This window comes from Bubalus kerabau, chromosome 20, assembly GCF_029407905.1.
Source record: "Bubalus kerabau isolate K-KA32 ecotype Philippines breed swamp buffalo chromosome 20, PCC_UOA_SB_1v2, whole genome shotgun sequence".
Taxonomy (NCBI): domain Eukaryota; kingdom Metazoa; phylum Chordata; class Mammalia; order Artiodactyla; family Bovidae; genus Bubalus; species Bubalus kerabau.
This window is the reverse complement of record NC_073643.1, coordinates 5058538-5130626: the sequence shown is the minus strand read 5'-3', so window position 1 is coordinate 5130626 and position 72089 is coordinate 5058538. Positions and strand designations below refer to the sequence as shown.

The 72089-nt window shown below is 41.2% G+C and overlaps 1 long non-coding RNA gene and 1 pseudogene across 1 annotated transcript; both read left to right on the top strand.

The window, feature by feature from the left end:
- The first annotated feature begins 13250 nt into the window (after positions 1-13250).
- Positions 13251-15503, top strand: LOC129634807 (uncharacterized). Its single transcript, XR_008705913.1, has 2 exons — positions 13251-13371; positions 14744-15503. It is a non-coding gene; the product is annotated as an uncharacterized LOC129634807 (long non-coding RNA).
- Positions 15504-26798: 11295 nt separating this feature from the next.
- Positions 26799-39111, top strand: LOC129635507 (mitochondrial carrier homolog 1-like; annotated as a pseudogene).
- The last annotated feature ends 32978 nt before the right edge of the window (positions 39112-72089 follow it).

Genomic DNA, 72089 nt, shown 5'->3' with positions numbered 1-72089 from the left:
ATCTAGTTGCCATGACATGATGGAACCAAATACCATGATCTTTGTTTTTTGAATGTTGAGTTTTAAGCCAACTTTTTCACTCTCCTCTTTCACCCTCATCAAGATGCTCTTTAGTTCCTCTTCACTTTCTGCTGTTAGAGTAATATTAGCTGTGTATCTGCGATTGTTGATATTTCTCCCAGCAGTCTTGACTCCAGCTTGTGATTTATTCAACCCAGCATTTCACATGATGTACTCTGCATGTAAGTTAAATACACAGGGTGACAATATACAGCCTTGTCATACTCCTTTCCCAATTTTAAACCAGTCAGTTGTTCCATGTAAGGTTCTAACTGTTGCTTCTTGACCCACATACATGTTTCTCAGGTAAGGTGATCTGGTATTCCTATCTCTGGAAGAATTTTCCAGTTTGTTGTGATCCACACAGCCAAAGGTTTTAGCATAGTCAGTGAAGCAGAAGTAGGTATTTTCCCGGAATTCCCTTGCTTTCTCTAGGATCCAACAAATGCTGGCAATTTGATCTCTGTTCCTTTGCCTTTTCTAAGCCCAGCTTGTACATGTAGAAGCAGCTTGAAGCCTAGCTTGGAGGATTTTGAGTGTAACCTTACTAGTATGCTAAGTGAGCACAACACTAGAGTAATTTGTACATACTTTGGTACTGCTCTTCTCTGGGGTTGGAATGAAAACTGACCTTTACCAGTCCTGTGGCCACTGCTGAGTTTTCCAAATTTGATGACATATTGAGTACAGCACTTTAACAGCATCATCTTTTAAGATTTGAAATAGTTCAGCTAGAATTCCATCCCCTACACTAGCCATAGAAAAAACTCTATTTGAAAGAATAAATACAAATAAAGAAAAATGGTAATATGGGGAAATGTATGCCGTACAGATCACAAAAGGTGAATAGAATTTGACAAATCAGAAGGAAAAGTAATTCTAAGAAAAACTGTCCAAGAATAGCATAGTGAAATCACAAAATACAAATAAATGATCAATAATCCTGAAAAATACTCAAGCTTACTAGTAATGAAGTGAATACAAATGAACAGTGTGATGAAATGCCATTTTAAACTAAAGAATCTCAACAATTAAACTAAAAGCTAATAACCAAGATGGAACTTTTCTGAAAGGCAACTAGAGAGTATAGATGAAAAGATGTGAAAGCATAGTATATGCTGACCTAATATTCCATATTTATCTCAAATCAGTTGTCAAATATGCACATTAACACTAATAGACAAGAAATCTTTCTATGATATTTACAATAGAAAAAACTGAGAAAGACTCTATATGCCTACAGCGATATTATTAATTCCTCCCATGCTCCATTTTCTCCTTTTTCACTTTGTAAAACACCACCACTCTCCTCCCCAGGTTTTATCAGACCATACTGTTATAAGAAAGTATAAAGGGCAGGGACATGGAGCTCATGAAGTAACTCCAGGCACCCAGAAGAGGAGGACAGCCCTGGACATGGTAGAGCAGCAACACAGGAGAGACCTGGGTTTCCAGGAGCTCACAGAGCAAAGCGCCCATCGCAGGGAGAACACCTGCCTCTCTCTCAGCTGTCACTGCTCAGACTGAATGGCCAAAGCTCAGGTCTCTGTCACATCTGCTTAGCCTCTACCCTGGTGAATTCAATACCTAACAATACAGAATTGCCTACATGTATCATACCATACTGTTAATTTGGTGCAATACTGTTCAGCTACTGAAAATCTGTCTTGAAAAAACAATGTAAGAAATAGGGAAATGTTCATGACATGGAGACTATTTACCAATCTGGAAAAAGCATATGAATAAATAATAGATGTAATAAACATATCAGAATCATAATTTAGAGATAGAAAAAAGATGGGTTTAAAAAGAACAAGAGTAAAATGGTTCTAACTAGATAATGGAAATACAGATAATTTGTTTTTCTAATTTTCTATGATCACTTTGTACTCTTTAGATAGAATGTAATACACTGGGGGAAATGTTACCAGAAAAGCATAAAATATGATAGAGGAATGCCATTGCCACAGTTAAACAAAGAGGTGTCCTACCTGAGTATTTAAAGCTCTCCCTGACCCAGAGGAGTGGGACAGTTACATTAAACTGTGTATACAGGGAGCTTGTGTGTGTGTGTGCGTGTGCTCACTCAGTTGTATCTGACTCTTTGCAACCCATGGGAGTGTAGCCCTCCAGGCTCCTCTGTCTGTGGGATTTCCCAGGCAACAATACTGGAGTGAGTTGCCATGCCCTCCCCCAGGGGATCTTCCCAACCCAAGGATCAAGCCCTGTCTCCTGTGTCTCCTGCATTGCAGGTGAATTCTTTACCCACCATGCCATGAGGGAAGCCCCACAGGGAGCTTAATACATGATTATTAAATTGGACCAAAGCAAACACATTTTCCATGAAACCATTTAGTAGTATTTTAATCAACTAATTTAAGAGCATGTTAGAGTTTAGTATGAATTTTAAAAATTGCTACTATTGACAACATATTCAACAATATTTCAGCAAAAGCTAAGGGAATATTAAGTGTTTTTTTTCACATTTAATAATTCAAGTAAGTAACTCAAGTAATAATTCAAGTAAAAGTCACATTTAATAATTCAAGTAAATGCATTTATCTTTTTGTGTGGCTTACAAGCTGATGTGATATTCAACAGAAAAGATGCTGTTAGTCATCCAGCTTGTTTGGGCAGAAGATTGAACTTATTGGTCATGGAAACCTGAACAGTAAACACAAATGTAAAATGAGAATTCACAAAATCTTGTAGGTAATACAGAACCACAAATTTTAAACCACGGGATAATCAGCTTCTCATGCTGATTTCTTTACTGCTATGTAATACCTTCCTATCAAGTTTTTTTTTTTTTAATGTAGGCAAAGGATAGAAAATAGTAGGCATTTTCAGAATTTATGTTTCCTTCTTAACTTCCCAACCCACTTGAGCATAAACACTGTAAAATATACTTTTTAATTGTTAACCAATGTCAAGTCCAAGGAAACTGAAGTTTTCTCCATGGCTTCCATTAAACTTTTATTAATAAATGCCTTGATTTTTTCAGTGATTTTAGGATGATCACAGAGACTGGAATGAATAAATTTATGCTGTCCTGAACTCATGACCAAAGGTCAGGGTGACCTCAGCCTTTATCCATGGACCTGTCAGCTCAGTTCTTAAGGAGTCAATCCAGACAAAAATGGATGAGTTGAGCATTTCCAAGTAGAAAGAGATCCAATTAAAGCTCACTCTAAACTTAGCAGGGAGGCTTTTGAGATTTAACCCATCCATCTCAACGTCCACATTTTCATAACAACAAATGCCCTGAGGTGACAGTTTATCTGCTGGTGGATATAAGGGGACTGTCACAGAAAAGGATTCTTCTGGAGCATTCTTCTACTCCCTGCATGCCGTGTGTGTGTGCATCCTCAGTCACCTCAGTCGTGTCTGAGTCTTTGCAACCCCATGGAATGTAGCCCACCAGGCTCCTCTGCTCATGGGATTTCCCAGGCAAGAATACTGGAATGGGGTACCATTTCCTACTCCAGGGGATCTTCCCAACCCAGGGATCCAACCTGCATCTCTTGCATTGGCAGGTGGATTCTTTACCACAAGCACCACCTGGGAAGTGCCTCCTTCATCCCATATTTTCAATAAATGAAGACTGTCTTCCGTTGTCTAACAACTCTATACCCTCCACTAAACTCCACAGAAAAATAGAACTATTTCAATATTGTTCACTGTCTTGTCCCCAGCAAAAGTACGATGCCTGAAAAACGGCATTCAACTGTCAAATTACTGAAATGCATGCATGGATGAATGAATGAACAACTAATGTGAGAGACAGGTCTATCATTTTATCACCTGCTCACGGGCCCAGGATCCAATGTTTCTTCCAGGAATGAGGAGTGGTTATGTTATAGCCATCTCTCACTGAACCTCACTCCTCACTGAAAACCAGTTATTACCTCTGCCAGTAAACTCCCAAACTCCTCCTCCGCATCACATGCCCCAGTCTTGCTTAGGACTTTTTGAATGATAAGGAAAAAAAAATGCAAGAGTACTTCTTGCTAATTCTTTGAAGGGGCATCAACCTGGACTGTAAAAAGGGTTTATTTTCTTGGCTATGTTGCAGCTCTATCTGCTAAAATCTGTGCACATTTAGTGTAGATGAAATATTTCAGTATATTATGCATATAAGAATATGCAGTAATATAGTCATATTATTTTCTGAACGTTAGGGTTATCATCATATAATCAACCTGCTGAGGTAAATTAAGACAGTCATTTAAGACAATAAAATGAGAGTAAAGTGGGAAGCTGGGTGGAGAACAGTTGCAGATTTGAACCGTGACTGTTACCATCACTTTTCACATCCACCAGCTGGGTTCCCTGAAATCAGGAAATCGAGTAGAACAAGGAAGATGCACTGGGGCTCAAATATCAAGAGTTGCCTTTGGCTCCATCACAGGACTGAGATCATAAATCTGAACTGCTCATCCAATTTCCCCATTATGAAATTTACAGACTATTTCTTCTTTATATTCCAAACACTTTGCCACCCAACTGTGGTCCCCATCTGGCTATAGCTTTCTCCGTATCAGTCCTGATTTTCTGGTTGATGATTCTACTATGGAAACTCTTTTTGAACAAAATGTTACAGGAAACAGTCTCAGCTGCTGAAGAAGTCAGTTCTAAAATATCCTGTTTTAATCTGTCAACCTTAAAAATCTAGAAAACCAGAAACTTAATTTTGAGTCTCTGAGAAGAATCAAGATAATTAAATTCTTAAAATAACAACTGAGATGTTATACAAAATTCAGCTTAATTTTTTTAAGAGGTGGGAAGGAGGCAGAACAATGACGTTTATATTTAATGTTTAGTGTTTTAATGGTTTATTGTCATTCTAATTTCTGCAGTTTCTATCATTCCTAAAAATGGCTGCCACTGAAGGGATGTGAACGTTTGCTAACAGTGCTAAGCCAAGTATGCATATTTTAAAAATCCTTTTAAAATATTTAAGTATTTCATAACATCTTACCAAAACCCAAATGAACTTTTTGGCTAACTCAGTATTTTTACAAGAGACCCCAAAGAAAAAGATCTTATTACATTCTATGAGATAATTGAAACTTCAAATATATTGGAACCTTATTGGTTGCAAAAACTCTAAAAAAAAAAAACCAAGGCAATACCTCCACACGAAAAGAGAAGTAGAAAATTGAGGCAATTAGTAAGATCTTTCAGGATAAGAGAAGCATCTTAACCTTTTACATTCACTCACTGAAGCAAATGCTTGCTTTCTTATGAAAAATAAAAATAATTGTTGAAAGCCCCTATTTCTTGCTTCTTGTGGGAAGGGGCAGATAAGAACAGGGGCTCTCTCTTGCTTCCTTGTCACTGAAGCCCTTATGAAGCTCTAGGTTAAGATGTCCCAGGGAGGCAAGAGCAGGAGACCTTGCCAGGTGCCTGGGGCAGTGGCTGTGGGAGATGCAGGTACTAGCAAAGTGCTTTACACTCGGGAACCCCTGTGTCCATCCGCTAATGGTCCCTAACCTCCTACTGGGTAGTGACAAGCATCCAGCACAGGACCCAGAGATAGCAGGGGCTTGGAAAACAGGAGTTATTGGTCTCAATTAATTTGGGATGAACTCTGAACAGTTCTTGTCCTATATATGCATAACTACGTGCATTGGTCCTAAAGGGCAAATACCTCAGTTTCAGGACCAACTAAGCCTGTATCATAAAAACAGGGCTGGTTGAAGCCCTCTATCAGCACTCCTACATAAAGAAACCTGAATCTATGTAGCCACACCCAACACAAAATACGGTTTTGTGTATTTTGAAACAACTGAATTTTTATTGTCGAAAGTGTGAATTTAAGTGTGAATTTAGGTCTGATTTGATTCCTCAGCAACCATCAGTATCTTCTTATGATATGAGTTATCTGATTTATCATTGCTTTCTAAATGTGATACAGTCTATCCTAATAAATTTAATGATTTCTGCAGTTGAGGACCATCCCTGAGAAAGAAATCATTGACTACTTATCCAAGACTTTAAATTCCAGCTCTAGCTCTTTCAAGCTGGGTGACCTGCATCAATGGCCCCTTTGAGCCTATTCTATGAAATAACATCACTGTTTCCACATCCTTCATCCATGTGTTGTGATGCTTACATGAGAAAGTATATGCGTAGGTACTTGGTAATGTGTAAAAACATTAATACTTGGAGAAACAAATGGAACAAAAGCAGTAGTAGCAGCCTCAAAACCATATCCAGACTCTTTTTTTCCCCATTTTTCCATATCCTAGGTATTAAGTATGAACACAGAACATCCTGGGTGAGGGCAAGCGGTGTAACAAGACCCCATATCTACTTAGAAAAGGAGCAGATCAGTGGCTTTCAGCCCAGCTTGGGAAGTGTGGCACAGAGAGGTCTACACAACGTTTGGTGACAACATTCCTTTCTTAGCAGAGATACAAGCCTCAGGAAACAGGGGCCTCTTATGATGAGAACCCACCCTCCAGCAGCCATTCACACAGAGCAAGGGTGGGCCCCACAAGTGGCCTGCTCTGACTCCCTGGAATCTTCTGTGGCTTTCATCAGAGTTTATGACAGTGAAACGAGGCCAGACATCTTTTCAGGGCCAAAATGGTTTGGAAACAAAAATATGCTGTACTGCAAACCCACCTAAGCCGAGGCAGCTGAATAAGCACCCAGCACACAGCACAGGAAACTGGGCTGCCCTGTAAATAAAATTAACGTAATGCAACTCTGTCGCCATCCCATGTCTGAGCTAAAACATGACTTCTGCCAAGTCCTGCATCCAATCAGATAATTGTGTCTCTGAATAAGCATGAGACTTTTGACTAGAGACTTTCCAATGGAAATCTGGAGTGCCCACGCAGCAAAATTACTATTTATTTATTTTTTACAATCCATCTCCCTAAAGAATTATAGCATAGAAAGAACTTCTCTTATTCTCTGATTTTAGGAGCCAATTAATGACACCAAATTCTATTTTAACTGAGAAAGGGATATAAGAGTGAATATATAAGAAACAGGAAGAGAGGGAGGGAGAGATAAAGATAAAGAGAAGGAGAGAGAGAGGTTTTCACTAAAGTATTTTTCCTATGGTCTCCAAGCTAATAAAGAACTAATGACTTATGGAGAAGGAAATGGCAACCACTCCAGTATTCTTGCCTGGGAAATCCCATGGACAGAGGAGCCTGGTGGGCTATAGTCCATGAGGTCACAAAGAGTCAGACACAACTCAGTGACTAAACAACAATAACAAACATACCAGTTATGAAAAAAGATATTTTATATCTTTTTATTTTATATATTATATATATTATATCAACAACATATTTTTACTTAAGTTTTTTTTTTTAAGTATAAAAAAGTTAAAATTACTCATTCTGGATTTGCTCTGTTCTATTCTCCTCCCCCTAAGAAAATTCACTCTGCTGGTGAAGAAAGCCTTGCAATTATTGGGAGAATAAAGTTGAGTTGACCCTTAAACAAAAAGAAAAGAACTAATGACTTAGATATATCTCTGACCCCTTTGTAATAGGGTACCCAATTAAAGAGACTCTCAAAGGATTTATCCATGAGGAAAGCAAATTCAGTCATATAAACAAGAAAAGGGAAGAAAATTGCTACAGATATGTCACAGCCTTATCTCAATAGCTTGGCTGTGTATTCAGATACTTGGCTGAATTAATATATCCCACTAAGTAACCTTGCTGTCTCCTGTCGCCTGCTCAGTGAACAAGAGAAAGGCAATCAACAGCAGGTGATGATATTGTATGTAGTCCTTGTTGCTGAAATCAATGACTAATCTTGCATGGCTGGAACGAATGAAAATGTAGGGAGTCTGCTCTGACTGAATAATGCCTTTTATAATATTTGCATTGAAAACCTTTAAATAACACACTCAGCCATGGTCATCAATGCTCCATAGAAATACAACAGATTAGCTAGTTGACCCCTACAGTGTGATCAATTTATCCCTGCTCCATGTATATCCTTCTGAATGTGTGCTTGTATGACTTTGTGTTTCAGCAGGCTGAAAATCTTCTCTTCCCTGGGTTACTCTCCATGGCAACTAGGTCATGACTCTACCCACTGTAGACTCCATCCAGTGGTCCCAGTTGATTGACTTATTGTAGGTGAAACTTGGAGACATTTTTAGGGAAGATGATGGTTGGGAACATTGCATAGTTTAAAATGACCTGAGTGCAAAAATCTCACAAACTACCTTTTGGAAGCAGGCCTAAATGTTTAGAACTAAATTTTGTAAATAGGCTGGGTATAAGAAATAATTAGACAAAAAGCCAAAGCGTGTTTATTTTTTTCATGCATATCAAAAAGTAGGGGGGGAGTGGTCAGTTTAAAGAAAATTTCAGAAGCATTTGCTCCTAAGTGGCTGAAGTGGGTGAGTGGAATGAAACTGCAGATTCTTATGTATGCAAAATAAATCTTGCTATACTATGGTGATAACATGGTCAAAACCAGCTCTCAGTCACCATAAAAAATAGGTTACAATCTCTAAATAGTAGTCTCCCCATCCATAAGACAGGGGTGTTACTTATTAGAATTTTTGTAAGGATTAAACAAGATAAAGCACATAAAGTGACCATAAGTGTGTCCAGCAAAGGATGAAATATACAGCAAACATGGCAATGACTACAGCATTAATGTAGAGGATAAATGTGCCTAACAATGTTGTCTATGTGCCTAGGCTATGAAAGTTTACACTAACAATCCGTGTGCCACTTAGAATTACAATTCAATTCAAATGCAGAACTCTTGTTCCAGTTATTTAAAAGCATACTGAAAGGTAATGATTTAAAGTTTTTATTTATTGCTAGAGCTAACTCTAAGGGGAGTTAAAAGAAAGATTGGAATGTGCAAAGAGTGATGGCACTGTATACAAGCAGAAAGTAACAACCAAGAGTAGAGACAGAACCTGACTCACATATACGCCCTGGTTACTGTCAACCGCAGCGAAGACCTATCAAAGAACAGCAGGCCAAACGCGGTGTGTCTCCTCCCAGTGGAGTCTCTTCACTATCTTTAGTGAGGCATCTTGTAATATAAGGGTGATTTTAAGATATTAAGTTAGCCTCTGGAGTTAAAAAGTAAACAGAATTATAAGCTCAGACCACCTCAGAGTTAGAAGTCTTTAGATTACCATTTAACTTTCACTCCAAATAAAAATCCCCACCTGGAAAGCTGTCAGTTACACGTCTCAACACTAACAACCATGGAAGCTCAAGGCCTCCTAAGGCTTTCTACCCCAGTTTCACACAGTTCTAATAATTAATAAGTTCTTTGTGATGAATTGCATTCCACACTCTTATTATGATTTCTACCATCTACTAGAATAACGCAAAATTATTCTTTGCTCTATATAAAAGCCCTTTATAAATAAAAATTGTTATCAGAGCATCCCTAAATCTTTCTCCCTTAAGCCAAATAACCAGAGTACCATCAGAGAAGTTTTGGTTTTTGTTTTAATTTCAGGGAAAGTCTCTGATCACTCTCCTCTTGGCTTATCACTGAAGCAACAACTAGATATTAATACCATTCTCTGGTGTGAACCGGGAAGCCCAGCATGCAGGAAAGGATCATCCCTTGGACTTCATGTTAACCTGTTACTGATGCCATCCAAAGAGTAATCAGAATTCTTAACAGCTACATCCTTCTGTTCCCTTACAGGAGAATTGATTTGCATAAAAATCTGTTCATGTATATGTTGACAGCAGCCCAGATAGGTCGCCTCACCTCTGTTCTTCCTTGTTTTCTAACCCCAACAATTGTATCTGAATTTAATCATGATAAGTGGAGTTGTCTTGGTTTGGGCTGTCTGTTCCAACCTGCCTAAACCATCTTGAACTCCACATTTGCTACACTATGTGAGCCTCGGTTTTCAGTCATTTGCACACCTTTTCAATCCACATTTGCCTTTACGAAAGGGTCAGGGACTAGCATAGGGCATGGAGGCTGGGCATCCCTTGGCCACCCTCAGAGAAATGCCTCATGACCACATTCTTTATTGACAGTGTAGCAATTTGTCAACAGGAAATCAGTGAAAACTGTTAAATGTCTTGCTGAAATTAATGAAGACCTTGATTTTTTTTTTAATCACCTGATCTAGAGGTCTATCAAAAAAGAAATCAATAGTAATTTTTATGCATGGCCTAAGACCTAAATATAAGGCATGATACCATAAAACTCCTAGAAGAGCACATAAGCAAAACATTCTCTGACATAAATTGTACCAATATTTTCTTGGTTCAGTCTCCCAAGGAAACAGAAATAAAAGCAAAAATAAACAAATAAGATTTAATCAACTTATTTGTTCTTCAATCAACTTATAAGTTTTCAGACAGCAAAGGAAACCATAAATAAAGCAAAAGGACAGCCTACAGAATGGGAGAAAATATTTGCAAACAATGTAACCAACCGGGGCTTAATTTCCAAAATACACAGTCGACACACATCATCAACAACATCAAAACAACCCAATCAAAAAACTGTCAGCAGACCTAAACGGACATTTCTCCAAAGAAGACATACAGATGGACAGTGTGTGCGTGAAAAGCTGTTCACTGTCACTCATTATTAGAGAAATGAGACTCCCCTGGTAGCTCAGCTGGTAACGAATCCGCCTGCAGCACAGGAGACCCCAGTTCGATTCCGGGGGTGGAAAGATCCACTACAGAAGGGATAGGCTACCCACTCCAGTATTCTTGGGCTTCCCCAGTGGCTCAGCTGGTAAAAAAATCTGTCAGCAATGAGGGAGACCTGGGTTCAATCCCTGGGTTGGGAAGATCCCCTGGAGAAGGGAACGGCTACCCACTCCAGTATTCTGGCCTGGAGAAGTCCATGGACTGTATAGTCCATGTCCATGGGGTCACAAAGAGTTGGACACAACTGAGTAACTTTCATTCAGTTCACTTCATTAGAGAAATGCAAATCAAAACTGCAATGAGGTATCACCTCACACAGGTCAGAACAGCCATCATCAAAAAGTCCTTGATTATGCCTCATGAAAAAATATCTTAGGAAAACTCATAATATTTATAGCACCATTTGTGACATTTTCACCTTTGTGTTTTATCCATCCCTCTTTGTTCTAGCATATTAGAGGATGTGATTTTCCTTATCCTTAATTTAATACATGTAATTTTTCATGTATAGATAGACAAGCAGAGAGTGTCATCACTGTTTGCTAACCAGACAAGATATTAAATAAAAACTGTATAATGATTTTAAAACCTGTATCAGCAGCATCTCTACATAGCACATTAATATCTTTGCTCATTTAGATAATTCACAAATCATCTGGCCAGAAATGCATTTTGGAACTTCTTCTCTACCCGTTGAGCCATATATAATTTTACATTATTTGTCAATAGAAGCACATTCTTCTGGATTCCAAGATCCAAGGAAGATAGATGATGTCTGTTACATGTCACATCTAGTAGCCTTACCTAACACACCACTGGGCTCATAGTACATACTCCAAATCTACTGTTTGACTGGAATATGACTCTGAATAAAACATAAATATCTACTTTAATTCCATGACACTATTCAGCTGATTATGCTCAAGTCATTAGATTCTGGTAGAGCCATGAAAAGAGCTAAGAGTTCTAGAGAGAAAGAATACAGTTTCTTCCCTCAAAAAAGAGGGAAACAAACAAGCAAACTAAAAATCGAGATAGATGCTGGAGCAGAGTAGCTTATGCGCTGGTAACAGAAACCCTAAAAGGGGCACATGATGTTACTGAAAGTAACATTGAAGAAACAAACTGAAAGAAACATTGCTCTCTGGGGGTAAGGATTCTGAAAAAAAAATATTAAGTCAGATTTCTCTAACTGCATATGCAAAAACAATCAGTTTTTGGAGTTTCAAAAGAATTTCATCTTAATGGATTTTCTCCAGTCTAAATAATACTGTTTGCCATATATTGTTCCCATTTTACAGAAGGCAGCAAGAATACCACTCACACAAATAGAATACACAGTCACAAACCAGAAGACGGAATTGTCACAAACCCCCAGAGGACATGGCGGAGAAGGCATTGGCACTCCACTCCAGTGCTCTTACCTGGAAAGTCCCATGGGCGGAGGAGCCCGGTGGGCTGCAATCCATGGGGTCGCTAAGAGTGGGACACGACTGAGCGACTTTACTTTCACTTTTCACTTTCTTGCATTGGAGAAGGAAACGGCAACCCACTCCAGTGTTCTTGCCTGGAGAATCCCAGGGACCGCGGAGCCTGGTGGGCTGCCATCTATGGGGTCGCACACAGTTGGACACGACTGAAGCGACTTAGCAGCAGCAGCAGCGCAGAGGCTATGGAGTCCCAAACAAACAATTCCCAACAGAAATGGGCCTCGATGTCAGATACACGTCAGAACCGGCCAGCAAAGACACCCAAATGACACTCAGTGTTCATAAAGGGTCCTTAACAGCAGGGACACATCAGAACCAGTTGGCAAAAACGCCCAAATAGCACTTCACCCTCAAAAGAGAAGTTAGCCGGACGCACACCGGTGGATTTACTGCGTCTTGGACCTCGTCACCTTGTCCAGAGGCGTCTGTCCGTTTGACCAAGGAAAAGCACAGGCTGGCACTTAGTGCTGAGCAGGGGAGAAACAGGGAGGATCCCCAAAATAAATGGTTTTGGCAGCTGCTGGGAACGACCCCCAAAGCCCCCCCTCAGCGCCAGTGAGCCATGAACTGCGGTTCCTCACAGCCTCCCAGGTGAATCATCCGGCAGCTCCACTTGGTTCCCCCGCCCTCAGCCAGACATCGCGAGAGCACAGCCTCACGTGGGCACCAAAATCTATTAGCGAAAGTGGGCTCAGGAGCTTGAGGTTCCAAAGCTAATGAAGCAAGGTTAGTGGAGAGGAGAGCTTGCTTTATTTCCAAGGCCTGCAACCGAGAGGGGAACTTCCATCCAAGGGCTGACTCCACCCCCACCAATCAGTAAACAAGAGCTTTTCAGGATGACGGAAGGGGGCTACATGCAGAAACTTCACAGTCGGCTCTGATGGTCATCCTGAAACTGGTCATCAGTGGTCTGATCAGTGTCATCTTGACTGTTTTAAGTATAGCCTTCAGTTCCAGGGTCAGTCTGTTCCCGTTTCTTCGGAGCCAATTTTCAGAATTGTGGCAGCTTGTCATGGCTACTGGCTTCCCTGGTGGCTCAGACAATAAAGCGCCTGTCTGCAATGCAGGAGACCCAGGTTCAAAACCTGGGTTGGAAAGATCCCCCGGAGAAGAAAATAGCAGCCCACTCCAGTACTCTTGCCTGGAAAATCCCATGGACTTTCCCATGGAGGAGCCTGGTAGGCTGCAGTCCATGGGGTCGCAGTCTGGTCATCATGTAGTTAACTTCTTCCACCTGCAGGGATTTCGGTTATCTATAAGATAGCTCACAGGACATGTTTCTGAATATTATCTATAGCTCTTGTGGAACTAAAAGTCCTTGACTTTGCTTAGTAACTAAACTGTTACTATTTGGTCTTGTTGGACTGTTTTCCTGTGTCTCTGCATTTTCTTGCTTCTCTGATTAAAGTTATTGTTTGGCTAAAGTTTCTCCACAGACAAAAGGAAGGCTAAGGACATGGGAGGAAGGCCCAGAGGGTCCAGATCTATTAGTAACAGGGCCTGGAAGAACATGGCCAGGAAAGGAAACTCTAGTTATAATCCTAAGTGGAGACGCCAGGTTTAATACTCTTTAGAGCTGCAAAAACATCCATGACAGTTCCTTTTCAGTCTTTATCACGCACACTTGAAAAGCTCATAATCCCCTGTTTTTTGACCCAGAAAACTCACCTTATCTGTTCTCCCTGTTATGATGAAATTCAGAATATATTTGTTTCCCTCAATGCCAAAAAGGGTATTTTAGCACATCATAAGAGGTTGTTATATGCTCACAAAATATAATATGTACTAAGGCAAGAGAACCATCTTTCAAGTAGTCTTTGTTTTTGATCTGTAGAGGATTCATAGCTGAATTTAGGGAAACGTTCTTTCTCCAAATAATTACAATATCTAATTCTAGCTGAAACAAGCTCTCGTCATTCTGCTTATTCACACACCTACATGAGCAAATGCAATTTCCTTGAGATAAAGTATATTGCCTGGATTGGTAAGAAAAAAATAGGGAAAGTAATTATTAAAAAAAACACAGAAAACAAAAGAACCCTGGGCTTACTTATTAGTTCTTTGGTACAGAGCCATGATTCGAGGTGGGGGGCTTGTGTAAGTGCACATCTTATGCTTGGCTTGGAAATAAATAAGGAACAAATGCACAGCTTATGGAGGTATAGATACAGGAGATTTTCTTTTGATGATCAATTACTGCACATATTATGGTAGCCTTACATATGAAAGTGAAGTTGATCAGTCGTGTCCGACTCTTTGCGACCCCATGGACTGTAGCCTACCAGGTTCCTCCATCCATGGGATTCTCCAGGCAAGAGTATTAGAGTGGGTTGCCATTTCCTTCTCCAGGGGAACCTTCCTGACCCAGGGATTGAACCCGGCTCTCCCGCATTCCAGGCAGACGCTTTAACCGCTGAGCCACCAGGGAAGCCTTACTTATATCCATCCATAAATATGAAATGATACTATATCAACTTGCTTTTTACTGATGTTGTTGTTGTTCAGTCATGAAGTTGTGTCTGATTCTTTTTTTTTTTTTTTAACCGATAGGCACAAGTTTCCCTGATGCTTCAGTTGGTAAAGAGTCTGCCTGCACTGTGGGAGACCCAGGTTCGATCCCTGGGTGGGGAAGATCCCCTGGAAAAGGAAATGGAAACCCATTCCAGTATTCTTGCCTGGAGAATTCCATGGCCAGAAGAGCCTGGTGGGCTGCAGTCCATGGGGTCACAAAGAATTGGACATGATTGAGTGACTAACACTTTCACAAGAAAATCAGCAAAGATGAAGATGATACCTTCCACTATCTGCAACACGTGGTCTTGGCTGGCCAGTGTCTGAAATCCCTTCCTACCTTTGGAGAATTCACCTCACTTTATAAATTTTATATATATAAGGGAAAAAGAGACCTACTCCAATTTTAGAAGCTGCCCAAGACTCACTCCCCTGCTCCCTTTGCAGTAAGAGAGAAAGGATGAGACCTACATTCTATCAAACCTGAGCAGGTGGCAGAGGCCTTGAGTCCAGAGTGGATCGATGGGCAGCACCCAGGGCTGGTGGCTGTAACAGCTGAGGACAGTGCTGATAATCAGCGGGGACAGCCACGCTGTCTTCAACAGATGGACTCAGTGCAAGGATTTGGTCTGGTGTTTCTGGCTTCCATTTTCTGCTATTTTGCCAACTAGTTTTCTATTCCTCCAAGCAGTTCAGTGATCTATCTAATGGGGTCTTACAAAATTCCTCTTCAGTTTAAAGGACCCACAAATGATTTCTGTTGCTTACCACCAAGAACCTCATTAACAAAATGGTCTTATCAATGATTCTCCTCCATAATGCTAAAGTCTGGGCTTCTATTATTTTGTCTACCCCATACTATGGCAATTCATATTTTATATACCTGATTCTCTCCTCTGAAGTCCTTGAGGGCAGGCATCACTTTGATTTTTTTCTACCCATAACTTCAGTCAATAGCACAGTTCCTCACATATAGCAGGCACTTCAAAATGTGTACAGAAGTGAATGGTGCCATTAAAATCCTTTTATTGTTTCCCAGGTAGGTAATTCACCTCACCCTTCGAAACTAAAATGACCGTATACTCTTTCATGTCTATTCTGGGAGAGATTTTCTTATGTGCTTATGAATTTGTCTTCTTTACTAGATGATTAGCTTTGGTGCAAAGACTGAGTCTTAGTCAAATTTGGATCCAGTAACCCATGAATAGATTACTGGTGAATGGACACAGCTAAGGAAGCATAGAGCCATGGTGAGGAGTTACATCTACTGGCTCTTGCCCCAGCCACCTTCAATGCTCTTCAACAACATCACACCTAGAACAGAAGTCCATCCTTTTTTAAGTTATGTTTATATCACCCATTTGGCCTATTGGCACACAAACAATCCTCATATAAAACATTTATTCCAGCTCCTTGATGTAACCAAACAGGCCCCAGGGGATGAAGGAAGCTTAGAATATCTAATTTTAGAAAAATCAGTTGAAATTCTAGCATGCATAGAATCTGTATCAAATAATTCTAGTTAATTATGCCTAGTATTTTATAGCATGTGTAGCTATCTAAATTATCTTGTCCACATACTTGAAGAAAATAATAAATATTTATATCATCCCAATGCACACATTGAAACATCCACTACAATCTCCCCCTTAAACCATACTCCTAAGACCAATTGGCCTTTCAAGTAGGCGAGATACTCAAGTTGTTCTGTAGGGATCACAAGGAACATAATTTTTTATTCTATATCCCTCTTCAGCTAACAGTGTCTGCCCAGCTGTCTTACATGTTTATTCAGCCTGTCTGTAGGGTGGCCCAGTGCAAAGAGGGCCAGTTTTTCTGCTAAAAAAACTCTAGGTTTGAATCTAGGCTACCCCCCTCAGTCCCTGGGCAAGTTACAAATTTCACTTCCCCTCAGTTTCCTACAAAGATGAGTGTGGTACCTTGCAGAGGTTTGTTAAACTTAAGTGGAAGATTGTATATGATTTTATATCTACAGGCACCCAGCAAGTGGTCACAGAAGTGAATGTTGTTATTATTACTGTGGTTGTTTTCAGGTACTAGGCTCAGTATTTTAATCCACATTACTTGGATAAAAATGTTTATTTTTTGCTATACTGCACAGCATGTGAGATCTTAGTTCCCCAACCAAGGATAGAACCCATGCCGCCTGCAGCGGAAGCATGGAATCTTAACCACTGGACTGCCAGGAAGCTCCAATCCACATTAACTTTTTCAATATTTCACTGAAGTTTAGTTGATTTACTATGTTGTGTAAATTTCTGCTGGACAGACAAGCGATTCAGTTACACATTATTTTGTTGATTACGTACCACAGGTTTTACGTAAGGCACTGTTCTCATTCCCATTTTACTGACAGGGAAGTCGAGGCTCAGAGAAATTGAATAGCCTGTTCTTAATCTCCTGTTTATCCAGGATCCACATGCACCTCTCTTCACTCCCGAGACCTCCTGCTCTGTGGCTCCTGCTACTTCCTTTCCCATCACACGCTGCCTGCCCCCTCACCAGGTTCTTGCTTCTAGATGGATGGGGCCACTGCGTTGCAGACCATGAAGTTGCCTCCAGACTGTCACTTCATTACTCAGGTGCTGAATCACAGGCCTGAGCCTCACCTCACCCCCTCCTCTGCCCACACGGTCCTGATGGTACACTGAGCCCCGGCACCAGCTCCCTCGGCTCTGAGAAGAGAATGACAGACCCTTCCAGTTTATTTATCAGAAGAGCCCTAAGCTTTTAATAAATGACCACTTCAGAAACACAATTCCAGCGATCTCAGACAGGGCTATAACTGGAGATGGTATTGTCACTGGTGCTGATGGAGGGCTGACGGTATTTGCTCCCCCATCCCTTTATGTTCCCTTCAGAGACCACAGAAATACAGTTAAAAAATAACTTAGCCATGCTGAGATCTCCACAAGGGTAAGCATTTCTGTGTCATTCCCTGCAACAAGGCTGAGGCTATCCTTAAAACGGAAATGCCTCCTGCAATGACCCACTGGTGGCTTCCTAATGACCTGTTTCATTGTTAAATGTCTCCTTTTACCTGATAAATTATTGAACCATAGCATCAATTGTGTGCAAGGCTAAAAAAAACACCGTGCTGCTGATCTTTCCAGAAACAGCCCTACCCCTCACACAGCGCTTGTTCTTTATTCTGCATTCTGGATTAGGTAACCTGCCTGCTGACTCCAAGCTCCTTAGGGGAGGAACTTTCTGTTCTTTGCGCGACACACTTCATTATCTGAGAAAGCTCTGTGTACCTCGAGAGTAGCACATAAATAAAACGACTTGGGAACTAAAGCAAAAGAGAGTAGAGAAAAATGTCATGTTTTGAAAAGTGAACGATACCATGGCTTCATGAATCTGAACATCACATTCATTTTAAACTAAAACAAAGGTATATTATACAGAGTGAAGTAAGTCAGAAAGCAAAAAACAAATATTACGTATTAATGCATATATGTGGAATCTAGAAAAACGATATAGACGAGCTTATTTGCAAATCAGAAATAGAGATGCAGATATAGAGAACAAATGTATGGATGCCAAGGGGGAAATAGGAAGGGGAAAAGTTGGGAGATTGGGATTGACACATATACACTACTGATACTATGTATAAAATAGGTGACTAATGAGAATTATGCTAAGTCGCTTCAGTCGTGTCCAACTCTGTGTGACCCCATAGACGGCAGACCACCAGGCTCCCCCGTCCCGAGGATTCTCCAGGCAAGAACACTGGAGTGGGTTGCCATTTCCTTCTCCAATGAATGAAAGTGAAAAGTGAAAGTGAAGTCGCTCAGTCGTGTCTGACTCTTAGCAACCCCATGGTCTGCAGCCTACCAGGCTCCTCTGTCCATGGGATTTTCCAGGCAAGAGTACTAGAGTGGGGTGCCATTGCCTTCTCTGTAATGAGAATTAGTTGTGTGTTAATTCTGTAAAGAGAATTATATACTGTATAGCACAGGGAACTCTACTCAATGTTCTGTGGCGACATGAATGGGAAGGAAGTCCAAAAAAGAGGGGATAAATGTATACATATGGCTGATTCACTCTGCTGCACACATGAAAGTAACACAACATTGTAAAGCAACTGTACTCAAATAAAAATTAATGTAACAAATAAACTATATTTTTAAACTCTGGCAATTCACTCCAGGAAAGGCACTGGAAGAAAAGCTTTGCATTGGCAAACAAAACTAGATGTAAAATAATAACTTATATGAAAAGAATGTCTTCAAAATTAGAGTACTCAGCTTTTGAATGAAGGTATTGTGGAGCCAATAAAATGATCCTTATGGAAACTATATGATGATATGGGGTACATAAAATATTACCTGTTCTTGAAATTATGGCCACTCTTACATAGAAAAATGCAAATAAGATGTCCTAGATTTAAAGGACCTTACACTAACCATGTGATGTGGAAGCAGCAGCTGCACGGTGCTGGAGTGGCCAAGAGGAGATACCCCACGTCCAAGGTCAGGAGCAGCAGCATGAGGAGATACCCCATGTCCAAGGTCAGAGAAACCCCAGTAAGATGGTAGGTGCTGAGAGACGGCATCAGAGGGCAAACAGACTGAAACCACAATCACAGGAAACTAACCAATCTAATCACATGGACCACAGCCTTGTCTAACTCAATGTAACTATGAGCCATGCCGTGCAGGGCCACCCAAGAGGGATGGGTCATGGTGGAGAGTTCTGACAAAATGTGGTCCACTGGAGAAGGGAATGGCAAACCACTTCAGTGTTCCTGCCTTGAGAACCCCATGAACTGTATGAAAGGCAAAAAGATAGGACACCAAAAGATGAACTCACAAGGTCAGCAGTTGCCCAACATGCTACTGGAATCAGCGGAGAAATAACTCCAGAAAGGATGAAGAGACAGACACAAAGCAAAAGCAACACCCAGTTATGTATGTGACTGGTGATGGAAGCAAGGTCTGATGCTGTAAAGAGCAATATTGCCTATGAACCTGGAATGTTAAGTCCATGAATCAAGGCAAACTGGAAGTGGTCAAGCAGGAGATGGCAAGAGTGAACACTGACATTTTATGAATAAGTGAGATAAAATGGACTGGAATGGGTGAATTTAACTCAGATGACCATTATATCTACTACTGTGGGAAAGAATCCTTTAGTAGAAATGGAGTAGCCATCATAGTCAACGATAGAGTCCAAAATGCAGTACTTGGATGCAATCTCAAAAATGACAGAATGATCTCTGTTCATTTCCAAGGCAAACCATTCAATATCACAGTAATCCAAGTCTATGCCCCAACCACTAATGCTGAAGAAGCTGAAGTTGAACACTTCTATGAAAATCTACAAGACTTTTTAGAACTAACACCCAAAAAAGATGTCCTTTTCATTACAGGGGACTGGAATGCAAAAGTAGGAAGTCAAGAAACACCTGGAGTAACAGGGAGATTTGGCCTTGGAGTACAGAATGAAGCAGGGCAAAAGCTAATACGGTTTTGCCAAGAGAATGCACTGGTCATAGCAAACACCCTCTTCCAACAACACAAGAGAAGACTACACATTGACATCACCAGATGGTCAACACCGAAATCAGATTATGTTCTCTGCAGCCAAAGATGGAGAAGCTCTATACAGTCAGCAAAAACAAGACTGGGAGCTGACTGTGGCTCAGATCATGAACTCCTTATTGCCAAAGTCAGAATGAAATTGCAGAGAAGGCAATGGCACCCCACTCCAGTATTCTTGCCTGGAGAATCCCAGGGACAGGGGAGCCTGGTGGGCTGCTGTCTATGGGGTTGCACAGAATCGGACACGACTGAAGCGACTTAGCAGCAGCAGTAGCAGCAGACTGAAATTAAAGAGAACAGGGAAAACCACTAGACCATTCAAGTATGACCTAAAGCAAATCTCTTACAGTTATACAGTGGAAATGATAAATAGATTTAAGGGCTAGATCTGATAAACAGAGTGCCTGATGAACTATGGATGGAGGTTCGTGACATTGTACAGGAGACAGGGATCAAGACCATCCCCAAGAAAAAGAAATGCAAAAAGGCAAAATGGCTGTCAGAGAAGGCATTCCAAATAGCTGTGAAAAGAAGAGAAGCAAGAAGCAAAGGAAAAAAGGCAAGATATACCCATTTGAATGCAGAGTTCCAAAGAATAGCAAGGAGAGATAAGAAAGCCTTCCTCAGTGATCAGTGCAAAGAAATAGAGGAAAACAATAGAATGGGAAAGACTAGAGATCTCTTCAAGAAAATTAGGGATACCAAGGGAAAATTTCATGCAAAGATGGGCACAATAAAGGACAGAAATGGTATGGGCCTAAAAGAAGCAGAAGATATTAAGAAGAGGTGGCAAGAATACACAGAAGAACTGTACAAAAAAGATCTTCATGACCCAGATAATCATGATGGTGTGATCACTCACCTAGAGCCAGACATCCTGGAATGTAAAGTCAAGTGGGCCTGAAGAAACATCACTATGAACAAAGCTAGTGGAGGTGATGGAATTCCAGTTGAAATATTTCATAAAAGATGATGCTGTGAAAGTGCTGCACTCAATATTCAAGCAAATTTGGAAAACTCAGCAGTGGCCACAGGACTCGAAAAGGTCAATTTTCATTCTAATCCCAAAGAACACCAATGCCAAAGAATGCTCAAACTACCACACAATTGCATTCATCTCACATGCTAGTAAAGCAATGCTCAAAATTCTCCAAGCCAGGCTTCAGCAATATGTGAACTGTGAACTTCCAGATGTTCAATCTGGTTTTAGAAAAGGCAGAGGAACCAGAGATCAAATTGCCAACATCTGCTGGATCATGGAAAAAGCAAGAGAGTTCCAGACAAACATCTATTTCTGCTTTATTGACTATGCCAAAGCCTTTGACTGTGTGGATCACAATAAACTGTGGGAAATTCTTCAAGTGATAGGAATACCAGACCACCTGACATGCCTCTTGAGAAATCTGTATGCAGCTCAAGAAGCAATGGTTAGAACTGGACATGGAACAACAGACTGGTTCCAAATAGGAAAAGGAGTACGTCAAGGCTGCATATTGTCACCCTGTTTATTTAACTTATATGCAGAGTACATCATGAGAAATGCTGGGCTGGATGAAGCACAAGCTGAAGTCAAGATTGCTGGGAGAAATATCAGTAACCTCAGATATGCAGATGACACCACCCTTATGGCAGAAAGTGAAGAGGAACTCAAAAGCCTCTTGATGAAAGTGAAAGAGGAGAGTGAAAAAGTTGGCTTAAAGCTCAACATTCAGAAAACTAAGATCATGGCATCCAGGCCCATCACTTCATGGCAAATAGATGGGGAAACAGTGGAAACAGTGACAGACTTTATTTTTCTGGGCTCCAAAATCACTGCAGATGGTGACTGCAGCCATGAAATTAAAAGACACGTACTCCTTGGAAGGAAAGTTATGACCAACCTAGACAGCATATTAAAAAGCAGAGACATTAGTTTGCCAACAAAGTTCCATCTAGTCAAGGCTATGGTTTTTCCTGTGGTCATGTATGGATGTGAGAGTTGGACTATAAAGAAATCTGAGCACCGAAGAATTGATGCTTTTGAACTGTGGTGTTGGAGAAGACTCTTGAGAGTCCCTTGGACTGCAAGGAGATCCAAACAGTCCATCCTAACAGAGATCAGTCCTGGTGTTCATTCAAAGGATTGATGCTAAAGCTGAAACTCCACTACTTTGGCAACGTGATACGAAGAATTGACTCATTTGAAAAGACCCTGATGCTGGGAACGATTGAGGGCAGGAGAGGAAGGGTATGACAGAGGATGAGATGGTTGGATGGCATCACGACTCAACGGACATGAGTTTGAGTAGACTCTGGAAGTTGGTGATGGACAGGGAGGCCTGGCGTGCTGCAGTCCATGTGGTCACAGAGTTGGACACTACTGAGTGACCGAACCGAATGACTGACTGACTGACACTAGCCATGAGGCAAAAAGGAATTAGGGAGCATGTGTATAACAGGAGTACAGTTTCCCTTATTAATAAGAAACTGATTTCCCTTATTATCCTACAGTATAGGATAGGTTGTGCTGCAGTAACAAAACAGCCCAGTAGCTCTGACCACACAGACATTGTTCCTTCACCCAAGTTCTCTCCAGTCCCATTGTCTGCCAAGGTAGTGCCTTCCAAGGGCCATGGTTCAACACTCAATTCCCTTTCATCTGGAACAGCTGTGCCACCTGGGCACAGAGCTTCCACAGTTGATCAGGCAAGTTGAAGGATGACCCAGAAGATGTGCCCTGCTGTTACAGATCAAACTGTGTCTCCTCAAAATGCACATGTTGAAGCCCTAGCATCCCTGTGACTGTATCTGGAGGCAGGACCCTTAGTTTGGCTAATATGAAATGAGGTCCTAAGGATGGGCCCGCCTCTGATGAGGATGGTGCCCTGATAAGGAGCAGATACAGCGAGAAGACTCTTGCTGGCTCTCCTGCTCTGCCCACCTGTGGGCACAGCAAGGCCACAGCAAGCAGGTGACCAGCTACAGCCAGGAGGACAGCTCTCTTCCGAAACCCAGTTTGCCAGCTCCTTTTACCATAACTGTGAGGAAAGAGATGTTTATTTTTCATTTTGTATTGTTTTTAATGTCCCACACTTTTTTTTTAATGTGGATGATTTATACAGTCTTTACTTAATGTGCTACAATATCACTTCTGTTTTAGTAGTTTTTATTTTTTTATTTTTGGCCACAAGGTATGTGGGATCTCAGCTCCCCACCCAGGGATTGAACCCTCACGCCTGCAGTGGTAGGTGGAGTCTTATCCACCGGACCACCAGGGAAGTTTCCGAAGTCTGTGGTATTTTGTTCTGGTGGCCTGAGCTAACTGATAACACACCTGCCTCAGTTCCAGGGTGACAGACAATGTATCTGACCCCAGACCATCCATGGGAACTAGTGATCTGGCTCCGCCTCATTGCAGAAGTTGTGTTGCTCATTCACTCAGAAGAGAAAGGGGAGCAAGTATCAGTGAGCACTGACAGGGGCTCCTACACCTCCACACACTCCTCAGTGAGGCCCAAACTCGCTCTGAGCTGGGGAGAAAACAAACAGGATTTCAGGAAAATAAGAAAGAGCAGGAACCCGTAAGGAATTTGTGTCACTTCCAATCCTCTTGGATTTAGACCCCAGGTACAGGAAGTATGTGAAATGAGTCTTGAAATTGTGGGTACTTCTGAAAATAGATGCCTTGATTGTACTTGAATATACTCTGGGGTTTTTGAACACAGGAGTTTCCCAAGGTCCCAGGTGTGGTCAGGACATGAGGAAGCCACACCAGGGCATATGAGGAACTGATCTCCAGGCGCTTACAGGGATTTGGGTAGAAGACTGACGTAGAACATTCAAAAATCAGTAACACCCCAAGACTGAACATAAAAATAAGCTCAGGACACAGTAAGCAGGTGGACACTCCATTCATGAGGGGAACTCTAGCATCTTTTCCAGGCTCCCTGGTGCTGGGTCCTGCAGGAAAACATTAACAGTAGAAGATGCTGACAAGGGCTGGGATTTATAGCGTCAATAAGGACAGTGGGATCCATGATCGCAGAGGCCATGTGGCATTACTTAACAGACAGAGGCAGGATGGATGAAATTACTGTGAGGAAAAACAAAGCCAAAGTAGCAACCAGGGAGTCTTGACCCGTGAAGATCTGTGACTACAGAGCACAGGCCACAGTATCTGGGGAACAGGGTCTGGCATGGCAGGACAGCCTCCCCTAGGCAGAGAAGACATCGCTGCCCTTATTCCATAGCTCTAAAAATGATGTACAGCATTTGGTGAGTCTCTATGAATTTTAGAGGCAACTCATACCACACTTGGGAATATTGCTCTGAGCCATTTATAAGGTGATGCCAAAAGGGGTGTTCAGAGCAAGAGAAGATTGTGCAGGTGTTCCAGGGTGTAGGGCAAGCTGTCCTGCCACTGAGGCCATAAGACTAACAGATGTCATGGTGTTAGGGACACTCTTGCTTAATAAGAATGCAGTGTATCATCCCTGACAAGCCTCTATAGAAGAGTCTAGTGCATATACCTTGGATTCTAGAATAAGGCCATGTTTTTAGTAGGAGAAACTGTTGGAAAACAGTTCCTAGAGTGCTAAGAAGCCCTGAGAGTGAAAGTGTGAGTCACTCAGTCATGCCTGACTCTTTGTGACCACCTCCCCACCCCCCCACCCCCCCACAACCCAGGCTCCTTTCTCCATGGGATTCTCCAGGCAAGAATACTAGAGTGGGTTGCCATTTCCTACTCCAGGGGATCTTCCCAACCCAGGGATCTAACCCAGGTCTCCTGTACTGAAGGCAGATTCTGAAACCCTAGGAGAATCTTAACAGCCTGACCAGAGAACACCAAGAAAGCATGTGTCTGGGTTGCTCATTATGAACTGATACTATCAGATCCATCAAGCCATAATGTAGAGTGGCTGAAGCAGTCCTTCATATGATGAAAACAGTGACTCCAGGATCAGGCACAGACGGGTCTTGGAGGCACAAAGAACTTACAGGAGGAGGTGCCCCATCTCTCAACTCGTGTTACGTCCTCAGGGGGACACTGATCCTAGAAGGAGACATGTGGGTCAGGTCCCTGACAGATGGGCTTTGGGTATTGGTGCTGATGCTGCTGCCCTACAGAAGCCTGGTCTGAGGTGACCTGGAGGGAAATCCTCCCAGTGGACAAAAGTAAAAACAGGAAATGTGGTCTTTGTTTTGTATGGAGAAAGAAATGACCCGAGTTGAAATGTACAATAATATCCAATGCTGGGCATTGCTGAATGTCTCTTCTTATTGGTCAGCTGCCAGGAAAGAGTGAGACCAGAAGAGCAGAAACAGACATAGGGGTGAACTTATTGCAAAGGACACAAAACAAGCTCGTTTGTGTTTCGTGCTGGAGCTCACTCTAACGTGACCATTGCCCCAGAGCCTGGGCAAGGGGCCCAGGAACAGAGTTGTTATGTGATGGTGACAGCCATGGAGGTGGTGCGTGAGTCACACAGCAAGGAGCTCCTCTTACCACGGTCACCATTGAATACTCAGCCTGCCGAGAGCAGAGTCTGCTGCACTGTCTCCTGACGAGAGCTGCCAGCCACTTCCTGGTAGATTGATTTATTAGATGACTCCTATACTTACTGGAATTGATACCTATTCCAGACATGAAATCACCTTCCTGGCCTGGTCCCTCTGCTGGAACCTGACAAGTCAGCCTTTGGGTTTGCCAGGTGGCACTGGTGGTAAAGAACCCGCCTGCCATTACAGGAGACAGAAGAGACGTGGGTTTGATCCTTGGGTCAGGAAGATCCCCTAGAGGAGGGCATGGCAACCTGCTGCACTTTTCTTGCATAGAGAATCCCATGGACAATGGGACCTGGTGGGCTATGGTCCTTAGCATCACAAAGAATCAGATACAACTGAAGTGACTTAGCGCACACACAGCACATTTAGAATATTACTTATAGAATTGATACCTCTTCCAGACATGGGATTGCCTTCCTGGCCTACAGTCCCTCTGTTGGAACCATGTACAGACTTATAGAACATCTTTACAGCTGCCTATGATACCCATCACCACCAACTAAAAGACACTTTTTATGGTGATGGGCATTTGATCACTTGATCCACCATATATCAAATCACTCAGAAGCAATCGGCCTGACAGCATTGGAGTGGCTTACTGAAGTCTCCCGCAAGGCCCACCTCAGGGACAACAGCCTGGGAGTCTTGGACACCGTGCTCTGAGGCTTGGTGCTGAAGCCGTGGCTGATCCTCATGATGCTATGTCCCCAAAAGCCAGAGTCAGTGGCCTGGATGGCACCAAGGGGCACAAGCCAGGTAGAGAACACTTTCCATGCCCAGTTTCTGGTTTCTGAAATGTGTTCTTCTTGCCCCTAAAATGTTAGATTCCACTGGGTCGGATTCCACATAACCTTAACCTACAGCTACCACCTTGCCATTTGGGGGCTCCTCGTTTCAGTAGAACATCAAGCGAGAAAAGGCATTATTATGTTGGCAGTCCTAACTGATCCCATTACCACGTAGGGGAAGGATGTTGTTACACAATGACGAGCAGGAAGGAGCACAGTACGGTACCTCGGGGCTTCCCTGGGGCATCGTTTAGTGCTTTTGCGCTCCGTAATAACTGTAAATGGGAAACTGCAGAAACCACAGTTCAGGAAAGGTAAAACAATTGAGGACTTACATCCCTCAGAGATGAAGCTCTGAGCTACCCTACCAAGCAAGCAACTTGTCTGCACTGAAGTGCTGAGTAAAGGAGAAGGAAATCAATAATGAGAGAGAGAGAGAGAGGCCATGAATGTTAATTGCAGCCCCAGAAGGAGTTGCGGAAGTAACAGCTGAAGCTGATTCCACAGATCCTCATGTTTAAGCATTTTGTACACTTGGAGGGGTGACCACAGCTTTGAAATCTCTGTGAATGTTAAAGATGGTGAAAAGCATGAGGAGACTGAGGTACTTCCGTGGACACAGTATATTGAGTAGCTTTGTACCCTAATTCACATCTTCCATCAAACCATTTACTCCAGCCATTGGCCCAACAACAGGCTTCTACCTGGAAGTTTCCCTGCCATGACACATAAAAGCACATCACTTCAGCTGCCCAGCTCCTCCCCTGAATCTGAAGTATAGACCAGCTGCAAGAACTCACCTGGAACTCACACATGGAAATCCTGAAAGTGCAAGGGAGCTAACACTTTATGAGGAAACATGAAAGGTGGGGGATGGGAAGTGTGGATAGAAAAATACTCCTCTCTCTGTCCTTTTGGCGGACAGTTCTGAAACACCTGATCCTTCAGAGGGATGTGGCAGAATTTATCACAGATAGACTGAAGAACGCACACTTCCATGGTATAATCAGGTTTTGATGATTCAGTGATCAAAAGACAAACAATTGAAAAATAGAGAAAGGGTCTGAATGGACATTTTCTCCAAAGATATACTAATGGTCAATAAGCACACAAGAGGTGTTCGCCATCATTAGCCAGGAAAGGCAAACCAAAGGCTCAATGTGATATCAATTCACACCTCCTACAATGGACAAAATAAAAAAAAACAGATGATAACAAGCGTTGCCGAGAATGTAGGGAAATTGAAACCCTCATTCATTGCACGTTAGAATGCAAAATGGTATAATCGTTTTGGAAAACAGGCCAGAAGTTTCTCAGAAGGTTAAACATAGAGTTGCCATATGACCCAGAAATGCCACTCCTAGGAATACACCCAAGAATACTGAAAACACGGGTCCACACAAAACCTTGTATACTGTACCAAAGTTCCTGGCATCCTTTTAATAGCCAAAAAGTAGGCACAATACTAATGCCCACCAGCTGGTGAATGAATAATTAAAATGTGGTTTGTTCATACAAGGGAATGTTATTTGACAATAAAAAGATGTGCAGGGCTGACACATTCTGAAACCTGGCTGAACCCTGAAAACATGCTCAGTGAAAAGCGGGTCTCATGTGCTTCCCCCTACATGGAATAGGCAAACACATAGAGACAGAAAGTAGATTGGTGGTTACCAGGACCCGGGAGAAGGGACTAGTAAAGGAAACAAGGTTTCTTTTTGGATACTGAAAATGTTCTAAACTTTGACTGTGTTGAAGGCTGCACAACTGTTAGGGAAATTAAATAGTCTTCTTTAGGCTTCAGAGACAAAGCAGAGCAGGCCTCTGACCTCGCTTCTAACCTGCCTGGAGACTGCACCGTGAGTGCCCTGCCTGCCTGCTGTGAGCACACCATAGATGAGACAGGGGAGGAATCTTGAGACGGTTGAGACGCTGGAGGGGGTCTGGCCAACCAAGCCCCAGGATTGACACTCCAAGTTTTATAGGACAGAACAAATTGCATTAACGTGAAACCAGAGTGGCAGATTGCTCACAGATTGATGATGATATCACATTGCACCCTGGGATGACAAGCAGGAACCCTGAACTGCAGTTTTAAAAGTCTCAGCCATGCCGTAGATGGGGTGCTTGGGACCTTTTCTAAACTGGGACTCCAGATATGCTGTGACACAGGACTTCCCAGCACTGTTTGAGTCTGGATGTTGGTCAGAACCCAATTTGGTGATGTATCCTCTGCTGTTTCTACTTCTCTTTTCTTTTAATGTTTGTATATTGACAGTAAGCTAGATAATTTTCTAATAAATATTGGTATTACTTATATATAACGAGTGGCTTATTTTGTTAACAAATCCTTTGAACCTGAGATGAAAGTGAAAACTTTCTGCAAAACAACAACTTTGACACAAAAACTATGAAATTATACATTTCTTTTTTTTTTTTTGAAATTATACATTTCAAGTGGAGGAACTTTATGTTATATGGATTATATCTCCAAAAAAAGGCATTTTTTATTTTAAGAATGAAGACACTAAAGAATTGCACCCTTGTCTTGGCTTTTCCTCTAATCCTATTTTCCTTTCTCTCGAGTCTATTCCCTGGATCACCCTTCATAACGAACTACCTGCATGCAAGCCCTGATTCAGACTTTGCTTTCTGGGAAGAAGGCAGGATGGGCATAGGCGTCTGTGAGGGAGCACATTTCTCCTTGGAGAAAATAGTGAACAGTGGCACCACTACCAACATAGTCACCTAGGGAGACACTCAAGGTTTTTGCCTGCTTTACTTTCTTGTATCAATGGGATAAAGACCAAACCTCATATCCATTCCTATTTTCTCACAGCCTTTCTTCTCGAAGACTTTATGAACCCAGGCAAATACGATATCACTTATATGTGCAGTCTACAATCTGACACAAATTAACTTATCTACAAAAAAAAAAAAAAACAGACTTAGATCATAGAGAAGAGACTGTGCTTACCAAAGGGGAGCAGGGTTGAGGGAGAGATGGACTGGGAGTTTGGGATTAGCAGATGCCAAAGGCAATGGCACCCCACTCCAGTACTCTTGCCTGGAAAATCCCATGGATGGAGGAGCCTGGAAGGCTGCAGTCCATGGGGTCGCTGAGGGTTGGACATGACTGAACGGCTTCACTTTCACTTTTCACTTTCATGCATTGGAGAAGGAAACGGCAACCCACTCCAGTGTTCTTGCCTGGAGAATCCCAGGGACGGGGGAGCCTGGTGGGCTGCCATCTCTGGGGTCGCACAGAGTCAGACATGACTGAAGCGACTTAGCAGCAGCAACTAGTATATACAGGATGGCTAAACAACAAGGTCCTACTGTATAGCTGCTGCTGCTGCTAAGTCGCTTCAGTCGTGTCCGACTCTGTGTGACCCATAGACGGCAGCCCATGAGGCTCCCCTGTTCCTGGGATTCTCCAGGCAAGAACGCCGGAGTGGGTTGCCATTTCCTTCTCCAATGCATGAAAGTGAAAAGTGAAAGTGAAGCCGTTCTGTCGTGTCCGACCCTCAGCGACCCCATGGACTGCAGCCTTCCAGGCTCCTCATGGGATTTTCCAGGCAAGAGTACTGGAGTGGGGTGCCATTGCCTTCTCCATACTGTATAGCACAGGGAACTATACTCAATATCCCATGAGAAACCATAACAGAAAATATGAAAATGAATATATATATATATACACTCACTTATATACATATAACTGAATCACTTTGCTATACAGCAGAAATTAACACAGCGTTGCAAATCAACTATGTGCTATGTCGCTTCAGTCGTGTCTGACCCTTTGCGTCCCTATAGACTGTAGCCCACCAGGTTCCTCTCTCCATGAGATTCTCCAGGCAAGAACACTGGAATGGGTTGCCATTTCCTTCTCCAGGGGATCTTCCCAACCCAGGGATCGAACCCTTGTCTCTTACATCTCTGCAGTGGCAGGTGGGTTCTTTACCACTAGCACTACCTGGGAAGCCCTTCAATAAAATTAAAAAAAAAAAAAATTAGGGTAAGAAAATGTACTGACATTAATTTAGAGTTTGTTTTTTTAATCCTGGGATAGGAATAAATAAGGGATACCTTTCCCTTCCTCATCTCTACAGGCCTTGAGTTCTGAGCCTGAGTAATGTACCCCATTGTAAGGATACATTACTTTTCTGTTGCAGAGTTGTCAGGCATGCAGACAACCACCAGCTACCAAAGTTTTCCTTAGGGGAAGGACAGAAGGAAGAGAGAATCTATTCTAGGGAGGACAATGGGAAGGGGCCTGTCTGATTCTGGATCTAAGACATGCAGAATGCACTCACCTCCTGCAGAGTCTAGAGCAGGAATCTATATACCTTTTCTGCAGAAGCGTTTCTTTGTTTTGACTTTGTGGGCTACAAAGTCTCTGTCACAACTGCTCATCTCTGTCCTTGGAGTGGGAAGGCAGCCAAAAGCTGCTGTAGACAATAAAATGGAATGAGCATGGCTGTGTTCCAATAAAACTTTATTTATGGAAACTGCCTTTCCTGGCATGGAAATTTTAATTTCTTATCATTTTCATGTGCCATGAAACATTATTCCTGTTTTGATCTTTTTTGGCCATTTAAAACCAAAACCACTCTCCACTCGTGGGCCAAATGAAACTGGTAGTGAGAGAACTTTCAGGAGGAAGTAAGTGCCACCAACCTTACCCAAGCAGCAAACTGGGGACCAAAGATAGGGCCTCTTGCTCATGCCTGGCACGGAGCAGGACGCTCACTCCAGATGGACAGGGGAGCCTGCGACAGGGCCCTGACTTGGGTACTTGTGTCTATGCTGGGGGCTGGGTATCATCCAGAGGCCCATGCCATGAACCCCAGGTTTTACTAAGACCCCCAGTGAAGGGAAACATCACCCAGGCTGACTTTGAATTATTTTCCTCCATGAAGACAACAGGTTTAAAGTATATTTAATTTCCTTAATTTTTTTTTTTTAGATTTTATTGAACCATGCTTGATATTGGGCTTCCCAGATGGTGCTAATGATAAAGAACCTGCCTGCCAATGCAGGAGACTTAAGAGACGTCGGTTCAATCCTTGGGTCTGGAAGATTCCCTGGAGGAGGGCATGGCAACCCACTTCAGTTTCTTGCCTGGGGAATCCCATGGACAGAGGAGCCTGGCGGGCTATAATCCATGGGGTCGGCAAGGACTCAGACACGACTCAGTGACTTAGCACACATGCATAATTGATAAACAATGTTGTGTTAATTTCTTCTGTACAGCAAAGTGAGTCAGTTATATAGTTACATACATTCGTTTTCATATTCTTTTCCATTATGTTTTGTCATAGGATATTGAATACAGTTCCCCGTGCCGCTATTATATATATATATATATATACACATACACACACACACATATATTTTTTTTTAATTTGAAGTTTATACAATCCAGTTCTGAAAAACAGTAATGTCAAGTTTCTATATGTCCTCAGAAAAAGGCTGATGTACCTGGTCCTGAAGGAATATCAGGTCAGGGAGAGACTAGAATGTGAACCCAGAAACAAAAACTCACAGCTCAAGAAAGTATTTAATATTGACATAAAGTGACCTCTTTTTTTTCCTCGGCTAAATCCTGTCATTGCCAGAGGACAGCCAACTTGCACCCTCTGAGACTGGAAGCACAGCTTAAAGCTGCTTACCACAAGGGCAGACTTGCTTTGAAATCTACAGCTTTATTTAGGAATGCATATCAATTTGTATTCTCCTCCAGAGCCTAGCTGTGTGTGTGTGTTTTAATATAAAAATTGCATGTTAAACTGTTTACCATCAAAGAAAACCAGTGGTCCTGGAAGATGCATGGTGTTTACCTTGTAGCTTTGAGGACCCCCGGGCAAACCACCTTATTCCCCAAGGGCACACACCCTGTATCTGAGGTGCAATAAACTACATCACACTGCAGATTTCAATCAGGCCCTGGAGACTCAGTTTTTATTAACAGAGCATGATTGATGTGGGTTTCAAGACCCCATCCTCTGGGACAGGACACTGGTTCTCGAAGTGTGGCCCCAGGATCAGCTGCAGCATCAACTGGGAACTTGACGGAAATGCAGTCTCGACTGCGCCAAAGGACCCCTGGATCATCAGGTCTGAGGGTGGAGCCCAGCACCCCTCTCCAGGGGATTGTGATGCCCCTTCAAGCCTGAGAACTGCTTCTGCAGTGGAAGAAGTTGGAAGGAGCCATAAAAACGTTTTAAAATTTCATTACTTCACCACTCAGCCACGAGAAACAAGGAAAATGTTCCATTTGCAGCAATATGGATGGACCTAGACATGATCATACTCAGTGAGGCTAGTCAGAGAAAGATAAATCATATCGATACCACTTACATGTGGAATCTAAAAGAATGGTGTAAGCAGAGTTCCTTACAAAACAGAAATAGACTCATAGACAAAGAAAACAAACAAAGTTATGGTAACCAAAGGGGACAGCTAGGGAGGATGTTAGATAAATTAGGAGCATGGGATTATCAGATACACAGTACTATATACAAAATAGATAAGGGACAAGGACTTGGTGTATAGCACAAGGATCTATATTTAATACCTTGTAATAACCTACAATGGAAAAGAATCTGAAAACGTGTGTATATATATATATACACGTGCACACACACACATGCGCATATATACATACATATGTAACCTGGTGGCTCGGTGGTAAAGAATATGCCTACCAATGCAGAAGATGCAGGTTCAATCCCTGGCTCAGGAAGATCCCCTCCAGAAGGAAAGGGCAACCCTCTCCAGTATTCTTGCCTGGGAAATCCCGTGAACAGCAGAGCCTGACAGGCTACAGCTCAGTCAGTTCAGTTCAGTCACTCAGTCATGTCTGACTCTTTGCGACCCCATGGACTGCAGCACACCAGGCCTCCCTGTCTATCACCAACTCCCGGAGTTCACCCAAACCCATTGAGTCGTTGATGTCATCCAACCATCTAATCCTCCGTCGTCCCCTTCTCCTGCCCTCAAACTTTCCCAGCATCAGGGTCTTTTCAAATGAGTCAGTTCTTCGCATGAGGTGGCCAAAGTATTGGAGTTTCAGCATCATCATCAGTCCTTCCAATGAAGACTCAGAACTGATCTCCCTTAGGATGGACTGGTTGGCTCTCCTTGCAGTCCACGGGACTGTCAAGATTCATGGGGTTGTAAAAGAGATGGACATGACTTAGCAACTATAATAACAACAAAAACAGTTATATATTTGTGTGCATGCGTGCTCAGTTGTGTCTGACTTTTTGCGACCCAATAGACTGTAGTCCACCAGGCTCCTCTGCCCATGGGATTCTCCAGGCAAGCATGCTAGAGTGGGTTGCCATTCCCTTCTCCAGGGGATCTTCCTAACACAGGGATCGAACCCAGGTCTCCTGCATTGCAGGAAGATTCTTTACCATCTGAGCCACCAGGGAAGATATATATATATATATCTGAATCACATTGCTATACACCTGAAACTAATACAACATTGTAAATTGTTGTTCAGTCACTCAGTCATGTCCAACTCTTTGCGACCCCATGGACTGCAGCACACCAGGCTTCCTTGTCCTTCACCCCCTCCTGGAGCTTGCTCAAACTCATGTCCATTGCATCAGTGATGCCATCCAACCATCTTATCCTCTGTTGTCCACTTTTCCTCCCGCCTTCCATCTTTCCCAGCATCAGAGTCTTTTCCAGTGAATCAGCTCTTCACATCAGGAGGCCAAAGTATTGGAGCTTCAGCCTCAGCATCAGTGCCTCCAATGAATATTCAGGGTTGATTTCCTTTAGGATTCACAGGTTTGATCTTCTTGCAGTCCAAGGGACTCTCAAGAGTCTTCTCTAACACCACAGTTCAAAAACATCAATTCTTCAGCGCTCAGCCTTCTTCATGGTCCAGCTCTCATATCCATACATGACTACTAGAAAAACCATACCTCTGACTATACAGACCTTTGTTGGCAAAGTAACAGCAATTGCAAATTGATCACACTTCAATTTAAAAATGCTTATTAAAAGACCTTCATTGTGAATGACTCCCTCCAGCCTCTCTGCCTCACCTTTCCCATCAGTAGAATCAGGGTATCACCTTGCTCTCAAGATTGCCTTGAGAATTAAATCAGATCTGCCCAGACATCCAGAAAACACCAAACACAGCACCTGATGATCAGAAACCTCAGCATGAATGTTGTTTTCCTCCTTTTCCAACTGGAATCACATATTAAATTTGAGGTATATAAGTACAACTGCAAGTAATGATCTATTTCCATGAGATGATATGAGAAATGTGGCTGAAACATTTCCCCAGGAGACACCTTCACCACATCCATCCCTCCCATCTACATTATTTGCATATTCCTGATGTTCCACAAATGAAATTTTAAATCAAGTCATTATCAAAGTTGAAAAACATTTAGGCTAAAATGTATTGGTGACAAATCAATTTTCCAGCAGCATAGTTTTTCTTTGATTTTAAGAGTTCCTTTGGGAGCATTCATTTATAAATTATCCAATTTAAAGCACAAAAAAATATTCTCTGCAATACCAGCTTCAAAGAATAGCAAATTGTAAAGGGCACCATTTGCTTATACATCCAGAATTGAGAAAAATCTTTTAAAGTTGCCTTCTGGTTTCTCACAAAATCAAGCTATACTCACTTGTCTTTATTCTCACTCTTCTTTCCTCATTTATTCAGCCAAACTGTTCAAATAAACTTTGAATAGCTATCACAAAACAATTCAGATATACAGAGAAAACAAATATGCAAACTGACAAATTAAAAAAAATCTCTTTATGCATAGGGGAGTTACATAAATGTGTTTCTCCAGTTTTCCTCTTTTTAATAAGAATACTTTTGCATGGAATGTGGTAATCTACATGACATACGCATAAGAATGCATACATGTGTTCCTACGCCTGCTCTCACTGACAAACACATACACACACTCTCAGTTCAGTTCAGTCGCTCAGTCGTGTCGGACTCTTTGCGAGCCCATGAATCGCAGCACGCCAGGCCTCCCTGTCCATCTCCAACTCCCGGAGTTCACCCAGACTCATGTCCATCGAGTCAGTGATGCCATCCAGCCATCTCATCCTCTGTCGTCCCCTTCTCCTCCTGCCCCAATCCCTCCCAGCATCAGAGTCTTTTCCAATGAGTCAACTCTTACACACGCTCTACTTTCTGTATAACAGAGTAAACCTTAAGGCCACAGGCTCTCAAGTATTGAATTTTCAATTACTTGGGAAAGAATGAAATGGAAACTTATGGATAAAAACTTGGCTCTGAAAATAAATGAAATAACCCAGATAATTTTGAGGTTATGACCTAGGGGATAATTTGAGGTATGGGCCTATTTTAGTTTACTTAACAGTATAACCTGTTTTCAAAACGTTTTTTAATTTTCTAATTTTTTCAGTACCACTACACCCTGGAGTAGAAACTATTTATAAATCATCAGTGAATTGGTTAATTTTGAGTCCTTCCTTTAGAACAGGCTCTCAAAGGGCCTTCATGAGGCAACATTTTGCTGACCTGCTTCTGATGACTGTACACTTCTATAAAGAACTTGGACTCTGCATTTTTCTTAGTGTGGACCATTTTTAAACTCTATTTATTGAATTTGTTATAGTGATGCTTCTGTTCTGTATTTTGTATTTTTGGCCCCAAGGCATGTGGGATCTTAGCTTCCTGACTGGGGTTTGAACTCACAGCCCTTGCAGTGGAAGTACCGAGTTCTTAACCATTGGATCACCAGGGAAGTTCCTGGACTCTGCATTTATAAAACATTATCTTATGTCATTTTGTCTCTCCTTGACTAAATTTTCTCCATGTCTCAATCTATATGAGATTATGATATTTCAGAAGCAAAGTTCAGTTCAGTTCAATTCAGTTCAGTTGCTTAGTCATGTCCAACTCTTTGCAACCCCATGGAATTGAGTTGATGATGTCATCCAACCATCTCGTTCTCTTTTGCTCCCTTCTCCTCCTGCCCTCAATCTTTCCTAGCATCAGGGTCTTTTCCAATGAGTCAGCTCTTCACATCAGGTGGCCAAAGCATTGGAGCTTCAGCCTCAGCATCAGTCCTTCCAATGAGTATTCAGGGTTGATTTCCTTTAGCATTGGCTGGTTTGATCTCCTTGCTATCCAAGAGACTCTCAAGAGTTTTCTTTAGGACCGCAGTTTGAAAGCAACATTTCTTTGGCGCTCAGCCTACTTTATGGTCCACTAGTCACATATGAACATGACTACTGGCAAAACCATAGCACTGACTATATGGACCTATTGGGCAAAATGATGTCTCTGTTTTTTAATACACTGTCTAGATTTTTCATAGCTTTTCTTCCAAGGAGTAAGCCTCATCTATGAAGTGAGGGCAAAATAGTACACTTTGATATGATGTATGTGTTAGTTGCCAGTCATGTCCAACTCTTTGCAACCTCATGGACTGTACAGACAGGCTCTTCTGTCTATGGGATTCTCCAGGCAAGAATACTAGAGTGAGTTGCCAGTTCCTTCTCCAGGGGATCTTCTTGACCCGGGATCAAACCTGAATCTCCCATATTGAAGCAGATTCTTTACCACCGTCTGTGCCACCAGGGAAGCCCTGATATGATAGTTATGAGGATTATATTAAATCATTTGTCCATATGTATTACTTAATAAATGTAAGACATTATTAGAAATAGCTTTCCTGCTGTTGATGGATACACTTTGTCATTTTTCTATCTCTCCCAAGAGAAATTAAGATTCTAGGTTGACAACTGATACAAACATTTGCCCGACACTGATTCATGCATTCAACAATTTGTGTTTGTGGACTGCCTATCAGGCACCCAGTCTGGTAGAACTCATAGTCTAATGGAGAACATAGACACACAGGTAATTAAGAGTTCGTGTTGGGAGGAGAATAAATAAGGCATAACGAGAAACAGAAATGGTTTATTTCACAGAGGAATTGGGGCTGTCGAGGTAGATAATTTTTTAGGAATCTGAGATAAGGTGAGCTCAGCTATAAATAAGAGACACTAAGGTAAAATGTTCTGGGACTATCCTCATGGTTATATTTCCTGCCCAATTAGCAAATATTTTTGAGAACTTTCTTTTTGCTAAGAACTGCAGATACGCACATTTCTGCTCTAACATTAAATACACTTTACTAAAAAACTTTGCATCCTGTATTATGGGGGAAAAAATAGGAGTGGGGGAAATTCAATCAAAACTTAGGAAACTTTGGAATAGAACTTTAACACACATACTAATAATCTTAATAAAAGTTACTAGTGGAAGTAAAGCCCCAGCATCACTTGAACTTACCATTTCTCACAAGCCCTGTACCTTGGAGTTTGTTCTCCTCCCCCACATCCTCTTTAGAGATGTAGGGCCTGAAAATATTTAAGAGTTTAATCAAAATGAAAACTAGAGTTTGGGCCCTGGGCTTGCAGTGGTGCCCAGGGCTACCCAAAGGTGGTGGGAGCCAGATCAGGAGCCGAGGTGGGGTTCAGGCCTGCTCTCAATCCACACCCATGCATCCCTGAGCAGCCTTGCACACCCCCACCCTCAGCCTGCAGGATGCACCATGTGTTGGGGACCTGGGCTTTGGAGACCAGTCCCTGACCTACCCACCGAGGTCTTTTCATGGCGCTGGGCACCAGCATGATGGTGCTCAGTCCCCTGCTGCTCTACGTGAAGCTGCTCATCAGATGGGTCGTGAGCCCCCACCATTGGGACCAGCGTGCTGGGGAGGGAGGTCCTCTACTCTCCAGACTTCTTCACCTATGCCGAGGACACTGCAAGTGGACAGGAAGATAGGCTCTTCCAAGGCCTGAGCCTTTTGCTGAGACATCTACCAGCCTCTCCACTGACCTGGGCAGCATGAAGGTTTTTCCTCCAGATGAGATGGAGAAGCTGTCCTACAAGGATGACACGGGGACTTCTCTGAAGAGCGGAGAGAAGGAGACCTACCAGATGATGCTGATACAGACCATGTCCTGTGTGTCGTCCCACCCCCTGGGTGTCATGTCAACAGCTGCTTAGTCCATTTCATGAGGCCAGAGGCCAAGCACAGCAGAGAGTTGAGCTCCATTGGCAATATTTTCAAAGAGGGTTGCTGAGATTCTCTGTCAGCTTAGTCCCTCACCTCCTGGGAGACTCAATTTTCCTGCGAGACTATCACCTGCTGACCCCTCCCTCAGTGCCCCTCCCCATCCACCATCCCTGGTGGATGATCACTCCATGGACTGACCATCGGGAGCCAACCCAAATTTGTGATGGGGATGCCAGTGAGCATGCTGACTTCTCTCTTCCTGCTGGTGGGTGGATCTCATGGCTGTGAACAACTGTGGGCCACAGGCGGGGCCTCCCCTCTCACTCCACAGGGTTCAAGTCTGGATCCACGGCTGGAAGGACCTGAGGGGGTGGGGCCAGCATTTTTGCAGCACCCCCTGCCCCCACACCTTTCTGCCACCAAGTGTCATCAGAATCCTGCTTTGCCCAGAATAACGTGAACCACCTGAAAAAAACACTGCAGCCCCTAAACAATAAGGACCTACAGTAAAGCACAGGGAACTAATTCAATATCTTGTAATAAACTATAATGGAAAACAGTCTGAAAAAGAATACATACATAGATATAATCGAACCACTTTGCTATACACTTGAAACATAACATTGTAAATTGACTCTATTTCAAGTTTTTTTTTTTTTTTTTTTTTTTTTGTTTTTTTTTTTAAATACACATACAGACAAACCCACAGTGTCAGCCTGGCCACCATGAATGAGGTCTGATACTCTCTGAGCACCTTTAAGACCTCCAGCCCAGTTGGTCTCCAGGTTCCACATTTGCCCTGTGCCTGCACAGAAGCAGGGGCTGGGTGGGGGTTAACCTGAGCTCAAGTGGCTTGGCCACCATTACACCTGGGGAAGCGAGTAGGGCTGGGGAACTGGGGCAGAATCCCCTTCGGTTCAGTTCAGTTGCTCAATCTTGTCCAACTCTTTGCAACCACATGGACTGCAGCCCGCCAGGCTACCCTGTCCATCACCAACTCCCAGAGCTTGCTCAAATTCATGACCATTGAGTTGGTGATGTCATCCAATCATCTCATCCTCTGTCACCCCCTTCTTCTCCTGCCTTCAATCTTTCCCAGCATCAGGGTCTTTTCCAATGAGTCAGTTCTTTGCATCAGGTGGCCAAAGTAGTGATGTTTCAACTTCAGCATCAGTCCTTCCAATGAATATTTAGGACTGATTTCCTTTAGGATTGACAGGTTTCATCTTCTTGCAGTCCAAGGGACTCTGAAGAGTCTTCTCCAACACCACAGTACAAAAGCATCAATTCTTCAGTGCTCAGCTTTCTTTACAGTTCAGCTCTCACATCCATACATGACTACTAGAAAAACCACAGCTTTGACTATACAGACTTTGGTGGTAAAATCAAGTCTCTGATTTTTAATATGCTATCTAGGTTGGTCATAGCTTTTCTTTCAAGGAGCAAGTGTCTTTTAATTTCATGACTGCAGTCACCATCTGCAGAGATTTTGGAGCCCAAGAAAATAAAGTCACTCACTGTTTCCATTGTGTCCCTGTTTATTTGCCATGGGACCAGATGCCATGATCTTTGCTTTTTGAATGTTGAGTTTTAAGCCAGCTTTTTCACTCTCCTCTTTCATCCTCATAAACAGGCTCTTTAGTTCCTCTTTGCTTTCTGCCATAAGGGTGGTGTTCACCAGCATATCTAAGGTTATTGATATTTCTCTCTGCAATCTTGATTCCAGCTTGTGCTTCATCCAGCCCAGCATTTTGCATGATGTACTCTGCATATAAGCTAAATAAATAAGGTGAAAATATACAGTCTTAATGTACTCCTTTCCCAACTTGGAACTAGTCTGTTGTTCTTTTTCTGGTGCTAACTGTTGCTTCTTGACCTGCATACAGATTTCTCAGGAGGCATGTACAGCAGTCTGGTATTCCCATCTCTCTCAGAACTTTACACAGTTTGTTGTAAACCACACAGTCAAAGGCCTTAGACTAGTCAATAAAGCAGATTTTTTTCTGGAATTCTCTTGCTTTATCTATGATACAACAAATTTTAGCAATTTCATATCTGGTTCTTCTGCCTTTTCTAAATCCGGCTTGAACATCTGGCAGTTCTCTGTTCACATACTGTTGAAGCCTGGCTTGGAGAATTTTAAGTATTACTTGGCTAGTGTGTGAGATGAGTGCAATTGTGCAGTAGTTTGAACATTCTTTGACATTGCCTTTCTTTGGGACTGGAATGAAAACTGACCTTTTCCAGTGCTGTAGCCACTGCTGTTCTCTACTTCAGTTCAGTTCAGTTGCTCAGCCGTGTCCGACTCTTTGCAACCCCATGAATCGCAGCATGCCAGGCCTCCCTGTCCACCACCAACTCCCGGGGTTCACTCAGACTCACATCCATCGAGTCAGTGATGCCATCCAGCCATCTCATCCTCTGTCGTCCCCTTCTCCTTCTGCCCCCAATCCCTCCCAGCATCAGAGTCTTTTCCAATGAGTCAACTCACTGGCATGAGGTGGCCAAAGTACTGGAGTTTCAGCTTTAGCATCATTCCTTCCAAAGAAATCCCAGGGCTGATCTCCTTCAGAATGGACTGGTTGGATCTCCTTGCAGTCCAAGGGACTCTCAAGAGTCTTCTCCAACACCACAGTTCAAAAGCATCAATTCTTCGGCGCTCATCCTTCTTCACAGTTCAACTCTCACATCCATACATGACCACAGGAAAAACCATAGCCTTGACTAGACGAACCTTTGTTGGCAAAGTAATGTCTCTGCTTTTCAATATGCTATCTAGGTTGATCATAACTTTCCTTCCAAGAAGTAAGTGTCTTTTAATTTCATGGCTGCAGTCACCATCTGCAGTGATTTTGGAGCCCCAAAAAATAAAGTCTGACACTGTTTCCACTGTTTCCCCATCTATTTCCCATAAAGTGATGGGAACAGATGCCATGATCTTTGTTTTCTGAATGTTGAGCTTTAAGCCAACTTTTTCACTCTCCTCTTTCACTTTCATCAAGAGGCTTTTTAGTTCTTCTTCACTTTCTGCCATAAGGGTGGTGTCATCTGCATATCTGAGGTTATTGATATTTCTCCTGGCAATCTTGATTCCAGCTTGTGCTTCTTCCAGCCGAGCGTTTCTCATGATGTACTCTGCACAGAAGTTAAATAAGCAGGGTGACAATATACAGCCTTGACGTACTCCTTTTCCTATTTGGAACCAGTCTGTTGTTCCATGTCCAGTTCTAAAAGTTGATTCCTGACCTGCATACAGATTTCTCAAGAGGCAGGTCAGGTGGTCTGGTATTCCCATTTCTTGAAGAATTTTCCACAGTTTATTGTGATCCACACAGTCAAAGGCTTTGGCATAGTCAAAAAAGCACACATAGATGTTTTTCTGGAACTCTCTTGCTATGTTGGCAATTTGATCTCTGGTTCCTCTGCCTTTTCTAAAACCAGCTTGAACATCTGGAAGTTCACGGTTCATGTATTGCTGAAGCCTGGCTTGGAGAATTGTTTGCATTACTTTACTAGCGTGTGAGATGAGTTCAATTGTGTGGTAGTTTGAGCATTCTTTGGCATTGCCTTTCTTTGGGATTGGAATGAAAACTGAACTTCTCCAGTCCTGTGGCCACTGCTGAGTTTTCCAAATTTGCTGGCATATTGAGTGCAGCACTTTCACAGCATTATCTTTCAGGATTTGAAAGAGCTCAACTGGAATTCCATCACCTCCACTAGCTTTGTTCGTAGTGGTGCTTTCTAAGGCCCACTTGACTTCACATTCCAGGATGTCTGGCTCTATGTGAGTGATCACACCATCATGATTATCTGGGTCGTGAAGATCTTTTTTGTACAGTTCTTCTGTGTATTCTTGCCACCTCTTCTTAACATCTTCTGCTTCTGTTAGGCCCATACCATTTCTGTCCTTTATTGAGCCTGTCTTTGCATGAAATGTTCCCTTGGTATCTCTAATTTTCTTGAAGAGATCTCTAGTCTTTCCCATTCTGTTGTTTTCCTCTATTTCTTTGCATTGATTGCTGAAGAAGGCTTTCTTATCTCTTCTTGCTATTCTTTGGAACTCTGCAATCAGATACTTATCTCTTTCCTTTTCTCTTTTGCTTTTCACTTCTCTTCTTTTCACAGCTATTTGTAAGGCCTCCCCAGACAGCCATTTTGCTTTTTTGCATTTCTTTTCCATGGAGATGGTCTTGATCCCTGTCTCCTGTACAATGTCACGAACCTCAGTCCATAGTTCATCAAGCACTCTATCACATGTAGGCCCTTAAATTTATTTCTCACTTCCACTGTATAATCATAAGGGATTTGATTTAGGTCATACCTGAATGGTCTAGTGGTTTTCCCTACTTTCTTCAATTAAGTCTGAATTTGCCAATAAGGAGTTCATGATCTGAGCCACAGTCAGCTCCTGGTCTTGTTTTTGTTGACTATATAGAGCTTCTCCATCTTTGGCTGCAAAGAATATAATCAATCTGATTTTGGTGTTGACTATCTGGTGATGTCCATGTGTAGAGTCTTCTCTTGTGTTGTTGGAAGAGGGTGTTTGCTATGACCAGTGCATTGTCTTGGCAAAACTCTATTAGTCTTTGCCCTGCTTCATTCCATATTCCAAGGCCAAATTTGCCTGTTACTCCAGGTGTTTCTTGACTTCCTACTTTTGCATTCCAGTCCCCTATAATGAAAAGGACATCTTTTTTAGGTGTTAGTTCTAAAACGTCTTGTAGGTCTTCATAGAACCGTTCAACTTCAGCTTCTTCAGCATTACTGGTTGGGGCATAGACTTGGATTACTGTGATATCAAATGGTTTGCCTTGGAAACGAACAGAGATCATTCTGTCATTTTTGAGATTGCATCCAAGTACTGCATTTCAGACTCTTTTGTTGACCATGATGGCTACTCCATTTCTTCTGAGGGATTCCTGCCCACAGTAGTAGATATAATGGTCATCTGAATTAAATTCATCCATTCCAGTCCATTTTAGTTTGCTGATTCCTAGAATGTTGATGTTCACTCTTGCCATCTCCTGTTTGACCACTTCCAATTTGCCTTGATTCATGGACCTGACATTCCAGGTTCCTATGCAATATTGCTCTTTACAGCATCGGACCTTGCTTCTATCACCAGTCACATCCACAGCTTTAAATCTGCCTGCAATGTGGGAGACCTAGGTTCAATCCCTAGGTTGGGAAGACCCCCTGCAGGCAATTTACCCATTCCAGTATTCTTTCTTGGAGAATTCCCTGAGTTGAGGAGCCCAACAGTCTACAGTCCATGAAGTCATAAAGAGTCAGACACAACTGAATGACTAACACTTTCACTTTCCCCTTATCGGAAGATTTACCAAGTCTGCCTTGTGTGGGGCAGGTCTGGTCAGGCAAAAACTCATGGGATCAGGTGCCACGATCCCATTCAAACCCCTCCAGCCAGCCCTGGCTCTCATCCTACAGCTTGGCTGGGAATGTTGCTCTCCTGCTTTGTAAATAGCACGTGACCCCCTTTCAAGAGCCACCAACATGTCCGGACTTGTGCTGAAGTTCCGGTCCGGTTCTGCCTTCATTTTTCTCAACACTACTTTTCTGATAAAAATGCAGCACTTTCTGAATGGGACATCATGTGAATGCTCAGAATGTCCTCCATTCATTGTTTTAATGATGACACCTCACGTGCAGGACTTGGTCTCCCATGCAGCTGTGAACACCCAGATATTAGGCAGATCAAGCTCTCTGGTCCTACCCAGTTTAAAAGTTCCTAATAAGATTTTGATCTTTTCTCCCTCAAATAACTGTAGTGGTGGTGATTTGGGGGGGGAAAATCCTTACACTCTGAAGGGGATCAGAACATGCCAGCCCCAAATTGCCACCCTGCCATGTGGATGATTTTGAGCTGCAAGTACTTGACAAACAGCAGATGCAGGAAGGGCTCTCTGATCACCCTCATTCTACCTAAAAATAGGACATAGGATTTCCTGTGAGCAAAGTGCCCACCATGCACTAAGAAGAAGAGAACATTCTTCTGTCCAGACATGAAATGTGGATGCCACAATGAATCTGTGCAAACAAACCTACTCAAATAACCTTTACCTCTCATTGCTGCTGCTAAGTCACTTCAGTCGTGTCTGACTCTGTGTGACCCCATAGACGGCAGCCCACCAGGCTCTGCTGTCCCTGGGATTTTCCAGGCAAGAGTACTGTAGTGGGGTGCCATTGCCTTCTCCACATATTTCCTAACTTTCCCAAAATTTAGCATCCCCAGCCCAGCCCCTTCGCCATGTATGATCTCCACAGTGAACTGTTCTTTGTTAACATGGCATGGAAGATCCCAGGTCTATCCCATTCCTACACCATTTTTCTTCTCTATGAAGGCTTTCAGGCTACATAAAATATTAACATCAACTAAAATGTGCATGCATTTCTCCTGTTGATCTGTCTTTTGTAGGCTTAACTTGAAGGCCTCTGCACACAACCTATGAGGATAGATGAAAAGTCTTAAGCTTCACTAAAAACCGGAAATTCTGCACTCACAATTTCTTTTTTAAATATCTTTGCAACATCTTTATCTACTCTTGAAATCTTTCCTTTGAATAAGGATAAAGATAGAGATTGCTTTGTTCTCAAGCAATAGATAGATTCTTCACTTGATTTTTTAAATTTGCTTTTAATTAGAGGATAATTGCTTTATAATATTGTGTTGGCTTGTGCCATACAACAGCATAAATCAACCACAATTACACACATGTCTCCTCCTTCCTGAACCTCCCCCCACTCTCCACCCTATCCCACCCCTCTAGGTTGTCACAGAGCACCCGGCTGAACTCCCTCTGCTCAATCAGCAGCTTCCCACTGGCTATCCATTTTACACATGATAGTGTATATATGTCAATGCTATCTTCTCAATTCATTCCACCCTTTCCTTCCCCCACTGTGTCCAAAGTCTGTTCTCTATATCTGCATCTCTATTCCTGCCCTGCAAATAGGTTCATCAGTACCATTATTCTACATTTTGTATATATGTGTTAAAATATGAAATTTGTTTTTCTCTTTCTGACTTACTTCACTCTATTTAACAGGTTCTGGGTTCATCCATCTCACTGGAACTGACTCATATCATTTTTATGGCTGAGTAATATTCCCTTGTAGATATGTGTCCCAACTTCTCATAGGCAAAACACTCTTTGATATGAGTCACAGAAATATCTTCTTTGACTCACCTCCTAGAGTCATGGAAATTAAAACAAAAATAAACAAGTGGGACCTAATTAAACTAAAAGCTTTTGCACAGCAAAGGAAACTATAAACAAGATGAAAACACAACCCTCAGAATGGGAGAAAATAATTGCAAATGAGAAAGGAACGCATGTGAGTAGTTCTGATGAGGTGGATGAAACTAGAATGTATTACACAGAGTGAAGTAAGGCAGAAAGAGAAAAAAATATCATATATTAACGCATATATATATGGAATCTATAAAGATGGTACTGATGATCCTATTTGCAGGGCAGCAAAGGAGACACAAACATAATAGACTCTGGTCACAGTAGGGGAAGGAGTGAGAGAAAGAATAGCATTGAAACATATACCTTACCATATGTAAAGCAGATAGCCAGCAGGAATTTGCTGTATCATGCAGGGAACCCAAATCCAGGGCTCTGTGACAATGCAGCAGGGTAGAAGGGGTGGGAGGTGGGAGAGAGGCTCAAGAGGGAGGGGATATATGTATACCTAAGGTTGATTCATGTTGATATATGGTAGAAATCAACACGATATTGTAAAGTAACTATCCTCCAAACAAAAATAAAATTAAATTTAGAGAACAATAATTGCAAATGAAACAACTGACAAAGGATTAATCTCCAAAATATACAAGCAGCTTATACAGCTCCATATCAGAAAAACAAACAACCCAACCAAAAAGTGGGAGGAAGACCCAAACGGATACTTCCCTTGATTGTTTTTTTGCTCTCTTTTAAAAAAAGTTTTACTGGAGTATAGTTGTTTTATGACATTGTTAGTTTATACTGTACAGCAAAGTGAATCAGCAAGACCTATACATACAACCCCTCTGTTTTAGATTTCCTTCCTGTTTAGGTCACCACAGATCACTCAGTAGAGTTCCCTGTGCTGTACAATAGATGCTCATTAGTTATCTATTTTACATTATACATAGTAGTGTATATATGTCATACTCAATCTCCCAATTTATCCCACCCCAGAAAACACAGATGTAGAGAACAAATGTATGAATTGCTTAATACCTTAACATAGCAGAAGTTAGCAGTTCCTGAAGCCAGTAAATCATCTGTTTCTTGGTGAAGAAAGGTACATTGGCCAAAGTTTTAGGTGTTTTTCTTACATGCAGCTAAATTTTCTTCTTTAATTATAAGAAAGCTTATATCTGATCACTTCAAAACATGAACATTCTGGGCCAACTCACATAGGAATCAACACAACTTCCTCTTAAATGCTATCTTTCCTTAATTTACCAACCACTTTAAGAAACACACACTGCTTCAGAACAAATCCTGTCCCAAATTGCAAATAATTCACAGTTTAGTAGGAAAGGTAGACACAGTCAAATTGTACAGTCTTAAAGTAACGACTTTATTAGAGAAAGAAGAGCTAGAAGTGATGAAATTTCTGGTGCTAATTTTGAAAGGTTTCTCAAGTTGTTTGTAACAGAAGAAACACCAAAATAGAAGGAGGAGGAGGGGGAAGGGGAGGAGCTGAAGAAATGGGTTTCTAGGTAGAAAGGAGTCTGGGAATACATTTCAGGGAGAACAAACTTAAAATGTAAAGATGTAAAGTCCCTCCTTAGAGTATAAAAGAAGGCCACTTTGTCTCTCAAGTCTCAACAAATTCTTAATATTTTACCCCTTAGTCCTCTGGTTCTAATAATCACTGAGAAACTGTGGCCAGCCTTCTGGAATCAAACTCAACTTTTCTGCTTTCCTGAAAAGATGTTTTGGGGAATGGAAATGAGCTAGGATGAAGAAAATGGTCTCCAAGGCTGGATTTGGCTATTCTCCTAGGTGAGGACTGTAAACGATGTCTTGCCAGAGTGGGTGCAGGACTAGATGTAAGAGGAATTAGCCCTACTGGTGCAGAAGATGGATGTGGACCTGTGGGCTGGCAGAAACAGAGACCACAAAAGCTGAGTGATAAAATCCTCACCAAGAGACAAGGAGGATTTTAAAACAGCCCACAGAGGAACCAGGAAGATGCTGAGGTTTCTGCTCCAAGTGCTGTAGGATAAAGTGGTGCTGGGGGGAAAAAATGTTTTAATAGAGGTTTTGGTTTGTTTGTTTGTTTGTAATACTCTAGTTATTTGTTCTATACCATCTAATGTAGCCCTTCCCCATAAACCCTACAACATACAATAAAACTCTTGATCTGTAGTTATTTTGGAGGGAGGATTAGGAGATATGCCACGTGGAAGATGAAAAATTCCCATTTCCACATAATAGAAATAGAATAAGAGAGAACACCTGGGCTTTCCGGGTGGCACTAGAAGTCAAGAATCCACCTGCCAATGCAGGAGACCTGAGAGGCAGATTCCCTCCCTGTGTCGGAGAGATCCCCTGGAGGAGGAGATGGCAACCCACTCCAGTATTCTTGCCTGGGGAATACCATGGACAGAGAAGCCTGGTGGGCTGTGGTTCACGGGGTCACAAAGAGTCCGATACAACTGAGCGACTAAGCAGCGGCAGCAAGAGAGAACGCTTAAGAAGATCTTTAGCGGGATGACAGATTTAAATTCCCGAGAGAAAAAAAATTATCAAGAAAGGATAGTATTCTTTGAAATTAAAAAAAAAAAATTTCAGTGTGAAAGAAAAAGAACTTTGAACTTCTTAAAAACCATGAACTTAGGTGTTGGGATAAATCTCCTCTAGATTTTAAGAACTAGGAGACTCCAGGTAACATGACATGGAGTTAAACTTGTGATCTTGGTTTACGTTCACTTTTAATATTCTATGTGCGTCCCTCCTGGCAGCAACGCTATGCCTTTTTAACATAAATATATTGACTTTCGGATGTATTCCTTAGACAACCAATTGCCCAAAAGCAACTACAGAAGTCGATATATGTTTAATATGTGTTTCAGAGAGAAGACCTTCTGCCTTCAGGTAATAGTGATAAAGAAGGATGTGAGCGGTCCCTATCCGTCCTCAAAGGGAAGATACTTGAAGCTCAAGTTCACAGCTTGTATATTTTTGTATTTTCGGCATTTGGTCTATTTCCTAGCTCGTAGCTTATGGTAGCAGTTTTAGTTCATGTGATTGTGGAATGTAGCAAGTCCAAAATTTGCAAAGGACGGCTGCTGCTGCTGCTGCTAAGTCGCTTCAGCCGTGTCCGACTCTGTGCGACCCCATAGATGGCATCCCACCAAGCTCCCCCGGTCCCTGGGATTCTCCAGGCAAGAACACTGGAGTGGGTTGCCATTTCTAACCTGCAAACCCGGGGAGGAGCTGATGCTTCATTTTGAGTCTAAAGGTTTCTCCTGGCAGAATTCTCTCCTTTTTTTTAAAAAACCCTTTTAAAAAACTTTTTTTTTTTTTTAATGAAGTATAGTTTATTTACAATGTTGTGTTAGCTTCTGGTGGCTCACTCAGTAAAGAATCTGCCTGCAATGCAGGTTTGATCGCTGGGTCAGGAAGATCCCCTGGAGAAGGGAATGGCAACCCACTCCAGCATTCTTGCCTGGGAAATCCCATGGACAGAGCAGCCTGATGGACCATAGTCTATGGGTTGCAAGGAGTCAGACACTTTTAGTGACAATCACATTAATATAGCATATATATTATACACATATATTCATACATGAATATATTCTATATTTATATTAATGTGTTTATATATAATACATTTTTATTTATAAATGTATATAATAGATAATTTATATTATAGTAATACATATCACTATATTATATGATATAAATTATAGTAATTTTAAAGATATTTCATAAATACAGATTTATTATATATAAATATATTAATATAAACATACAATGTATAAGTGTGTTAAATTAATATATTGATATTAATTTTATTTATTTTAACAAACATAATTATGGTTAATGTATAATAGATTCATATATTATAGTTACATATCAATAATGTATATAATATACAAATATATATTTACACATAATAAATTTATATTTATGATATATGGAAAATATGTAATATAATTTATATTACATAACATATTATGGAAAAGCCCAAATGAACATCTTGGTCAACACAATATATAATACATATTTGCATATACAATATGCTAATATATTATAAATTATATATATAAACTAACACTTTACATACAAATTAATATATAATTATATTTGAAATAGCTCATCTCACTCTTTTGTTTATGTAAATTTCAATGCCTGAAATTAATACTGTTCCTATTATAAAAGGCAATAAGCAGTGAGAAAATTTCTCATCAAGAGACAGCTGAGAGAGATACCAGAAAACAGGTTACAGGGCAGCAACGAAGGAAGAGAAAACTATCTCTGGCTCAGGGCAGCATCAGGTGAATTCACACCTACCAGTGGCTTCATTAAGCTCCCTCATTTCACAGACCACAGAACCAAAATCAGGGGATTCTCAGGTGGACCCACATATTCTTTCTGATGCTTCTCCAAAAGACTGAAGAAAAGGGAAACACCCCCCAAGACATGCCATGCAGCCACCATCACTCATAACCAAAATCAGACAAAGATACCACCACCAAAAAAAGATATCACCAATAGAGAAAATTATAGGCCAGTACCTTTGATGAATATAGATGCAAAAATTCTTAACAAGTTGTTGGCAAACCAAATACAACAACACATAAAAGAGATCATACACCATGACCATGTTGAGTTTATCTCAGGGTCATAAAGATGTTTCAATGCATGCAAATTAATCAATGTGATATACCACATCAACAACAAAAAAGACAAGAGTGACATGACCATCTCAATAGATGCAGAAAAACCATTTAATAAAATTCAACATCCATTCCTAATAAAAACTGTTACAAAAGTGACTACAGAGAGAACATATCTCAGCATACTAAAAGCTATTTATGACAAACCCACAGCCAATATGATACTTAACAGTGAAAAGCACTTTGCCTTCTTTCTAAATCTAGAACAAGACAAGGATGCTCATTCACATCATTTCTGCTCAAAATAGTATTGAAAGTTGACACACAGCAATTAGACAAGAAAGAAAGAAAATGTATCCGAGTTGGAATGGAAGAGGTAAAACTGTCAGATGACTTGCTACTACATGGAAAAAAACCCTAAAGACTCCACACACAGACTAAGAACTGATAAACAGACTCAGCAAGGTAGCAGGATCCAAAAACCAAACAAACAAACAAAAAAAGTAAAGGTAAGTGGTCTGTCAGATTTTGAACCCCAGCCATATGTCACCAAAGCCCAGTGCTGCGAACCCATGACATTAAACTGCCCTGCCTGGCTTTTTACGTGTGGTTGTAAAAAACGAATGAAGCCTTGGCTCGCTCTACTGGAAAGTTGTGAGTGCTTCGGCTAATTTATGACCTAGCTGTGCCAGGGAGGAAAAGCATTCCCTCCTCACTGTATTTCCAGAGAGACAGCTGTACAGTGATCTTCGTGTGACCTTCCTAGCTCTAGCTCCCTCCTAGGGTTTTAATATATGCTTCCTGGATAAACTGAAAACAAAGGAATGAATGAATGCCTACATGCAAAGAAAAACCCTGAATGCTAATATTAGCTTCTGCTGAAGATACCACGAGTGCCACAGTAGGTCCTCTGCATACCAGGCATTGCGAAGTCATTCAGAGTTCACATGTCCACGAAGACAACATCAAAAGAATTATTTTAAGCTGTCACTTCTGAGACTAAGCTCTGTGCTGACGAAAATAAGTGAGTAAAGCAGCAGCAAGGAAACACGCCCGGATCCTGACATGGGTTGTGCCTGCGAAACAGAGCAGGAAATTTTAACAGCTGGGAGGAGATACAGCAGGAAGCTAGCTTCAATCCTCTTGACTTCAGCAAAGAGAGGCCAGGAAAACACTAGCAAATGAACCTTGCAAGGAAGAGATAACACCTAATTTAGCCCATCCCAACAATGTCACAGGGGCTTCCCTGGTGGCTCAGATGGTAAAGAACCTGCCTGCAGTGCAGGAGACCCAGATTTGATCCCTGGGTCCAGAAGATCCCCTGGAGAAGGGAATGGCAATCCACTCCAGTATTCTTGCCTGGAGAATTCCGTGGACAGAGGAGCCTAGCAGGCTACTACAGTCCACGCAATCGCAATGAGTCGGACATGACTGAGTTTCACTCCACTTCAACAATGTCACACATGTATATTTTGGTGTGTGAGCCCTAGAGGTTTTCTATAGCACAATTATACAACCAGGACCCCAGTGCAGCAAAACTCAGTGAAACGGTGTGGCACAGTGATGCTGAGAAGGGCTGAGGTCCTCACCTATCCGTAGAAACTAGTGTCATTAAGGCTCAAGCAAGCTATAGTGAAACAGCCATTTGAATAACTAAGGATCATGTTAAAAATTAAGAGGATCCCTGGGGATGGGGGTACCTCAGAGCATTTTGATGCCATCTCTATTTTGATAACATTCTTGCTCTGTCACCTAGAAAAAAGTTATCAATTTACTCTGTATCTCAACTTAGCCAGCCATAAAATGAAGATGATATTCCTTTTTAATCTATAAGCCATATAAAATTATCTAATTCCAGTAATAGGCTAGAGGTCATAGGTCAATAATTCCTCAAAGGTATTCCAAAATTCAAAATGCTGGGAAAACTTTTTTTTATAAGGCATTTTACAGCAAGAATTTATCTGACATGAATAGATTTAGTGGTGAAAACTGACCTGACATAATCTGAAGCTTTTTATTTATTTAGCCTCATGCTAATGCGATTGATTAAGGACATTGTTCAAGACTCTTTTAGGACTGTTATAAAGTATATGGAATATAAGCTGTTTTAACTTTCTAAAAGTAAAAAAAGTTTGAGTTTTAAAGTATCAATACATCTGGTCATAGGGATTAATATTCAACAAATATAAATAGCTCTTACAACTCAACATCAAAAAAAATTAAAAATGGGCAGAAGATCTGAATAGATAGTTTTCCATAGAGGAAATGCAGATGGCCAACAGGCACATGAAAAGATGCTCAACATCAATAACCATCAAAGAAACACACATCCACTCACAATCACAAGGACATATCACCTCACACCTATTAAAAGGGCCATGATCAAAAAGAACACAAATAACACATGCTGGAGAGGGTGTGAAGAGAAGGGAATCCGCCTACACTGTTGGAGTGTAAGCTGGTGCAGTCACTGTGAAGACTGTATGGAGGTTTCTCAAAAAACTAAAACAGAACTACCACGTGACCTAGCAATTCCATTCCTGGGCATCTATCTGAAAAACAAACAAACAAACAAACAAACACACCACCAAAAAGATGTATGTAGCCCAGTGCTCACAGCAGCATTATTTACAATTGCCAGCATACAGAAACAACTTCAGTGTCCTTCAATGGATGAATGGGTAAAGAAGTGGCATAGCTAGACAGGTAGACAGACAGACAGATACAATGGAATACTACTAACCCATAATAACAGAAATTTTGCCATTTGTAGCAACATGGATGGACTTCTGTGAAGTTAAGTCAGACAGACAAAGAACAAATACTGTATGATGTCATTTATGTGTGGAGTCTAAAAAGTACAATGCACTAGTGAATATTAAAAAAAGAAGCAGACCCACAGATATACAGTACAGACTAGCGGTTACCAGTGAGGAGTGGGGGAGGGGTAACGCTTAGACTTATTTTTTTCATGGTTCAAACTGCTTTAACCTTCAATAACACCAAATCTACAAAATGTAGACCACAAATATCAATAAAACTTAAAACCAGCTGTTTCACCAGTGGTTAAATTTAGTATTCATAAAATATCCTCACATTTGAAAATAATTTAGATTCAATTTTTCTCACTTTGCAAGAATGCTCATGCATGCACAGTAACTGAGAAATGAGAGCCCCTTAGAAATTGTATTTGTTCTTGTACTGAAATGATTTCAAAGCAAAGTAATGAAAATTCTTCCAAATGTTTATAGAAAAAGAGTATGGTTAGTATGAGATGGAAATCTAATTTAACATAGTTTATATAAATTAGAACTTATAATAGTCATAATGTTCATGTTGGCCACAAAGAAAAGTGTCAAGTCTGTCAATATAAGCTTGAAAGAAGATGATAAATATTGATGTGGAGAGTTCTTCTCTAGGTATGCTCAGCATCAACTAAATCTTTTAGTCTCCTTAACAGTCTGCATTTTTCTGTCCTCAGTTACAGAGATGAGCATCACCAGACACTCACCAGTCAGAAGACACACTCTGGAAAGTGACTGTCATGCTAAGTGTCTAGTTAAGCTAACCTGTGGCTCAAAAGAATTCACCACTTGGATTAATAAACTGATTCCAACCCAATCTCAAATAGTAACAAGTGAATGCGGGTCTAAGTCTCAGATGGTCTACGCAGAAACACTAGTTCTATGGGCATGAGCAACGGCTCATACAACAACCCTTAAGCACGGAAGTACCATTCATTGCCAAATTGTGGAAATGGCTTAGCTATCATCATGGCATGTTTCACATAGAAAACTAAAATTCTAAGGGTTTTGCTGACTGAACATTTAATACTCATAACCCTCTATGAGTTAACTTCAATCATTTCCTCCATTTTACAGATACAAAAGCAAGGGCTAAGAGACATCCCAAGATCAAGCTAGTGACAGATTTGGGATAGGAATCTAGCTTTGCATGTCTCAGGGTCCCAGTTCTTAACCATTATTGTCACGAGAACTCCTTGCCTTTACCACCCAAAACAACAAGCCCAACAGTCTCATCATTTTCTTTCTCCCCCTAGTATGCAAGATGTTAAATATACACACACCCTAAAAAACAAAACGATCTCTCATCTTATAGAGCCATATCTCACTATGGAACTAAAGGCTTTTCATACTAATCATATCATTCTGAGGTCAAGTCTTGTATCTTTTCCCCCAAATTCCAAAGAGACACACTCTGAGAGTCTGCAGTTGTAAAAGAGATCAACAGGGTATCATGCTCCATTAAGAAGGCAACAGCAGGGACTTCCCTGGTGGTCCAGTTGGCTAAAACTTTGCATTCCCAATGCAAGATGCCTGGGTTCAATCCCTCATCAGGAAATTAGATTTCACAAGCCACAATTAAGAGTTTGCATGCCACAACTAAGACCCAGTGCAGCCAAATAAATAAAAATAGATTTTTTTCAGTTTTATTTATTTATTTTTTACTTTACAATATTGTATTGGTTTTTGCCATACATTGACATGAATCCACCATGGGTGTACATGTGTTCCCCATCCTGAAGCCCCCTCCCACCTCCCTCCCCATCCCATCCCTCTGGGTCGTCCCAGTGCACCAGCCCCAAGCATCCAGTATCGTGCATCGAACCTGGACTGGCGATTCGTTTCACATATGATATTATACATGTTTCAGTGCCATTCTCCCATATCATCCCACCAAAACCCAGAACAACACTGATGACAGAAATTAAAGAAAAAAATAAAAGAAAAAAGGAAGCAGCTTCAGTGAGAGCAGAGACTGCAGTGCAGCACAGCAAAGCCAGTGAGGCCGCTGTTGGGCTTCCACATAGCAATCAGTAACCAGAGAAGAAAGACACCAAGTCCATCTCCACTGAACCATGTGTCACTAAGAACAACTACCTGGCTTTTTGTGTCTTCTTTTCCAGCTTGTTTCCCTGCTAACATCAGGCAGAGGCTTCTGTCCTTCAGGAATTCATATCTAATTTGCTAATGGGCATTTAATTTGCTGAGACTAAAGCCGAGGCTCCAATATTTTGGCCACCTGATGCAAAGAGCTGACTCTTTAGAAAAGATGCTGATGCTGGGAAAGATTGAAGGCAGGAGGAGAAGGGGATGACAGAGGACGAGATGGTTGGATGGCATCACTGCCTCAATGGACATAAGTTTGGGCAAGCTGTGGGAGATGGTGAAGGACAGGGAAGCCTGGAGAGCTGCAGTTCATGGGGTCACAAAGAGCAGGACACAACTGAGCGACTGAATATCAGCAACAATAGGGCTCAACAATACTACTCAACAACAATAGAGAAGTAAGATCACCAACTTATTTCGTATTCCACAGTCCCCAAAACATCAAGATGTCTCTCCATTTATTCCACGGAGAATTCCCCCAAGGCTGAAATGCACCACTGACCACTGAGGTAGCCATGCTTCCCTTGAGGTGGAAGTGAAGAAGTCATGTGCTCCAGCTGAGAGTCCATCACACTAATGTGGACATGTCAATATCAGATGGACACAGGACCTCTTCTTGTTCTGCTCATGGCTTTTTCCCACAGCAAACATTTATTCATAAAAGAATAAATGTCTTTAATTTATACTTATATCACGTGGTCTCTTAACACCCACTCATGCTCCATTTATAGCCCCATTCACCCCTGATCTAGTAACAGACGCTTGTAGGATCTGTTTTTGTGAGGAAATGAACAATAACAATATAGAAAGGATATGAGCGCCTCATTGTTTTCAAGTCTCATTTTTCATTTCCGTATTAATGATGCATCGTAAAACTTGTACGGAAATCTTATTCCTTTCTTTGACACAAAATGATCAAGAAGAAATCTAAGCTTACTCCTTAAAACAAAATAGTTGACTATTTGACTGCTAAAGTTATTGCTCCCTCAATAACTTCTGTCTTCCACAGTAACTATTTTCAAAGAACTCACAGGAGTTTTGGCCCATGTGGGTTCTTTTAACTGAATAAATATGTTTATATTGAAGTGAATAGAGACTTCCCTTAACAGTTCCATAGACAGTAGAAGGCAAAACTGAACGTCATCAAAACAACTCTTGAAATTCCCTTTGTAAATCATCACATTGGATATCAATACATATTTCTCAATACATTCAACAGCTTTAATGTGGGACCAGGAAGGAAGTTTTAGAGTGGATGAAACTAAGCTAGATCCAGAGGTAAGCCCAGGAGATCCTCAGAGTTCACGCTCAGGCTTTTCTTGGCAGGTACAGTAATTAGGGGAGAAGGTACAGTTGAGCCACTGCACCAGAGAGAAGTCCAAGGAGACAGATGGGAATGCAGAGAGCTGCAAAAGTGCACCGTAGCCCCTGGACATCTGTTCATAAATGACCAGCTTCTATTCCTGGGAATCCAGACAGGAGTCTTGGTGGGAACCCAGCCAAGAGTCAGCTAAGCCATGAGGGTTTAGTGTCAGAACAGGAGAAATTATAATCCCTCGTTCTGAAATCAAGCACATTTGTGTTGGATTCTGGTTCTGCTCCTCATAAGTAGTAGCAAATGATCACAATGGTAACACTAACCAGAAAGGCCAGCGTTCAGAATGATCCAGAAGGATTTTTTAAAAGTATTTATTTGACTGCACCAGGTCTCAGTTAGACACCTGGGATTGTTTGTTGCAATGCACAGGCTCCTCTCCAGTTGTGGTGTGTGGAGCCTCAGCAGTGGGGGCATCAGGCTTAACTATCCTGCAGCACGTTGGGTCCTACCTAGTTCCCCAACCAGGGATCAAACCCGCATCCCCTGAACTGGAAGGTGGATTCTTAACCACTGGACCACCAGGGAAGTCCCTATTGAGAAGGACTGAGGATAAACTGACCGTATGTACAGCAGAGGGTCAAGTGCAGGAGCACATCCTGAAACTGGTCAAGCTGGGGACTAAGTGGGCCCAGGGCTGGCTTTGCAGAGGAGCCGCCTTTGCGGCTGCCGTTAAATCAAGGGCACCACACTTGGTGAATGATTTGCTGTCACCATCTTGAAATTCTCAATATTTTAACATTTTCCACCGGGCCCCAGGAATGATGCGGCCATTATGTGTTGGCCATTATGGATGCCAAAGACATTTCGAACACTGAAGATATTGCAAGGACCCATGCATGTTGGGATAAGGCTCCATTGATTAGGATTGGTTTAGACCTGTTGGAAAACAGTAAAAAAAAAAAACAAAAACAAAAAAAAAACAGACAAATTTGACATAGGAATGGGCCCATCTGTTTAATAACAATGATAACTACATAATTTTCTCTCCAGCAATTATGAATGAGTATGTGAGTGGGTGCTAATAGTAAGATACAACACAACAGGTGTGAACTGTGACTCTCCTGGTCAGACTGGGAGAAAAGGTCACCCTCTAAATAAGCATTCTAGCAAAACATTTTAAAGTTATTCTTAAAGGGCAAAGCTGGAAATAAATGAGGAAGATGACTACAAAGCGCATGTGTTCATAGAAAATTCAGGTCTATTTTTGGAGGTGGAGGGGACAAGTAGTTATTTTCTGATATTTGAAAGGGTAATCAATCAGAATAAAATTTTGTGTAGCCAGAAACTCTCTTTGAAAAACTGCCCACATGTTGATCATTGCTGAGGTACATGGAGTTCATTTCACTGTTCTCTCTACTCTCATGCACTTGGAAATTTTGTAATAACCATTTATAAAAGTAAAAAAAAAAAACTTAGATGTTTTTGTTGGTATTATATTAATTGAATAAATATTTAAGTCCTTTAGAATATTATTCTATTAATAATCTGCCATAAAATTACTCTGAAAAATAAAAAGGATAACAACTTGATTTGAGAATGATTTGCGTGTCAAGTGTTCTCCAATCACCCAAGTAAATAAACAGTGTTGTTGCCAGAATTTCTAAATTGAGGGCTTTAGGGATATGAATCTAATTGGAGAAATAATCAGAAAGTCTGTCTTGAAGATCTGTTTACACAGAAATCACATTATTTTTATTTAGATTTCAAGTTGATTTTGAATGGCTTGGATGGCTGTGATGGAGAGCTTATGGGACATTAAAGCCTCCTGTATTACTCCCAAGAGATGAGACTGTACTGCAGATTCAAAGAAACCCCAAGTTGCAATGGCTTAAGAATAATTAAGGGTTTGTCTCTGGCTTGTGCTCTGCCCCTCTCACTCACTGAAAGACCCAAACCATGGGGACCCCACTATCTTGTAACTGAGACACGTGGTCGCTCTGCCCTGTGTGGGAGATGGAAGGGGCAAGGTCACACAGCCTCCACACATAAGCGGCATGCCATCTGCACCAGTACCTCAGCTGAAATCTGTCTTGTGGTACCATCCGATGGCGCAGGGAAGAGCAATGCAGGGAAGCAAGTGGAATATCTGGTTAGTATCACTGTCTCCCAAACATACCCTATGGACAACACTGCAAAAAAGTGAGGCTCATGATTTCTGGGGTCTTAAGTCCTAAGAGTCTGAGCTGAGCGCCAAATGAGAATTAAAATGGCATTGATCAGTTTGGGACATATTTGTTCGCCAATGAATAATGAAAAGAAGATTGCAGGGTGAAATTTTAACTTTGTAAATCACTAATTAGTGTTTTACTTTCATATAAGAGGCATGATTAATCAAACAAATGTTAACACAATTCACTCAAACCAGCAGAGCTGATTTTTGTAACTGCCTATACTTTCCTAACCATTGCCATGGACAACAGACATGTTTATTGTAACATCAGTGATGACTTTAGCTACCTTTCGCATGGGTGCGTGCTCAGTCGCTCTCAAGTCCAGCTCTTTGCAACCCACCATGTGCTGCAGCCAGCCAGGCTCCTCTGTCTATGGGATTTCCCAGGCAAGGATACTGAAGTGGGTTGCCATTTCCTTCTCCCAGGGATCGAATACACATCTTCTGACCCAGGGATCAAACCAGAAAATGACCCAGGCATCTTCTGCATTGGCAGGTGGATTCTTTACCACTGAGTCACCTGGGAAGCCTTAGTTACCTTTGCCTGCACAGCTAACTACCAGCACGGCTCAGCTGGGTGGTTTCACATGGGGTCTTTCCCTGCAGTTAGATGGTGGCAAGAGCTAGCATCATCTGAAGGCATCTTTTCTCCCAGCTTCACTACTTCTGCAAGACACTGGGACCAGGTGGTGATTGCCTGGCCATCTCTCTCTTTTCATGCAGTCTCTTCACAAGGTGATCCAGGCTCCACATAGTCTGTAATCTTAGGGTAATGGGGCCTCTGCGTGGCAGACAGCTTCTTCTAGAGTAAGCATTCCAAAAGCGTAACGCCCAGACTGCAAGGTTTCTTAGCACCTCGGCTTGCAAGCCCCACAGTCTCACTGCACTGCCCCCAACTGGTCAAAGGTGCGAGAGAGGGCCAGCTGAGCTCAAGAGAGGAAGGAAGGCAGAGGTGTGAGGACTGGGAGGCTTGATTCACTGGGGGCCACGTTGAGAGACAAGCTATCATTCACCAGACCTTTTAGCTAATCAGACCCTAACCTCCTATACTCTAAATAGTTCATTTTCAAACGCAAGTCCACATTTGTAAGGTTTATATTGGTCAAGTTTGTTTCCCCACAGTTTTGTCCTTATCCTTTAAAGAAACTGTGAATGGCCATGACAATTTGCAAATGCATAAGAACCGGTATCAGGTTCCCTGATCTCTGGATTTAAAATGCTAGGATGTCAATTCTAGTTAAGAACATCACTTTGCTATTCTGGCCAGATAGTCAAATATCTGAATGCAAGTATCAGGATGAATGGAAGGATTAGAGAGGGTAGTTCAAGGTTTCTACCTCACATACACAATCAAACAAATAATGGGGTTGAGGTGGGTGTAGGTGGTTGGGTGTGTGTGTGAATATGGAAGTGGGTGTGTATAGGGGAATGTGTGCGAGTGTGGGTGTATGTGTGGGGTATATGTGTATGTGTATGTGTGTGTGTGAGTATGTGTCTGTCTGTAGGTGCATGTAATACAGCCATCTAATGTTCACAGCTTAGCATTACCTGCGAGGCCAATGAGCTCCTTACTTAGCAAAAATGACTCAGATTAGACAAGGTTCCTCTGTAAACATTACTGAATAAGACAAAAACAAGATGACTCCATAATTAGATCCAAGCAGAGACGAAAATAAAAACTACTATCCACATCAGAAAATGGACCAAACATTCCCCAGACAACATAACCTGACCTCCCAGAAGCACTCACTCCAGAGCAAACCCACCTCCTCACCTCTGACCAAAACCTCCCAACCCAATGCCACAGCTCACTGTGAGCCCCTCCCAACAGCAAGTCTCTCTTACCCCAGCCCCTCATCCCCCACATCGTGGATTTCCTGGTCCATCATGAGGATAACATCAGCAGACAATATCAGAAGGACCAGGATGGGAGTGTGGGTTCTCCTGGCCCCTGGCCATCTCTCCTCCCACCACAGTGATAAAAAGCAACACCAGTGATGAAGAGAAATGTGTTTTACCCCAATTATCAGCCCTGATGAGCCTCAGGGAAGGAGAAGGTGGGAACTAATGACTGAGAGCTTCCGTCCAGCATTTCGTATAGTGTGTCCATTCATTCATGCCGCAGACATTTCAGGAGCTGAGGACTGAGTTCAGCCACAAACTGAGCGCAGGCCATTTCATAGGCAGGTATGAGAACAATACACAATCCAGGAAAAACACTCACTGTAGCTGTGTATCAGCAGACCTCTTCCTTCTCTTACAACAAAAACACAGTAAATGAAATGCTTCTTCCCTCCTTCCTGTAACACCAGTCTCTTCAGATCATTCAGACGTCTGCTCTCACCCTTAAATGCTGTCAGTTTTATCTGCCACTGAAAATGACAAGACTGGGATACCTGGTTGAATTCCCAACTGTTACTTCTTAACATATCTTTTCTTTTTGATTCACTGGTTTTCCATATTAAGGAGATTAACTGTAAGGTTCTCACCTACCATGGTTTGCTAAAGACCAAGTTTATGAAAGGGCTATCTGTGTGCATGCTAAGTTGCTTCACTCATATCAGACTCTTTGTGAACCAATGGACTGTAGCCCACCAGGCTCCTCTGTCCATGGGATTATCCAGGCAAGGATACTGGAGTGAGTCGCCATGCCCTCCTCCAGGGGAATCTTCCTGACCCAGGGATCGAAACTGTGCCTCCTCAAACTCCTGCATGGCAGGCTGATTCTTTACCATTGAGCCACCGGGGAAGTCCACGAAAGGGCTAGTTCTGAATAGTTGCTCAGTGGTAACTGACTCCTTGTGACCCCATGGACTGCAGCAAGACAGGCTTCCCTGTCCATCACCAACTCCCGGAGCTTGCTCAAGCTCATGTCCATCAAGTCGGTGAAGCCGTCAAACCATCTTATCCTCTGTTGTCTCCCTCTCCTCCTGCCTTCAATCTTTCCCAGCATCAGAGTCTTTTCCAATGAGTCAATTCTTCACATCAGGTGGCCAAAGTAGTGGAGTTTCAGCTTCAGCATCAGTCCTTCCAATGAATATTCAGGACTGGTTTCCTTTAGGATTGACAGGTTTGATCTCCTTGCAGTCCAAGGGACTCTCAAGAGTCTTCTCCAACACCACAGTACAAAAGCATCAATTCTTCAGCGCTCAGCTTTCTTTAGCTCTCACATCCATACATGACTGCTGGAAAATCCACAGCTTTGACTAGATGGACCTTTGTTGGCAAAGTAGTATCTCTGCTTTTTTTAATTTACTTTTTTATTGAAGGATAATTGCTTTACAGAATTTTATTGTTTTCTGTCAAACCTCAACATGAATCAGCCATAGGTATACATATATTTCCTCCCTTCTGCACCTCCCTCCCATCTTCCTCCCCATTCCACCCCTCTAGGTTGATACAGAGCCCCTGTTTGAGTTTCCTGGTCCATACAGCAAATTCCTGTTGGCTATCTGTTTTACATATGGTAATGTAAGTTTCCATGTTACTCTTTCCATACATCTCACCTTCTGCTCCCCTCTCCCCATGTCCATAAGTCTATTCTCTATGTCTATTTCTCTATTGCTGTCCTGTAAATAAATTCTTCAGTACCATTTTTCTAGATTCCATATATATGTGTTAGAATACAATATGTATTTTTCTCTTTCTGACTCTCTTCACTCTGTATAATAGGTTCTAGGTTCATCTACCTCATCAGAACTGACTCAAATGCATTCCTTTTTATGGTTTAATATTCCATTGTGTATATGTACCACAGCTTCTTTATCCATTCATCCATCCATGGACATCTAGGTTGTTTCCATATTCTAGCTGTTGTAAATAGTGCTGCAATGAACAATGGGATACATGTGTCTTTTTCAACCCTGGTTCCCTCAGGGTACATGCCTAGGAGTGGGATTGTTGGGCATATGGTAATTTTATTCATAGTTTTTTAAGGAATCTCCATACCATCTTCCACAGTGACTGTATCAATTTGCATTCCCACCAACAGTACAAGAGTGTTCCCTTTTCTCCATACCCTCTCCAGCATTTATTGTTTGTAGACTTTTTGATGATGGCCATTATGACTGGTGTGAGCTGATATCTCATTGTAATTTTGATTTGCATTTCTCTAATAATGAGCAATGTTGAACATCTTTTCATGTATTTGTTAGCCATCTGTATGTCTTCTTTGGAGAAATGTCTGTTTAAGTCTTTTCCCTACTTTTTGATTAGGTTGTTTTTCTGACATTGAGTTGTATGAGCTGCTTATGTATTTTGGAAATTAATCCTTTGTCAGTTGTTTCATTTGCTATTATTTTCTCCCATTCTGAGGGTTGTCTTTTCACCTTGCTTACAGTTTCCTTTGCTGTGCAAAAGCTTTTAAGTTTAATCAAGTCCCACTTGTTTGCTTTTGTTTTTATTTCCATTACTCTAGGAGGTGGGTCATAGAGGATCTTGCTTTGATTTATGTTATTGAGTGTTCTGCCTATGTTTTGCTCTAAGAGTTTTATACTTTCAGGTCTTATATTTAGTTCTTTAATCCATTTTGAGTTTATCTTTGTGTATGGTATTAGGAAGTATTCTAATTTCATTCTTTTACATATAGCTGTCCAGTTTTCCCAGCACCATTTATTGAAGAGGCTGTCTTTGCCCCATCATATATTCTTGCCTCCTTTTGCAAAAATAAGGTATGCATAGGTGCATGGGCTTATTTCTGGACTTTCTATCTTGTTCCATTGGTCTATATTTCTGTTTTTGTGCCAGCACCATACTGTCTTGATGACTGTAGCTTTGTACTATAATCTGAAGTCAGGAAGGTTGATTCCTCCAGCTTCATTCTTCTTTTTCAAGACTGTTTTGGCTGTTCAGGGTCTTTTGTGTTCCCATATGAATTGTGAAATTTTTTGTTCTAGTTTGGTGAAAAATGCATTCAGTAATTTGATAGGGATCACACTGAATCTGTAGATTGCATTTGGTAGTATAGTCATTTTCACAATATTGATTCTTCCTACCCAGGAACATGGAATATCTCTCCATCTGTTTATGTTGTCTTTGACTTCTTTCATTAGTGTCTTATAATTTTTTGTATACAGTTCTTTTGTCTCCTTAGGTGAGTTTATTCCTAGATATTTCATTCTTTTTGTTGCAATGGTGAATGGGATTGATTCCTTAATTTTTCTTTCTGATTTTACATTCTTAGTGTACAGAGATTCAAGTGATTTCTGTGTGTTGATTTTGTATCCTGCAACTTTGCAAAATTCTCTGATTAGCTCTAGTAATTTTCTGATACTATCTTTAGGGTTTTCTATGTACAGTATCATGTCATCTGCAAACAGTGACAGATTTACGTCTTCTTTTCAGATATGGATTCCTTTTATTTATTTTTCTTCTTTGATTGCTGTGGATAGGACTTCCAGAACTATGTTGAATAATAGTGACAGTGGACACCCTTGTCTTGTTCCTGATCTTAGGGGGAATGCTTTCAGTTTCTCACCATTGAGAATAATGTTTGCTGTAGGCTTATCATATATGGCCTTTACTGTGTTGTGGTAGGTTCCTTCTACGCCCATTATTGAAGAGTTTTAATCACAAATGGGTGCTGCATTTTGTCCAAGACTTTTTCTGCATCTATTGAGATGATCTTATGCTTTTTAAGTTTCAATTTGTTAATATAGTGTATCACATTGATTGATTTGCATATATTGAAGAATCCTTGCATTCCTGGATTAAACCCAACTTCATGAGCTTTTTGATGTGTTGCTGAATTCTGTTTGCTAAAAATCTGCTGAGGATTTTTGCATCTATGTTCATCAGTGATACTGGCCTGTAGTTTTCTTCTTTTGTGTTGTCTTTGTCTGGTTTTGGTATCAGGGTGATGGTGGCCTCGTACAATGAGTTTGGAAGTGTTCCTTCCTCTGCAATTTTTTGAAAGAGTTTTAGAAGGATAGGCATTAGCTCGTCTCTAAATGTTTGATAGAATTCTCCTGTGAAACCATCTGGTCCTGGGGTTTTGTTTTTGGGGAGATTTTTGATCACAGCTTTGATTTCAGTGTGTGTAATTGGGTTGTTCATAATTTCTATTTCTTCCTAGTACACTCTTGGAAGACTGAACTTTTCTAAGAATATGTCCATTTCTTCCAGGCTATCCATTTTATTACCATATAGTTGTTCATAATAGTCTCTTATAATCCTTCATATTTCTTCATTGTCTGTTGTAACCTGTCCTTTTTCATTTCTAATTTTGTTGATTTGATTCTTCTCTCTTTTTTTCTTGATAAGTCTGTCTAAAGGCTTGTCAATTTTGTTTATCTTCTCAAAGAACCAGCTTTTAGTTTTACTAAGCTTTACTATTGTTTCTTTCATTTCCTTTTCATTTATTTCTGCTCGGATATTTATGATTTCTTTCTTTGTACTAACTTTGGGGGGTTTTTGTTTTTATTTTCTCAATTGTTTTAGGTGTAAAGTTAGGTTGTTTATTCAATGTTTTTCTTGTTTCTTGAGGTAGGATTGTATTTCTATAAACTTCCCTCTTAGAACTGCTTTCAGTGCATCCCATAGGTTTTGAGTTGTCATGTTTTCATTGTCATTTGTTTCTAGAAATTTTTTGATTTCCCTTTTGATTTCTTCAGCAACCTGCTGGTTATTTAGAAATGTGTTGGTTAATCTCCATGTGTTTGTGTTTCTTATAGTTTTTTTCTTGTAATTGATATTTAGTCTCATAGTGTTGTTGTCAGAGAAGATGCTTGATATGATTTCAATTTTCTTAAATTTACTGAGGTTTGATTTGTGACCCAAGATGTGGTCTATCCTGGAGAATGTTCCATGTGCACTTAAGAATGTGTATTCTTCTGCATTTGGATGGAATGTCCTGAAGATATCAATGAAATCCATCTTATCTAATGCATCATTTAAGACTTGTGTTTCCTTATAATTTTCTGTTTTGATGATCTATTGATTGCTGTGAGTGGGGTGTTAAAGTCTCCTACTATTACTGTCAATTTCTCCTTTTATGTCTGTTAGTGTTTGTTTTGTGTAGTGAGGTGCTCCTATGATGGATGCATAGATATTTACAATTGTTATGTCTTCCTCTTGGATGGATCCCTTGATCATTATGTAGTGTCCTTCTTTACCTCTTGTAATCTTCTTTATTTTAAGGTTTATTTTGTCTGATATGAGGATTGCTACCCCATCTTTCTTTTGCTTCCCATTTTCATGGAATATATTTTTCCATCCTCTCACTTTCAGTCTATATGTGTCTTTAGGTCTGAAGTGGGTTTCTTGTAGACAGCATATATATGGGTCTTGTTTTTGTATCCATTCAGATAGTTGGTGTCTTTTGGTTGGAGCATTTAATCCATTTATTTAAAGTAATTATTGATATATATGTTCCTATTGCCATTTTCCTAATTGTTTGAGGTTGATTTTGTAGATCTTTTTTCTTCTCTTTTATTTCTTGACTACATAAGTCCTTTTAACATTTGTTGTAAAGCTGGTTTGGTAGAACTGAATTCTCTTAACTTTTGCTTGTCTGAAAAGCTTTTTATTTCTCCATCAGTTTTGAGTGAGATCCTTGCCGGGTACAGAAATCTTGGTTGTAGATTTTTCCCTTTCAGTGCTTTAAATATATCCTGCCATTTCCTTCTGGCCTGCAGAGTTTCTGCTGAAAGATCAGCTGTTATACACATGGGGTCTCCCTTGTATGTTACTTGCTGCTTTTAATATTCTTTCTTTGTATTTAGTCTTAGTTAGTTTGATTAGTATGTGTCTTGGTGTGTATCTCCTTGGGTTTATCCTCAATGGGACTTTTTGTGCCTCTTGGACTTGATTGACTATTTCCTTTCCCAAGTTGGGGAAATTTCAACTATAATCTCTTCAAAAATCTTCTCATACCCTTTCTTTTCCTCTTCTTCTTCTGGGACCTCTATAATTCGAATGTTGGTGTGTTTGATATTGTCCTAGAGGTCTCTGAGGCTATCCTCAGTTCTTTTCATTCTGTACTTTATTTTGCTCTTCAAAAGTTATTTCCACCACTTTATCTTCCAGCTCACTGTATTCTTCTGTTTCAGATACGCTGCTATTGATTCCTCCTAGAGTATTTTTAATTTCAGTAATTGTGTTGTTTGTTTCTGTATGTTTATTCTTTAATTCTTCTAGGTCTTTGTTAATTGACTCTTGCATAGTCTCCATTTTGTTTTCAAGGTTTTTGATCATCATTACTATCATTACTGTAAATTCTTTTCCAGGTAGTTTGCCTATTTCCTCTTCATTTATTTGGACTTCTGTGTTTCTAGTTTGTTCCTTCATTTTGTGTAGTATTTCTGTGCCTTTTCATTATTATTTTTTTTTTAATTTATTGTGTTTGAGGTCTCCTTTTCTCAGGCTTTAGGGTTGAATTCTTTCTTCCTTTTGGTTTCTGCCCTCCGAAGGTGGGTCTGGTGGTTTGTTTAAGCTTGTACAGGGTGAGATTTGTGCTGAGTTTCTGTTTGTTTGTGTTTGTTTGTTTTTCCTCTGTTGGGCAAGGCTGAGTGAGGTGGTAATCCAGTCTGCTGAAGACTGGGTTCGTATTTTTGTTTTATGTTGTTTAGATGAGGCATTCTGCACAGGGTGCTACTGGTGGTTCAGTGATGCTGGGTCTTGTATTGAAGTGGTTTCCTTTATGGGAGTTCTCACTATTTGATACTCTCTGGAGATCAGCCCTGGGATTTCTTTGGAAGGAATGATGCTAAAGCTGAAACTCCAGTACTTTGGCCACCTCATGTGAAGAGTTGACTCATTGGAAAAGACTCTGATGCTGGGAGGGATTGGGGGCAGCAGAAGAAGGGGACGACAGAGGATGAGATGGCTGGATGGCATCACTGACTCGATGGGTGTGAGTCTGAGTGAACTCCGGGAGTTGGTGATGCACAGGGAGGCCTCGCATGCTGCGATTCATGGGGTCGCAAAGAGTTGGACACGACTGAGCGACTGAACTGAACTGAACTGAACTGAGGGTTAGTTCTCTGGTAGTCTGCAGTCTTGGAGTCAGTATTTCCACTCCAAAGGCTCAGGGCTTGATCTCGTGTCAGGAACAAAGATTCCACAAGTGGTTTGTTATGTCATTAAGTGAGAGTAAAACAAATATCCAAAAATGAGAAACCAAAGATGAACACCAGAGAAATGGCAGTTAATCAGGCAAATAATAATTAAAATAATGGAATATACACAAATACATATACACCCATGAGCAAAGTGAAAACAGTTCAACAAAAATAAAGCACAGTAACTGATCCGACAAACAAAGTAAATAAAAAAGTATATTTCCAGTTAAGAACAAAACTAACTAAAGCACAAACTGGAAAATAAAACTAAAGCAAGGTGCCAAGTGGGGAGTAAAGCAATGAAAACCAAACTAACAAATATGTTGAGAGGAAAGGACAGAAAGAAAGAATAGATATGCAAAGTTAAAGAGAGCTACATGAAGAAGATTTATATACATTAAAGATTAACTGCAATGGGAAAAGAACAGTAGGAAAGGGAAAGAAAGGAATAAACACAGAAAAATTATAATGGGTTTCAAACAATTAAAATTATAGAAAAGAAAAAAATGGAAGGCAAAAGAAAACAGGAAAAACAAAAGCAAAACTCTACAGAACTGCAAAAGTCCAACACAGAGGCAGAGATATGTCTCTGCTTTGAAATATGCCATCTACGTTGTCATAACTTTTCTTCCAAGGAGCAAGTGTCTTTTAATTTCATGGAGGCAGTCACTATCTACAGTTATTTTGGAGCTAAAAACATATTTTCTCACTGTTTTCATTGCTTCCCCATGTATTTGCCATGAACAATGGGACCAGATGCCATGATATTCATTTTTTGAATGTTGAGTTTTAAGCCAGCTTTTTCACACTCCTCTTTCAATTTCATCAAGAAGCTCTTTAGTTCCTCTTCACTTTCTGCCATAAGGATGATGCCATCTGCATATCTGAGGTTATTGATATTTCTCCTGGCAGTCCTGATTCCAGCTTGTGCTTCATCCAGCCCAGCATTTTGCATGATGTACTCTGCATATAAGGCAAATAAGCAGGGTGACAACATACAGCCTTGATATACTCCTTTCCCAATTTGGAACAAGTCTTTTGTTCCATGTCCAGCTCTAACTGTTGCTTCTTGACTTGCATACAGATTTCTCAGGAGGCAGGTAAGATAGTCTGGCATTCCCATCTCTTGAAGAATTTTCCATAGTTTGTTGTGATCCACACAGTCAAAGGTTTGGTGTAATCAGGAAAGCATAAGTAGATGTTGTTTGGGGATTCTCTTGCTTTTTTGATGATCCAGTGGATGTTGGCAATTTGATTTCTGTCCTCTGTCTTTTCTAAATCCAAATTGAACATCTGAAAGTTCACGGTTTCCTGTATGCTAAAGCCTGGCTTGGAGAATTTTGAGCATTATTTTACTAGTGTGTGAGATGAGTGCAATTGTGCAGTAGTTTGAATACTCTTTGGCATTGCCTTTCTTTGGGATTGGAATGAAAACTGACCTTTTCCAGTCCTGTGACCACTGCTGAGTTTTCCAAATTTGCTGGCATATTGAGTGCAACACTTTCACAGCATCATCTTTAGGATTTGAAATAGCTCATCTGGAATTCTATCACCTCCACTAGCTTTGTTCATAGTGATGCTTCCTAAGGCCCACTTGATATTCCAGAATGTCTGGCTCTAGATGATTGATCACACGGTTGTGGTTATCTGGGTCATGAAGATCTTTTTTGTACAGTTCTTCTGTGTACTCTTGCTACCTCTTCTCAAAATCTTCTGCTTCTGTTAGGTCCATACCATTTCTGTCCTTTATTGTGCCCACCTTTGCATGAAATGTTCCCTTGGTATCTCTAATTTTCTTGAAGAGATCTCTAGTCTTTCCCCATTCTATTGTTTTCCTCTATTTCTTTACATTGATCACTGAGGAAGGCTTTCTTATTTCTCCTTGCTATTCTTTGGAACTCTGCATTCAAATGAGTATATCTTTTCTCTTCTCCTTTGCCTTTAGCTTCTGTTCTTTTCTCAGCTATTTGTAAGGCCTCCTCAGACAACCATTTTGCCTTTTTGCATTTCTTTTTCTTGGGGATGGTCTTGATCCCTGCCTTGTGTACAATGTCATGAACCTCTGTCCATACTTCTTCAGGCACTCTTTCTATCAAATCTAATCCCTTGAATCTATCTGTCACTTCCACTGTATAATCCTAAGGGATTTGATTTAGGTCATACTTGAATGGTCTAGTGAAGGAGGTCTCCATTATCTTCATTACCCCCACCATAGTTTGGTCTCAGGTCAAACAACAGGGAGGGAACACAGCCCCGCCCATCAACAGAAAATTGGATTAAAGATTTACTGAGCATGGCCCTGCCCATCAGAACAAGACCCAGTTTCCCCCACAGTAAGTCTCTCCCATCAGGAAGCTTCCATAAGCCTCTTATCCTTATCCATCAGAGAGAAGACAGAATGAAAACCACAATCACAGAAAACTAATGAAACTGATCACATGGACCACCCCTTGTCTCACTCAATGGAACTATGAGCAATGCCATGTAGGGCCACCCAAGATGGACGAGTCATGGTGGAGAGTTCTGCCGAAGTATGGTCCATCCACTGGAGAAAACACTTCAGTATTCTTGCCTTGAGAACCACATGAACAATATGAAAAGGCAAAAACATATGACATTGAAGGATGAATTCCCCAGGTCGGTAGGTGCCCAATATGCTACTGGAGAAAAGTGGAGAAATAACTCCAGAAAGAATGAAGAGACGGAGCCAAAGCAAAGACAACACTCATTTGTGGATGTGACTGGTGATGGAAGTAAAGTCCTATGCTGTAAAGAGTAACATTGCATAGGAACCTGGATTATTAGGTCCATGAATCAAGGTAAATTGGAAGTGGTCAAACAGGAGATGGCAAGAGTGAACATTGACATTTTAGGAATTGGTGAATTAAAATGGACTGGAATGGGTGAATGTAATTCAGATGACCATTATATCTACTACTGTGGGCAAGAATCCTTTAGAAGAAATGGAGTAGTCCTCATAGTCAACAAAAGAGTACAAAATACAGTACTTGGGTGCAATCTCAAAAATGACAGAATGATTTCTGCTCGTTTCCAAGGCAAACCATTCAATATCACAGTAATCCAACTTGATGCCACAACCACTGATGCTGAAGAAGCTGAAGTTGAACAGTTTTATGAAGACCTATAAGACCTTATAGACTAACATCCAAAAAAGATGTCTTTTTCATTATAGGGGACTGGAAGACAAAAGTAGGAAGTCAATAGACACATGGAGTAATAGGTAAATTTGGCCTTGGAGTTCAAACTGAAGCAGGGGAGAGGCTAGCAGAGTTTTGCCAAGAGAATGCACTGGTCATAGCAAACACCCTCTTACAACAACACAAGAGAAGACTCTATACATGGACATCACCAGATTGTCAATACCAAAAATAGATTGATTATATTCTTTGCAGCCAAAGATGGAGAAGCTCTATAAAGTCAATAAAAACAAGACCAGGAGCTGACTATGTCTCAGATCATGAACTCCTTATTGCCAAATTCAGACTGAAATTGAAGAAAGTAGGGAAAACCACTAGATCATTCAGGTATGACCTAAGTCAAATCCCTTAGGATTATACAGTGGAAGTGACAAATAGCTTCAAGGGATTAGATCTGATAGAGTGCCTGAAGAACTATGGATGGAGGTTAGTGACAATATACAAGAGACAGTGATCAAGACCATCCCCAAGAAAAAGAAACGCATAAAGGCAAAATGGTTGTCTGAGGAGGCCTTATAATAGCTGAGAAATGAAGAGAAGCTAAAGACAAAGGAGAAATGAAAAGATATACCCATTTGAATGCAGAATTCCAAAGAGTAGCAAGGAGAGATAAGAAAGCCTTCCTCAGTGATCAATGTAAAGAAATAAAGGAAAACAATAGAATGGGGAAAACTAGAGAGTTCTTCAAGAAAATTGGAGATACCAAGGGAACATTTCATGCAAAGGTGGGCACAATAAAGGACAGAAATGGTATGGACTTGACAAAAGCAGATGTTAAGAAAAGGTGGAAAGAATACACAGAAGAACTATACAAAGAAGGACTCCATAA